Source organism: Pristiophorus japonicus, chromosome 1, assembly GCF_044704955.1.
Source record: "Pristiophorus japonicus isolate sPriJap1 chromosome 1, sPriJap1.hap1, whole genome shotgun sequence".
Lineage (NCBI taxonomy): Eukaryota > Metazoa > Chordata > Chondrichthyes > Pristiophoridae > Pristiophorus > Pristiophorus japonicus.
Genome location: NC_091977.1, coordinates 486676490 through 486747067, shown reverse-complemented (window position 1 = coordinate 486747067; position 70578 = coordinate 486676490). Strand labels below are relative to the sequence as shown.

The following is a 70578-nucleotide window of genomic DNA, read 5'->3' as shown; positions in this document are numbered from 1 at the left end:
CTCCTCGATGCTCATTGTGGGGTGAGTGTAGCTCTTGACCCCGTGTTTTTTTGTTATAAGTGTAAATGGTGGCAGGGCAGCGGGTGGCGCAGGAGGTGCTGTGGAAGCGGTTGCCACCTGCGCTTACGTCCTTGCTGGCCCTGCCACCGGCGTGGATGGGGTCGCCATCACGGGGTCCCTTTAAGGGCTACACCCACCCCAAAGTCACAGGCCTTAATGGTCTTTATTGGCCTCTTGTATAATGACTGAGCAGAGGAGCCCTTAATGAGGCACACCTCTCCCCTAGTTGGCAATTGGGGAGAGGCCTTGCTCCCTCTGCTCAGTTGTCTTAAATTGTTTTTTTTTTTTTAAATTAAATTTGGAAGGAAGGGCTCTCAGAGAGAGAGGGGAGAAACAGAGTAGCAGAGAAAAGAGAGAGGGGGGTGGGAAGGGGGGGTGGCTGCGAGGGCAGGTCTCTCCTCGCAGCTGTGGGTGGGTGCACTCCCCAGATGGCAAAACACAAAAGTCTTTGAGATGGTCTTCAGGTGGGGGGAGAAGATGTCTTCACCTGGGGTAGCTGGAGCCACCAGGCACTCCTAACGATCTTTAATTGGGTGATTAATAACAATCTTCAGCCTGGTAGCTCCAGCTATCCCAGGCTAGGCAAATGTGGGGGGTGGGGGGGGTTCCAATTGTGGGGGGGGGGCCTAGTTGTAAGCACGGCCCCCACGCACACTACCACACACACACACACCCCCCGCGATGTTCCGGCCCTCAGTGGTCTTCTTTCCTCCCCCCACCGATACAACAAAGTCTGTTTGGGGAAATGCACCCACACCCACCTGTAGAGATAGTAGTCTCCCTCCTTCCACACTGGATGGTTGTTGTGGTTTTTCCCCCTCTCTCCAACTCCCTGCAGAAATGGTAAAGTTGTTGAAATGTTTTCTGCTTTCTCCTCCTCTCCCTCTGGGTGAAGTTGTAGTGAAGCCCCTTCCTTCCTTCTCTTCCTGGGCTGGTCTCAGGGCTCTCCAGTCAGGAGCTCAAGTTGATGGCTGCTCTCCTCACTGCTCACAACTCCTACTGTGCAGGACACGCCTCTACTGCTTCACGATTGGTCCCTTGTGCATGAAACTCTTTTAGAGTCTACCTGCAAAACATAAACATTAAACTGTGCCACCCGACCTGGGTGACACACCAGACATTTACAAGGCCCTTTTTTCCTTTTTTTTGTTTTTTTTTTGTGTTTTTTTTTTTTTTTTTTTTTTTTTTTTGGGCACTAAAATCACAATTTCTCCGGTGCCCCCTATAAAAGGGAAGGGGACACTAAAAGCACCGGCAATTAAGACAAATTAAACTTTAAAATGTAAAATCAAATTAAAATTTGGTTGCCGGGCGTGATGATGCACTCCAGTCCCTCCGGTGCCCACCTCTCGCGGAAGGCCGCGAGCGTACCGGTGGACACCGCGTGCTCCATCTCCAAGGACACCCTGGACCGGATGTAAGAGCGGAAGAGAGGCAGGCAGTCAGGTTGAACGACCCCCTCGACCGCCCGCTGCCTGGACCGGCTGATGGCACCCTTGGCCGTGCCCAGGAGCAGTCCTACGAGGAGGCCTTCGGACCTACCCGCTCCCCTCCGCACAGGGTGCCCAAAGATCAGGAGAGTGGGACTGAAGTGCAGCCAGAATTTCAGGAGCAGCCCCTTCAAATAGTGGAACAGGGGCTGCAACCTTGTGCACTCCATAAAAACATGGAACACGGACTCCTCCAGACCGCAGAAATTGCAGGCGGCCTGGGAGTCCGTGAACCGGCTTAAAAATTTGTTGCACGGCACTGCTCCGTGCACCACCCTCCAGGCCAAGTCCCCGATGAATAGTGGGAGGACCCCTGCGTAGAGTGCCCTCCATCGGGGACCCCCGCCTCCTCCGGACGGCAAGATGGTACACCATGGCGTGTCCGGACGGCCGGCGAGGATGGCAAAGTTGAGGGTGTGCAGGAGCAGCCCGTACAGGAAACCCCTCCGCGCGGAACTGAAAGGCACGGAGGGGATTTCCCCGAGGCGGCTCAAGTTGTGAGGCGCCGGTCCCCGAGGGAGGTTCCGGGGTTTGGCGCCGATGAGGAATTCCGTCCGGACGGGGGTCAGTTCGGACGGGATCTCCCCACGTGCTTGAGCCTCCTCGATGCACCTAACGGAGTCAGGGCCCAGAGCTGTTTTTAGCGACTCGATGGCATCGGCCGCGTGGCGGACGTTGGCAGAATTTAGGCGCCGCGCCAGCGTGACTGGCGCCATCCAGCCCGCTCCTCCGCCATCGAGCAGGTCCCTGACCCTGGTCACCTCACCAGCCACAGCCCTCTCTTCCGACCGCCACATAAAACCTCGGCCGTGGAGGTACGGATTCCCGAGCAGCGGCTCCTGCAGGACGGCCGCCACTCCAGCCGGTGGAGAGCTGCGCTTGGTGGAGACTTTGTTCCAGACCCTGATGAGTTCCCTGTAAAAGACAGGCAGCTCCCGGAGGGCGGTCCTGGCACCCCCCAAGTTCACAAACAGGAGCTGCGTGTCATAATTGAGGTCGAGCTGCTGGCGGAAGAAATACCTCGCCAGAGCACACCACCTAGGAGGGGGCTCGACGTAAAGGTATCTCTGCAGGGTCTGAAGACGGAAAGTCGCGAGCTGGGCGCTGACGCACACCAACGACTGACCGTCCTCCTCAAGCGGGAGACTCAAGACCGCGGCAGAGACCCAGTGCTTCCTGTTGTTCCAGAAGAAGTCCACCAGCTTCTTCTGTATCTTGGCGACAATCGCAGGGGGAGGGGTCAAAGTGACCAGCCGGTACCACAGCATTGCGGCCACCAGCTGGTTTATAACTAGCGCTCGACCCCTGTAGGACAGCACTCGGAGCAGTCCTGTCCAGCGCCCTAGGCGAGCGGCGACCTTGGCCTCCAGCTCCTGCCAGTTCGCCGGCCAGGCTCCCTCGTCGGGGCTAAGGTAGACTCCCAGATAGAGGAGATGGGTCGTGCTCCAGGCAAAAGGCCTGAGCTCCTCCGGCAGGGAGTCCACCCGCCACTGACCCACCAGGAGTCCGGAACATTTCTCCCAGTTGATCCTGGCGGAGGACGCGGCCGAGTAAATCTCCTGGCACTCACGCATCCTCCGCAGGTCAGCGGGATCCTCTACCGCGAGGAGCACGTCATCGGCGTAAGCCGAGAGGACGACCTCCACGCCCGGCCCTTGCAGAGCCAGTCCCGTCAACCTCGTCCGCAAGAGGCGCAGGAAAGGCTCCACGCAAACGGCGTATAACTGGCCGGACATGGGGCATCCCTGGCGCACCCCTCTCCTAAAGCGAAGGGGCGCCGTCAAGGACCCGTTAACCTTAATCAGACACTCCGCGGCGGCGTACAAAAGTCGGATCCGGGCGACGAAATGCGTCCCGAACCCGAAAGCGCGCAGAGTTCCGAGCAGATAGTCGTGATCCACCCTGTCGAACGCCTTCTCTTGGTCGAGGGATAGGAAGGCGACCGACAGACCAGCCTCCTGGGAACAATGGATGAGGTCCCGGACCAGATGGATGTTATCGTGGATTGTCCGGCCCGGGACCGTGTATGACTGGTCGGGGTGGATCATGTGGTCCAGCACGGCACCAAGGCGAGCAGACATCGCCCTGGCGAAGATTTTGTAGTCCGTGCTGAGGAGGGAGACCGGGCGCCAGTTCTTAAGGAGGCGGAGATCGCCCTTCTTAGGCAGCAGGACGATGACTGCCCTGCGCCAAGAGAGGGGCATCTCCCCGGTCGCCAGACTTTCCCCCAGGACCCGCGCGTAGTCGCTCCCCAGGACGTCCCAGAACGCCCTGTGGAACTCCACGGTCAGCCCGTCCAGCCCCGGGGATTTTCCCCTCGAGAGCCGGGCGAGGGCACCGGTCAGCTCCGCCAGGCTTAGCGGAGCTTCCAGATTTTCGGCGCCCTCCGGGCCGACCTTCGGCAGGTCCTCCCACAAAACTCTACGCGCTTCCTCGCTGGACGGATCCGGAGAGAACAGAGCCCCGTAATATTCACGGACCCTGTTGTTGACGCCCTCCGGATCCGAGACGAGAGAGCCGTCGTCGGCCAGCAGCGTCAAGAGCTGCTTACGGACACTCTGCCTTTTTTCCAGCGAGTAGAAGAAGGGGGAGCCGCGGTCCAGATCCCGCAGGAACCGGATCCGCGACCTCACGAACGCGCCTCGGGACCCGACGAGCTGCAGGTCCTTCAGCGCGGCCTTCTTCGCTTCGTACACCGTCCGCAGGGCCGGGTCCTGGACGACTTGACCGAGACGGGCTTCCAGGTCGAGCACCTCTTTTTCTAGGCGCCCGACTCTGGCCGCCCGCCTCTTGGTCGACCCCCTCGCGTACTCTTGACAGAAGACGCGGACGTGAGCCTTGCCCACGTCCCACCATAGCCTCAAGGAGGGGAAGCCCCCCTGCTTCCTTCTCCAGTCGGACCAGAATCGACGGAACGAGTCCTGGAACCGCACGTCCTCCAGCAGCCGGTTGTTAAAGTGCCAGTACGCGGACCCCGTCCTCGCGCGGAGCGAAGCGAGCTCCGCCCACACCAGGTGGTGGTCCGAACACGGCACCGGCCGCATGGAGGCCGCCGGGACGCAGGAAACGTACGCCCGAGACACGTAAAGGCGGTCAACTCTAGACCATCCAACTCCAGGCCTCACCCAAGTAAAGGCGCTGGAGTCGGGGTGGAGATTTCGCCAGACGTCCACCAAGTCGAAGGACCCGACCAGGTCCCTCAACTTCACCATCGCCGTCATGCACTGCGGGGCACCGGAGCGGTCCCTCGCCTCGAGGGTGCAGTTAAAATCCCCCCCGAGGACAATGCAGTCGCCGACGTCGACGGAGCCAAGAAGAGCGGACACCTCTTCAAAGAAGCGCGTTTGCTGCGGGCCGGGATGAGGGGCGTACACGTTCACGAGATGGAGCGGCACGTCCCCCAGGCGAACCGTTACGTGCAGCAAGCGGCCTGGCACGGGCTCCTCGACCCCCAAGATCTCCGGCTGAAAATGCGGGCCCAGCAAGATGGCCACCCCACTAGAAATGGCGGTGAGGTGGCTCATGCGGACCTCTCCTTGCCATTCCAGGAGCCACGTGGCTTCGTCTCCCGGAACGGTGTGGGTTTCTTGCAGGAAGCACACCGCATATTTCCCCTCCTGCAGGAGCGAAAAATTGTCAAATCTACGGCGTGCCCCTCTGCCGCCGTTGATGTTGAGGCTGGCTATGGTTATCTTCATGGCAAAAGCATAGTGCAACCTCTACCTTAACCTATTGTGGGGGAGGGAGCGGAGTCTTTTGTTGAACTCCGCTCCCTCCGCAGCCCAGCGAGGAGTCCCTCGAGCTCGCGCAGCTCAAGGTGCTGCTCCTTTGTCAAGGGCCCGCCCGCGGCCAAGGTTTTAACGGCGGCGCGGACGGACCCCTTGATCAGCTCCGGCTCGGACCATTTTTCCAGGGCCAGTCGGGCTTGGTCGCGGCGACCCCGGCTCTCGGCCAAAAAGTCCCGGAGTTCCTTTGCAGGAACGAGGAGGGCCTCAGCGGCGGCCGCGAGCAGATCCACCGCCTCACTGGCGGTGGTCTCTAGGTCTTCACCCGCGTCCCCCACCGAGTCCCCGTCCTCCTCCGGGAGGTGGCCGCCAGCAGCCGGCCCATCGACCGCACAAGGTACGGCAAATGAACCGGCCGCTCCAACCGGCCCTGGCACTGCCCCGATCCCACCCCCAGGATCGTCGGCAGAGGAGTCCCCACTGGGCTCTTTTAAAAATGGTGCTGGGTCGGGAAATGACAGCGGAAGGGGTTCCCCCTCCGCCCCAGGAACCGGAGAACAAGGAGAGACCCGGCCATAGGAAATCCCCAGGCCCTCCAAGTGCTCCAGCTCCAAAGTAAGGGGCGAGGGTGGGTGTTCCTCCCCCTCCCCGCTGCCACCCCCCGGCCCAGCATCTACAGTTTCATTAAAATCAATATATTTTGTTTCTGCCGGGTCGAGCAACTCCCGGGGGAAGTTGGGTAATAGCTGGGCGGGCTCAGGTTCGGCCTTTTCGGCCTCGCCCGCCTCAGTCCCCGGGACGCCCGGCCCGGCGGCTACGCATTCCTCCGCGGTCCCCACGCCCCCCACGACAGGCAGATCTTCCACTCCATCCCCGGGAGGCAGAGGCTGGGCAGCCTCAACTGTCTCACCCTCCCCGGGGAAAGACTCCTCGCGCCTGCAGCGCAATTTGGGGGCGCTGGTGGGGGACGCGGGACACGCGGCGGGCACCGACTCCTCCGCGGAGGGATATTGTTCCCCCTCCGCGTCATTGGGGCGGTGCCTCTTTTTGTTCCTGGGGGCGCGCGGAGTCAGGGAGACCTCCATGTCTGCCGAGGCCTCCCGCTCCGCCCCCCCCTTTTCCTTTTCTTGCCCGCGCCCGGGCCCCTCTGTGGTGTTGTTCAAGGGCTCGGGCACGGGCTCGGGGCACCCCGCGCTCGCCGGTGACGGGGTTGGGCTGAGCGCGGTGGTCAAATTATCCGGCGCACCGAGGGGACCCGCCTCTTGATGTTTTGTCTTCTTCCGCGCCTTCTTTCCGGTCGGACGCTCTCCCTCCCCCCCGCCGGAGGCCCTGAAAACAAAGGCCTCCGACGATGCCCGCGCACCCATGGCTCCCGGCACGCGGACGCAACTAGGGGGAGGGGTGGCGGCAGCGCCAGCCTTGGCCGCCTTCGGTGGTTTGGCGGCCTTGGAGGCGGGGCAGTTCTTGCGAACATGCCCCACCTCCCTGCAGGCATGGCACCGCACGCCGTCCGACGTCCAGAAGACGCGGTAGGCAGTCCCCTCGTGCACCACATTAAAGTGCCCTTCTGTCATGTCCTCCCGCGCCAGCCGGACAAAGAGCTGGCGGCGGAAGGAGAACACGTGGCGCAGGCTGTTCTCCCTGAGGCCGAGCGGTATGGGGTTGATCCCTGACCTTACCTCCCCCAGTTGTTGTAGGTGAGGGAGGAGGAGCCCAGCGGGAACAAAGGGCGGGACGTTTGACACGATGACCCTCTGCGCGGTGGCTTCGAGAGGATCCACCGGCAGGAACGTCCCGCCCACCGTGAGCCCCTTTTCAAGGGCCAGGGACACCGCCCGCTCCGACCCCAGGAAGAACACGGCCTTCCCAGACATCTTGGAGGCTGCGACAATGGCCGAGGGGCCGACTACCCCAGCCATCGCCCGCACGTACTCCTCAATGCTCATTGTGGGGTGAGTGTAGCTCTTGACCCCGTGTTTCCTGGTTATAAGTCTGAACGGTGGCAGGGCAGCGGGTGGCGCAGGAGGTGCCGTGGATGTGGACACCGCCTGCGCATACGTCCTTGCTGGCCCTGCCACCGGCGTGGATGGGGTCGCCATCACGGGGTCCCTTTAAGGGCTACACCCACCCCAAAGTCACAGGCCTTAATGGTCTTTAATGGCCTCGTGTATTTAACTGAGCAGAGGAGCCCTTAACGAGGCACCTCTCCCCTCGTTGACAATTGGGGAGAGGCCTTGCTCCCTCTGCTCAGTTGTCTTAATTGTTTTTTTTTTTTTAATTTGGAAGGAAAGGGTTCTCAGAGAGAGAGGGGAGAAACAGAGGGTAACGGAGAAAGAGAGAGGGGGGTGGGAAGGGGGGGGGGCTGCGAGGGCAGGTCTCTCCTCGCAGCTGTGGGTGGGTGCACTCCCCAGATGGCAAAACACAAAAGTCTTTGAGGTGGTCTTCAGGTGGGGGGAGAAGATGTCTTCACCTGGGGTAGCTGGAGCCACCAGGCACACACTACCAACGATCTTTAATTGGGTGATTTAAGAAAACAATCTTCAGCCTGGTAGCTCCAGCTATCCCAGGCTAGGCAAATGTGGGGGGTGGGGGGGGTTCCAATTGTGGGGGGGGGGCCTAGTTGTAAGCACGGCCCCCACGCACACTACCACACACACACACACCCCCCGCGATGTTCCGGCCCTCAGTGGTCTTCTTTCCTCCCCCCACCGATACAACAAAGTCTGTTTGGGGAAATGCACCCACACCCACCTGTAGAGATAGTAGAGTCTCCCTCCTTCCACACTGGATGGTTGTTGTGGTTTTTCCCCCTCTCTCCAACTCCCTGCAGAAATGGTAAAGTTGTTGAAATGTTTTCTGCTTTCTCCTCCTCTCCCTCTGGGTGAAGTTGTAGTGAAGCCCCTTCCTTCCTTCTCTTCCTGGGCTGGTCTCAGGGCTCTCCAGTCAGGAGCTCAAGTTGATGGCTGCTCTCCTCACTGCTCACAACTCCTACTGTGCAGGACACGCCTCTACTGCTTCACGATTGGTCCCTTGTGCATGAAACTCTTTTAGGAGTCTACCTGCAAAACATAAACAACATTAAACTGTGCCACCCGACCTGGGTGACACAGCAGACATTTTCAAGCCCCTTTTTTTTTTTGGTTTTTGGTTTTTTTTTGGGGCGCTAAAATCAAATTTTTCCAGTGCCCCCTATAAAAGGAGAGGGGGACACTAAAAACACCGGCAATTAAAACAAATTAAACTTTAAAACGTAAAATCAAATTAAAATTTGGTTGCCGGGCGTGATGATGCACTCCAGTCCCTCCGGTGCCCACCTCTCGCGGAAGGCCGCGAGCGTACCGGTGGACACCGCGTGCTCCATCTCCAAGGACACCCTGGACCGGATGTAAGAGCGGAAGAGAGGCAGGCAGTCAGGTTGAACGACCCCCTCGACCGCCCGCTGCCTGGACCGGCTGATGGCACCCTTGGCCGTGCCCAGGAGCAGTCCTACGAGGAGGCCTTCGGACCTACCCGCTCCCCTCCGCACAGGGTGCCCAAAGATCAGGAGAGTGGGACTGAAGTGCAGCCAGAATTTCAGGAGCAGCCCCTTCAAATAATGGAACAGGGGCTGCAACCTTGTGCACTCAATAAAAACATGGAACACGGACTCCTCCAGACCGCAGAAATTGCAGGCGGCCTGGGAGTCCGTGAACCGGCTTAAAAATTTGTTGCACGGCACTGCTCCGTGCACCACCCTCCAGGCCAAGTCCCCGATGAATAGTGGGAGGACCCCTGCGTAGAGTGCCCTCCATCGGGGACCCCCGCCTCCTCCGGACGGCAAGATGGTGCGCCATGGCGTGTCCGGACGGCCGGCGAGGATGGCAAAGTTGAGGGTGTGCAGGAGCAGCCCGTACAGGAAACCCCTCCGCGCGGAACTGAAAGGCACGGAGGGGATTTCCCCGAGGCGGCTCAAGTTGTGAGGCGCCGGCCCCCGAGGGAGGTTCCGGGGTTTGGCGCCGATGAGGAATTCCGTCCGGACGGGGGTCAGTTCGGACGGGATCTCCCCACGTGCTTGAGCCTCCTCGATACACCTAACGGAGTCAGGGCCCAGAGCTGTTTTTAGCGACTCGATGGCATCGGCCGCGCGGCGGACGTTGGCAGAATTTAGGCGCCGCGCCAGCGTGACTGGCGCCATCCAGCCCGCTCCTCCGCCATCGAGCAGGTCCCTGACCCTGGTCACCTCACCAGCCACAGCCCTCTCTTCCGACCGCCACATGAAGCCTCGGCCGTGGAGGTACGGATTCCCGAGCAGCGGCTCCTGCAGGACGGCCGCCACTCCAGCCGGCGGAGAGCTGCGCTTGGTGGAGACTTTGTTCCAGACCCTGATGAGTTCCCTGTAAAAGACAGGCAGCTCCCGGAGGGCGGTCCTGGCACCCCCCAAGTTCACAAACAGGAGCTGCGTGTCATAATTGAGGTCGAGCTGCTGGCGGAAGAAATACCTCGCCAGAGCACACCACCTAGGAGGGGGCTCGACGTAAAGGTATCTCTGCAGGGTCTGAAGACGGAAAGTCGCGAGCTGGGCGCTGACGCACACCAACGACTGACCGCCCTCCTCAAGCGGGAGACTCAAGACCGCGACAGAGACCCAGTGCTTCCTGTTGTTCCAGAAGAAGTCCACCAGCTTCTTCTGTATCTTGGCGACAAACGCAGGGGGAGGGGTCAAAGTGACCAGCCGGTACCACAGCATTGCGGCCACCAGCTGGTTTATGACTAGCGCTCGACCCCTGTAGGACAGCACTCGGAGCAGTCCTGTCCAGCGCCCTAGGCGAGTGGCGACCTTGGCCTCCAGCTCCTGCCAGTTCGCCGGCCAGGCTTCCTCGTCGGGGCTAAGGTAGACTCCCAGATAGAGGAGATGGGTCGTGCTCCAGGCAAAAGGCCTGAGCTCCTCCGGCAGGGAGTCCACCCGCCACTGACCCACCAGGAGTCCGGAACATTTCTCCCAGTTGATCCTGGCGGAGGACGCGGCCGAGTAAATCTCCTGGCACTCACGCATCCTCCGCAGGTCAGCGGGATCCTCTACCGCGAGGAGCACGTCATCGGCGTAAGCCGAGAGGACGACCTCCACGCCCGGCCCTTGCAGAGCCAGTCCCGTCAACCTCGTCCGCAAGAGGCGCAGGAAAGGCTCCACGCAAACGGCGTATAACTGGCCGGACATGGGGCATCCCTGGCGCACCCCTCTCCTAAAGCGAAGGGGCGCCGTCAAGGACCCGTTAACCTTAATCAGACACTCCGCGGCGGCGTACAAAAGTCGGATCCGGGCGACGAAATGCGTCCCGAACCCGAAAGCGCGCAGAGTTCCGAGCAGATAGTCGTGATCCACCCTGTCGAACGCCTTCTCTTGGTCGAGGGATAGGAAGGCGACCGACAGACCAGCCTCCTGGGAACAATGGATGAGGTCCCGGACCAGATGGATGTTATCGTGGATTGTCCGGCCCGGGACCGTGTATGACTGGTCGGGGTGGATCATGTGGTCCAGCACGGCACCAAGGCGAGCAGACATCGCCCTGGCGAAGATTTTGTAGTCCGTGCTGAGGAGGGAGACCGGGCGCCAGTTCTTAAGGAGGCGGAGATCGCCCTTCTTAGGCAGCAGGACGATGACTGCCCTGCGCCAAGAGAGGGGCATCTCCCCGGTCGCCAGACTTTCCCCCAGGACCCGCGCGTAGTCGCCCCCCAGGACGTCCCAGAACGCCCTGTGGAACTCCACGGTCAGCCCGTCCAGCCCCGGGGATTTTCCCCTCGAGAGCCGGGCGAGGGCACCGGTCAGCTCCGCCAGGCTTAGCGGAGCTTCCAGATTTTCGGCGCCCTCCGGGCCGACCTTCGGCAGGTCCTCCCACAAAACTCTACGCGCTTCCTCGCTGGACGGATCCGGAGAGAACAGAGCCCCGTAATATTCACGGACCCTGTTGTTGACGCCCTCCGGATCCGAGACGAGAGAGCCGTCGTCGGCCAGCAGCGTCAAGAGCTGCTCACGGACACTCTGCCTTTTTTCCAGCGAGTAGAAGAAGGGGGAGCCGCGGTCCAGATCCCGCAGGAACCGGATCCGCGACCTCACGAACGCGCCTCGGGACCCGACGAGCTGCAGGTCCTTCAGCGCGGCCTTCTTCGCTTCGTACACCGTCCGCAGGGCCGGGTCCTGGACGACTTGACCGAGACGGGCTTCCAGGTCGAGCACCTCTTTTTCTAGGCGCCCGACTCTGGCCGCCCGCCTCTTGGTCGACCCCCTCGCGTACTCTTGACAGAAGACGCGGACGTGAGCCTTGCCCACGTCCCACCATAGCCTCAAGGAGGGGAAGCCCCCCTGCTTCCTTCTCCAGTCGGACCAGAATCGACGGAACGAGTCCTGGAACCGCACGTCCTCCAGCAGCCGGTTGTTAAAGTGCCAGTACGCGGACCCCGCCCTCGCGCGGAGCGAAGCGAGCTCCGCCCACACCAGGTGGTGGTCCGAACACGGCACCGGCCGCATGGAGGCCGCCGGGACGCAGGAAACGTACGCCCGAGACACGTAAAGGCGGTCGACTCTAGACCATCCAACTCCAGGCCTCACCCAAGTAAAGGCGCTGGAGTCGGGGTGGAGATTTCGCCAGACGTCCACCAAGTCGAAGGACCCGACCAGGTCCCTCAACTTCTCCATCGCCGTCATGCACTGCGGGGCACCGGAGCGGTCCCTCGCCTCGAGGGTGCAGTTAAAATCCCCCCCGAGGACAATGCAGTCGCCGACGTCGACGGAGCCAAGAAGAGCGGACACCTCTTCAAAGAAGCGCGTTTGCTGCGGGCCGGGATGAGGGGCGTACACGTTCACGAGATGGAGCGGCACGTCCCCCAGGCGAACCGTTACGTGCAGCAAGCGGCCTGGCACGGGCTCCTCGACCCCCAAGATCTCCGGCTGAAAATGCGGGCCCAGCAAGATGGCCACCCCACTTGAAATGGCGGTGAGGTGGCTCATGCGGACCTCTCCTTGCCATTCCAGGAGCCACGTGGCTTCGTCTCCCGGAACGGTGTGGGTTTCTTGCAGGAAGCACACCGCATATTTCCCCTCCCGCAGGAGCGAAAAATTGTCAAATCTACGGCGTGCCCCTCTGCCGCCGTTGATGTTGAGGCTGGCTATGGTTATCTTCATGGCAAAAGCATAGTGCAACCTCTACCTTAACCTATTGTGGGGGAGGGAGCGGAGTCTTTTGTTGAACTCCGCTCCCTCCGCAGCCCAGCGAGGAGTCCCTCGAGCTCGCGCAGCTCAAGGTGCTGCTCCTTTGTCAAGGGCCCGCCCGCGGCCAAGGTTTTAACGGCGGCGCGGACGGACCCCTTGATCAGCTCCGGCTCGGACCATTTTTCCAGGGCCAGTCGGGCTTGGTCGCGGCGACCCCGGCTCTGGGCCAAAAAGTCCCGGAGTTCCTTTGCAGGAACGAGGAGGGCCTCAGCGGCGGCCGCGAGCAGATCCACCGCCTCCCTGGCGGTGGTCTCTAGGTCTTCACCCGCGTCCCCTACCGAGTCCCCGTCCTCCTCCGGGAGGTGGCCGCCAGCAGCCGGCCCATCGACCGCACAAGGTACGGCAAATGAACCGGCCGCTCCAACCGGCCCTGGCACTGCCCCGATCCCACCCCCAGGATCGTCGGCAGAGGAGTCCCCACTGGGCTCTTTTAAAAATGGTGCTGGGTCGGGAAATGACAGCGGAAGGGGTTCCCCCTCCGCCCCAGGAACCGGAGAACAAGGAGAGACCCGGCCATAGGAAATCCCCAGGCCCTCCAAGTGCTCCAGCTCCAAAGTAAGGGGCGAGGGTGGGTGTTCCTCCCCCTCCCCGCTGCCACCCCCCGGCCCAGCATCTACAGTTTCATTAAAATCAATATATTTTGTTTCTGTCGGGTCGAGCAACTCCCGGGGGAAGTTGGGTAATAGCTGGGCGGGCTCAGGTTCGGCCTTTTCGGCCTCGCCCGCCTCAGTCCCCGGGACGCCCGGCCCGGCGGCTACGCATTCCTCCGCGGTCCCCACGCCCCCCACGACAGGCAGATCTTCCACTCCATCCCCGGGAGGCAGAGGCTGGGCAGCCTCAACTGTCTCACCCTCCCCGGGGAAAGACTCCTCGCGCCTGCAGCGCAATTTGGGGGCGCTGGTGGGGGACGCGGGACACGCGGCGGGCACCGCCTCCTCCGCGGAGGGATGTTGTTCCCCCTCCGCCTCATTGGGGCGGTGCCTCTTTTTGTTCCTGGGGGCGCGCGGAGTCAGGGAGACCTCCATGTCTGCCGAGGCCTCCCGCTCCGCCCCCCCCTTTTCCTTTTCTTGCCCGCGCCCGGGCCCCTCTGTGGTGTTGTTCAAGGGCTCGGGCACGGGCTCGGGGCACCCCGCGCTCGCCGGTGACTGGGTTGGGCTGAGCGCGGTGGTCAGACTTTCCGGCGCACCGAGGGGACCCGCCTCTAGATGTTTCTCCTTCTTCCGCGCCTTCTTTCCGCTCGGACGCTCTCCCTCCCCCCCGCCGGAGGCCCTGAAAACAAAGGCCTCCGACGATGCCCGCGCACCCATGGCTCCCGGCACGCGGACGCAACTAGGGGGAGGGGTGGCGGCAGCGCCAGCCTTGGCCGCCTTCGGTGGTTTGGCGGCCTTGGAGGCGGGGCAGTTCTTACGAACATGCCCCACCTCCCTGCAGGCATGGCACCGCACGCCGTCCGACGTCCAGAAGACGCGGTAGGCAGTCCCCTCGTGCACCACATTAAAGTGCCCTTCTGTCATGTCCTCCCGCGCCAGCCGGACAAAGAGCTGGCGGCGGAAGGAGAACACGTGGCGCAGGCTGTTCTCCCTGAGGCCGAGCGGTATGGGGTTGATCCCTGACCTTACCTCCCCCAGTTGTTGTAGGTGAGGGAGGAGGAGCCCAGCGGGAACAAAGGGCGGGACGTTCGACACGATGACCCTCTGCGCGGTGGCCTCGAGAGGATCCACCGGCAGGAACGTCCCGCCCACCGTGAGCCCCTTTTCGAGGGCCAGGGACACCGCCCGCTCCGACCCCAGGAAGAAAACAGCCTTCCCAGACATCTTGGAGGCTGCGACAATGGCCGAGGGGCCGACTACCCCAGCCATCGCCCGCACGCACTCCTCGATGGTCATTGTGGGGTGAGTGTAGCTCTTGACCCCGTGTTTCCTGGTTATAAGTGTAAATGGTGGCAGGGCAGCGGGTGGCGCAGGAGGTGCTGTGGAAGCGGTTGCCACCTGCGCATACGTCCTTGCTGGCCCTGCCACCGGCGTGGATGGGGTCGCCATCACGGGGTCCCTTTAAGGGCTACACCCACCCCAAAGTCACAGGCCTTAATGGTCTTTAATGGCCTCGTGTATTTAACTGAGCAGAGGAGCCCTTAACGAGGCACCTCTCCCCTCGTTGACAATTGGGGAGAGGCCTTGCTCCCTCTGCTCAGTTGTCTTAATTGTTTTTTTTTTAATTTGGAAGGAAAGGGTTCTCAGAGAGAGAGGGGAGAAACAGAGGGTAACGGAGAAAGAGAGAGGGGGGTGGGAAGGGGGGGGGGCTGCGAGGGCAGGTCTCTCCTCGCAGCTGTGGGTGGGTGCACTCCCCAGATGGCAAAACACAAAAGTCTTTGAGGTGGTCTTCAGGTGGGGGGAGAAGATGTCTTCACCTGGGGTAGCTGGAGCCACCAGGCACACACTACCAACGATCTTTAATTGGGTGATTTAAGAAAACAATCTTCAGCCTGGTAGCTCCAGCTATCCCAGGCTAGGCAAATGTGGGGGGTGGGGGGGGTTCCAATTGTGGGGGGGGGGCCTAGTTGTAAGCACGGCCCCCACGCACACTACCACACACACACACACACCCCCCGCGATGTTCCGGCCCTCAGTGGTCTTCTTTCCTCCCCCCACCGATACAACAAAGTCTGTTTGGGGAAATGCACCCACACCCACCTGTAGAGATAGTAGAGTCTCCCTCCTTCCACACTGGATGGTTGTTGTGGTTTTTCCCCCTCTCTCCAACTCCCTGCAGAAATGGTAAAGTTGTTGAAATGTTTTCTGCTTTCTCCTCCTCTCCCTCTGGGTGAAGTTGTAGTGAAGCCCCTTCCTTCCTTCTCTTCCTGGGCTGGTCTCAGGGCTCTCCAGTCAGGAGCTCAAGTTGATGGCTGCTCTCCTCACTGCTCACAACTCCTACTGTGCAGGACACGCCTCTACTGCTTCACGATTGGTCCCTTGTGCATGAAACTCTTTTTGGAGTTCACCTGCAAAAACATAAAACATGTATCCGTGCCACCCGACCTGGATGACACACACAAGACATTTACAAGGCCCCTTTTTTATTTATTTTTTTTGTGTTTTTTTTTTTTTGGGGCACTAAAATCAAATTTTTCCTTTTTCCAGTGCCCCCTATAAAAGGAGAGGGGGACACTAAAAGCACCGGCAATTAAAACAAATTAAACTTTAAAACGTAAAATCAAATTAAAATTTGGTTGCCGGGCGTGATGATGCACTCCAGTCCCTCCGGTGCCCACCTCTCGCGGAAGGCCGCGAGCGTACCGGTGGACACCGCGTGCTCCATCTCCAAGGACACCCTGGATCGGATGTAAGAGCGGAAGAGGGGCAGGCAGTCAGGTTGAACGACCCCCTCGACCGCCCGCTGCCTGGACCGGCTGATGGCACCCTTGGCCGTGCCCAGGAGCAGTCCTACGAGGAGGCCCTCGGACCTACCCGCTCCCCTCCGCACAGGGTGCCCAAAGATCAGGAGAGTGGGACTGAAGTGCAGCCAGAATTTCAGGAGCAGCCCCTTCAAATAGTGGAACAGGGGCTGCAACCTTGTGCATTCAATAAAAACATGGAACACGGACTCCTCCAGACCGCAGAAATTGCAGGCGGCCTGGGAGTCCGTGAACCGGCTTAAAAATTTGTTGCACGGCACTGCTCCGTGCACCACCCTCCAGGCCAAGTCCCCGATGAATAGTGGGAGGACCCCTGCGTAGAGTGCCCTCCATCGGGGACCCCCGCCTCCTCCGGACGGCAAGATGGTACGCCATGGCGTGTCCGGACGGCCGGCGAGGATGGCAAAGTTGAGGGTGTGCAGGAGCAGCCCGTACAGGAAACCCCTCCGCGCGGAACTGAAAGGCACGGAGGGGATTTCCCCGAGGCGGCTCAAGTTGTGAGGCGCCGGCCCCCGAGGGAGGTTCCGGGGTTTGGCGCCGATGAGGAATTCCGTCCGGACGGGGGTCAGTTCGGACGGGATCTCCCCACGTGCTTGAGCCTCCTCGATACACCTAACGGAGTCAGGGCCCAGAGCTGTTTTTAGCGACTCGATGGCATCGGCCGCGCGGCGGACGTTGGCAGAATTTAGGCGCCGCGCCAGCGTGACTGGCGCCATCCAGCCCGCTCCTCCGCCATCGAGCAGGTCCCTGACCCTGGTCACCTCACCAGCCACAGCCCTCTCTTCCGACCGCCACATGAAGCCTCGGCCGTGGAGGTACGGATTCCCGAGCAGCGGCTCCTGCAGGACGGCCGCCACTCCAGCCGGCGGAGAGCTGCGCTTGGTGGAGACTTTGTTCCAGACCCTGATGAGTTCCCTGTAAAAGACAGGCAGCTCCCGGAGGGCGGTCCTGGCACCCCCCAAGTTCACAAACAGGAGCTGCGTGTCATAATTGAGGTCGAGCTGCTGGCGGAAGAAATACCTCGCCAGAGCGCACCACCTAGGAGGGGGCTCGACGTAAAGGTATCTCTGCAGGGTCTGAAGACGGAAAGTCGCGAGCTGGGCGCTGACGCACACCAACGACTGACCGCCCTCCTCAAGCGGGAGACTCAAGACCGCGGCAGAGACCCAGTGCTTCCTGTTGTTCCAGAAGAAGTCCACCAGCTTCTTCTGTATCTTGGCGACAAACGCAGGGGGAGGGGTCAAAGTGACCAGCCGGTACCACAGCATTGCGGCCACCAGCTGGTTTATGATTAGCGCTCGACCCCTGTAGGACAGCACTCGGAGCAGTCCTGTCCAGCGCCCTAGGCGAGCGGCGACCTTGGCCTCCAGCTCCTGCCAGTTCGCCGGCCAGGCTCCCTCGTCGGGGCTAAGGTAGACTCCCAGATAGAGGAGATGGGTCGTGCTCCAGGCAAAAGGCCTGAGCTCCTCCGGCAGGGAGTCCACCCGCCACTGACCCACCAGGAGTCCGGAACATTTCTCCCAGTTGATCCTGGCGGAGGACGCGGCCGAGTAAATCTCCTGGCACTCACGCATCCTCCGCAGGTCAGCGGGATCCTCTATCGCGAGGAGCACGTCATCGGCGTAAGCCGAGAGGACGACCTCCACGCCCGGCCCTTGCAGAGCCAGTCCCGTCAACCTCGTCCGCAAGAGGCGCAGGAAAGGCTCCACGCAAACGGCGTATAACTGGCCGGACATGGGGCATCCCTGGCGCACCCCTCTCCTAAAGCGAAGGGGCGCCGTCAAGGACCCGTTAACCTTAATCAGACACTCCGCGGCGGCGTACAAAAGTCGGATCCGGGCGACGAAATGCGTCCCGAACCCGAAAGCGCGCAGAGTTCCGAGCAGATAGTCGTGATCCACCCTGTCGAACGCCTTCTCTTGGTCGAGGGATAGGAAGGCGACCGACAGACCAGCCTCCTGGGAACAATGGATGAGGTCCCGGACCAGATGGATGTTGTCGTGGATTGTCCGGCCCGGGACCGTGTATGACTGGTCGGGGTGGATCATGTGGTCCAGCACGGCACCAAGGCGAGCAGACATCGCCCTGGCGAAGATTTTGTAGTCCGTGCTGAGGAGGGAGACCGGGCGCCAGTTCTTAAGGAGGCGGAGATCGCCCTTCTTAGGCAGCAGGACGATGACTGCCCTGCGCCAAGAGAGGGGCATCTCCCCGGTCGCCAGACTTTCCCCCAGGACCCGCGCGTAGTCGCTCCCCAGGACGTCCCAGAACGCCCTGTGGAACTCCACGGTCAGCCCGTCCAGCCCCGGGGATTTTCCCCTCGAGAGCCGGGCGAGGGCACCGGTCAGCTCCGCCAGGCTTAGCGGAGCTTCCAGATTTTCGGCGCCCTCCGGGCTGACCTTCGGCAGGTCCTCCCACAAAACTCTACGCGCTTCCTCGCTGGACGGATCCGGAGAGAACAGAGCCCCGTAATATTCACGGACCCTGTTGTTGACGCCCTCCGGATCCGAGACGAGAGAGCCGTCGTCGGCCAGCAGCGTCAAGAGCTGCTTACGGACACTCTGCCTTTTTTCCAGCGAGTAGAAGAAGGGGGAGCCGCGGTCCAGATCCCGCAGGAACCGGATCCGCGACCTCACGAACGCGCCTCGGGACCCGACGAGCTGCAGGTCCTTCAGCGCGGCCTTCTTCGCTTCGTACACCGTCCGCAGGGCCGGGTCCTGGACGACTTGACCGAGACGGGCTTCCAGGTCGAGCACCTCTTTTTCTAGGCGCCCGACTCTGGCCGCCCGCCTCTTGGTCGACCCCCTCGCGTACTCTTGACAGAAGACGCGGACGTGAGCCTTGCCCACGTCCCACCATAGCCTCAAGGAGGGGAAGCCCCCCTGCTTCCTTCTCCAGTCGGACCAGAATCGACGGAACGAGTCCTGGAACCGCACGTCCTCCAGCAGCCGGTTGTTAAAGTGCCAGTACGCGGACCCCGTCCTCGCGCGGAGCGAAGCGAGCTCCGCCCACACCAGGTGGTGGTCCGAACACGGCACCGGCCGCATGGAGGCCGCCGGGACGCAGGAAACGTACGCCCGAGACACGTAAAGGCGGTCGACTCTAGACCATCCAACTCCAGGCCTCACCCAAGTAAAGGCGCTGGAGTCGGGGTGGAGATTTCGCCAGACGTCCACCAAGTCGAAGGACCCGACCAGGTCCCTCAACTTCTCCATCGCCGTCATGCACTGCGGGGCACCGGAGCGGTCCCTCGCCTCGAGGGTGCAGTTAAAATCCCCCCCGAGGACAATGCAGTCGCCGACGTCGACGGAGCCAAGAAGAGCGGACACCTCTTCAAAGAAGCGCGTTTGCTGCGGGCCGGGATGAGGGGCGTACACGTTCACGAGATGGAGCGGCACGTCCCCCAGGCGAACCGTTACGTGCAGCAAGCGGCCTGGCACGGGCTCCTCGACCCCCAAGATCTCCGGCTGAAAATGCGGGCCCAGCAAGATGGCCACCCCACTAGAAATGGCGGTGAGGTGGCTCATGCGGACCTCTCCTTGCCATTCCAGGAGCCACGTGGCTTCGTCTCCCGGAACGGTGTGGGTTTCTTGCAGGAAGCACACCGCATATTTCCCCTCCCGCAGGAGCGAAAAATTGTCAAATCTACGGCGTGCCCCTCTGCCGCCGTTGATGTTGAGGCTGGCTATGGTTATCTTCATGGCAAAAGCATAGTGCAACCTCTACCTTAACCTATTGTGGGGGGGGGAGCGGAGTCTTTTGTTGAACTCCGCTCCCTCCGCAGCCCAGCGAGGAGTCCCTCGAGCTCGCGCAGCTCAAGGTGCTGCTCCTTTGTCAAGGGCCCGCCCGCGGCCAAGGTTTTAACGGCGGCGCGGACGGACCCCTTGATCAGCTCCGGCTCGGACCATTTTTCCAGGGCCAGTCGGGCTTGGTCGCGGCGACCCCGGCTCTGGGCCAAAAAGTCCCGGAGTTCCTTTGCAGGAACGAGGAGGGCCTCAGCGGCGGCCGCGAGCAGATCCACCGCCTCACTGGCGGTGGTCTCTAGGTCTTCACCCGCGTCCCCCACCGAGTCCCCGTCCTCCTCCGGGAGGTGGCCGCCAGCAGCCGGCCCATCGACCGCACAAGGTACGGCAAATGAACCGGCCGCTCCAACCGGCCCTGGCACTGCCCCGATCCCACCCCCAGGATCGTCGGCAGAGGAGTCCCCACTGGGCTCTTTTAAAAATGGTGCTGGGTCGGGAAATGACAGCGGAAGGGGTTCCCCCTCCGCCCCAGGAACCGGAGAACAAGGAGAGACCCGGCCATAGGAAATCCCCAGGCCCTCCAAGTGCTCCAGCTCCAAAGTAAGGGGCGAGGGTGGGTGTTCCTCCCCCTCCCCGCTGCCACCCCCCGGCCCAGCATCTACAGTTTCATTAAAATCAATATCTTTTGTTTCTGCCGGGTCGAGCAACTCCCGGGGGAAGTTGGGTAATAGCTGGGCGGGCTCAGGTTCGGCCTTTTCGGCCTCGCCCGCCTCAGTCCCCGGGACGCCCGGCCCGGCGGCTACGCATTCCTCCGCGGTCCCCACGCCCCCCACGACAGGCAGATCTTCCACTCCATCCCCGGGAGGCAGAGGCTGGGCAGCCTCAACTGTCTCACCCTCCCCGGGGAAAGACTCCTCGCGCCTGCAGCGCAATTTGGGGGCGCTGGTGGGGGACGCGGGACACGCGGCGGGCACCGACTCCTCCGCGGAGGGATGTTGTTCCCCCTCCGCCTCATTGGGGCGGTGCCTCTTTTTGTTCCTGGGGGCGCGCGGAGTCAGGGAGACCTCCATGTCTGCCGAGGCCTCCCGCTCCGCCCCCCCCTTTTCCTTTTCTTGCCCGCGCCTGGGCCCCTCTGTGGTGGTATTCAAGGGCCCGGGCACGGGCTCGGGGCACCCCGCGCTCGCCGGTGACTGGGTTGGGCTGAGCGCGGTGGTCAGACTTTCCGGCGCACCGAGGGGACCCGCCTCTAGATGTTTCTCCTTCTTCCGCGCCTTCTTTCCGCTCGGACGCTCTCCCTCCCCCCCGCCGGAGGCCCTGAAAACAAAGGCCTCCGACGATGCCCGCGCACCCATGGCTCCCGGCACGCGGACGCAACTAGGGGGAGGGGTGGCGGCAGCGCCAGCCTTGGCCGCCTTCGGTGGTTTGGCGGCCTTGGAGGCGGGGCAGTTCTTACGAACATGCCCCACCTCCCTGCAGGCATGGCACCGCACGCCGTCCGACGTCCAGAAGACGCGGTAGGCAGTCCCCTCGTGCACCACATTAAAGTGCCCTTCTGTCACGTCCTCCCGCGCCAGCCGGACAAAGAGCTGGCGGCGGAAGGAGAACACGTGGCGCAGGCTGTTCTCCCTGAGGCCGAGCGGTATGGGGTTGATCCCTGACCTTACCTCCCCCAGTTGTTGTAGGTGAGGGAGGAGGAGCTCAGCGGGAACAAAGGGCGGGACGTTCGACACGATGACCCTCTGCGCGGTGGCCTCGAGAGGATCCACCGGCAGGAACGTCCCGCCCACCGTGAGCCCCTTTTCGAGGGCCAGGGACACCGCCCGCTCCGACCCCAGGAAGAAAACAGCCTTCCCAGACATCTTGGAGGCTGCGACAATGGCCGAGGGGCCGACTACCCCAGCCATCGCCCGCACGCACTCCTCAATGCTCATTGTGGGGTGAGTGTAGCTCTTGACCCCGTGTTTTCTAGTAATTAATCTAAATGGTGGCAGGGCAGCGGGTGGCGCAGGAGGTGCTGTGGAAGCGGTTGCCACCTGCGCATACGTCCTTGCTGGCCCTGCCACCGGCGTGGATGGGGTCGCCATCACGGGGTCCCTTTAAGGGCTACACCCACCCCAAAATCACAGGCCTTAATGGTCTTTAATGGCCTCTTATGTTCACTGAGCAGAGGAGCCCTTAACGAGGCACCTCTCCCCTCGTTGACAATTGGGGAGAGGCCTTGCTCCCTCTGCTCAGTTGTCTTAATTGGTTTTTTTTTAAATTTGGAAGGAAAGGGTTCTCAGAGAGAGAGGGGAGAAACAGAGTAGCAGAGAAAAGAGAGAGGGGGGTGGGAAGGGGGGGGGGCTGCGAGGGCAGGTCTCTCCTCGCAGCTGTGGGTGGGTGCACTCCCCAGATGGCAAAACACAAAAGTCTTTGAGGTGGTCTTCAGGTGGGGGGAGAAGATGTCTTCACCTGGGGTAGCTGGAGCCACCAGGCACTCCTAACGATCTTTAATTGGGTGATTAATAACAATCTTCAGCCTGGTAGCTCCAGCTATCCCAGGCTAGGCAAATGTGGGGGGTGGGGGGGGTTCCAATTGTGGGGGGGGGCCCTAGTTGTAAGCACGGCCCCCACGCACACTACCACACACACACACACCCCCCGCGATGTTCCGGCCCTCAGTGGTCTTCTTTCCTCCCCCCACCGATACAACAAAGTCTGTTTGGGGAAATGCACCCACACCCACCTGTAGAGTAGTTGAGTCTCCCTCCTTCCACACTGGATGGTTGTTGTGGTTTTTCCCCCTCTCTCCAACTCTTTGCAGAAATGATAAAGATGTTTAAAAGTTTTCTTTTCTCCTCCTCTCCCTCTGGATAGAAGTTGTAGTGAAGCCCCTTCCTTCCTTCTCTTCCTGGGCTGGTCTCAGGGCTCTCCAGTCAGGAGCTCAAGTTGATGGCTGCTCTCCTCACTGCTCACAACTCCTACTGTGCAGGACACGCCTCTACTGCTTCACGATTGGTCCCTTGTGCATGAAACTCTTTTAGGAGTCTACCTGCAAAACATAAACAACATTAAACTGTGCCACCCGACCTGGGTGACACAGCAGACATTTTCAAGCCCCTTTTTTTTTTGGTTTTTGGTTTTTTTTTTTTTTTGGGGCGCTAAAATCAAATTTTTCCAGTGCCCCCTATAAAAGGAGAGGGGGACACTAAAAACACCGGCAATTAAAACAAATTAAACTTTAAAACGTAAAATCAAATTAAAATTTGGTTGCCGGGCGTGATGATGCACTCCAGTCCCTCCGGTGCCCACCTCTCGCGGAAGGCCGCGAGCGTACCGGTGGACACCGCGTGCTCCATCTCCAAGGACACCCTGGATCGGATGTAAGAGCGGAAGAGAGGCAGGCAGTCAGGTTGAACGACCCCCTCGACCGCCCGCTGCCTGGACCGGCTGATGGCACCCTTGGCCGTGCCCAGGAGCAGTCCTACGAGGAGGCCCTCGGACCTACCCGCTCCCCTCCGCACAGGGTGCCCAAAGATCAGGAGAGTGGGACTGAAGTGCAGCCAGAATTTCAGGAGCAGCCCCTTCAAATAGTGGAACAGGGGCTGCAACCTTGTGCATTCAATAAAAACATGGAACACGGACTCCTCCAGACCGCAGAAATTGCAGGCGGCTTGGGAGTCCGTGAACCGGCTTAAAAATTTGTTGCACGGCACTGCTCCGTGCACCACCCTCCAGGCCAAGTCCCCGATGAATAGTGGGAGGACCCCTACGTAGAGTGCCCTCCATCGGGGACCCCCGCCTCCTCCGGACGGCAAGATGGTACGCCATGGCGTGTCCGGACGGCCGGCGAGGATGGCAAAGTTGAGGGTGTGCAGGAGCAGCCCGTACAGGAAACCCCTCCGCGCGGAACTGAAAGGCACGGAGGGGATTTCCCCGAGGCGGCTCAAGTTGTGAGGCGCCGGTCCCCGAGGGAGGTTCCGGGGTTTGGCGCCGATGAGGAATTCCGTCCGGACGGGGGTCAGTTCGGACGGGATCTCCCCACGTGCTTGAGCCTCCTCGATACACCTAACGGAGTCAGGGCCCAGAGCTGTTTTTAGCGACTCGATGGCATCGGCCGCGCGGCGGACGTTGGCAGAATTTAGGCGCCGCGCCAGCGTGACTGGCGCCATCCAGCCCGCTCCTCCGCCATCGAGCAGGTCCCTGACCCTGGTCACCTCACCAGCCACAGCCCTCTCTTCCGACCGCCACATGAAGCCTCGGCCGTGGAGGTACGGATTCCCGAGCAGCGGTTCCTGCAGGACGGCCGCCACTCCAGCCGGCGGAGAGCTGCGCTTGGTGGAGACTTTGTTCCAGACCCTGATGAGTTCCCTGTAAAAGACAGGCAGCTCCCGGAGGGCGGTCCTGGCACCCCCCAAGTTCACAAACAGGAGCTGCGTGTCATAATTGAGGTCGAGCTGCTGGCGGAAGAAATACCTCGCCAGAGCACACCACCTAGGAGGGGGCTCGACGTAAAGGTATCTCTGCAGGGTCTGAAGACGGAAAGTCGCGAGCTGGGCGCTGACGCACACCAACGACTGACCGCCCTCCTCAAGCGGGAGACTCAAGACCGCGACAGAGACCCAGTGCTTCCTGTTGTTCCAGAAGAAGTCCACCAGCTTCTTCTGTATCTTGGCGACAAACGCAGGGGGAGGGGTCAAAGTGACCAGCCGGTACCACAGCATTGCGGCCACCAGCTGGTTTATGACTAGCGCTCGACCCCTGTAGGACAGCACTCGGAGCAGTCCTGTCCAGCGCCCTAGGCGAGCGGCGACCTTGGCCTCCAGCTCCTGCCAGTTCGCCGGCCAGGCTTCCTCGTCGGGGCTAAGGTAGACTCCCAGATAGAGGAGATGGGTCGTGCTCCAGGCAAAAGGCCTGAGCTCCTCCGGCAGGGAGTCCACCCGCCACTGACCCACCAGGAGTCCGGAACATTTCTCCCAGTTGATCCTGGCGGAGGACGCGGCCGAGTAAATCTCCTGGCACTCACGCATCCTCCGCAGGTCAGCGGGATCCTCTACCGCGAGGAGCACGTCATCGGCGTAAGCCGAGAGGACGACCTCCACGCCCGGCCCTTGCAGAGCCAGTCCCGTCAACCTCGTCCGCAAGAGGCGCAGGAAAGGCTCCACGCAAACGGCGTATAACTGGCCGGACATGGGGCATCCCTGGCGCACCCCTCTCCTAAAGCGAAGGGGTGCCGTCAAGGACCCGTTAACCTTAATCAGACACTCCGCGGCGGCGTACAAAAGTCGGATCCGGGCGACGAAATGCGTCCCGAACCCGAAAGCGCGCAGAGTTCCGAGCAGATAGTCGTGATCCACCCTGTCGAACGCCTTCTCTTGGTCGAGGGATAGGAAGGCGACCGACAGACCAGCCTCCTGGGAGCAATGGATGAGGTCCCGGACCAGATGGATGTTGTCGTGGATCGTCCGGCCCGGGACCGTGTATGACTGGTCGGGGTGAATCATGTGGTCCAGCACGGCACCAAGGCGAGCAGACATCGCCCTGGCGAAGATTTTGTAGTCCGTGCTGAGGAGGGAGACCGGGCGCCAGTTCTTAAGGAGGCGGAGATCGCCCTTCTTAGGCAGCAGGACGATGACTGCCCTGCGCCAAGAGAGGGGCATCTCCCCGGTCGCCAGACTTTCCCCCAGGACCCGCGCGTAGTCGCTCCCCAGGACGTCCCAGAACGCCCTGTGGAACTCCACGGTCAGCCCGTCCAGCCCCGGGGATTTTCCCCTCGAGAGCCGGGCGAGGGCACCGGTCAGCTCCGCCAGGCTTAGCGGAGCTTCCAGATTTTCGGCGCACTCCGGGCTGACCTTCGGCAGGTCCTCCCACAAAACTCTACGCGCTTCCTCGCTGGACGGATCCGGAGAGAACAGAGCCCCGTAATATTCACGGACCCTGTTGTTGACGCCCTCCGGATCCGAGACGAGAGAGCCGTCGTCGGCCAGCAGCGTCAAGAGCTGCTTACGGACACTCTGCCTTTTTTCCAGCGAGTAGAAGAAGGGGGAGCCGCGGTCCAGATCCCGCAGGAACCGGATCCGCGACCTCACGAACGCGCCTCGGGACCCGACGAGCTGCAGGTCCTTCAGCGCGGCCTTCTTCGCTTCGTACACCGTCCGCAGGGCCGGGTCCTGGACGACTTGACCGAGACGGGCTTCCAGGTCGAGCACCTCTTTTTCTAGGCGCCCGACTCTGGCCGCCCGCCTCTTGGTCGACCCCCTCGCGTACTCTTGACAGAAGACGCGGACGTGAGCCTTGCCCACGTCCCACCATAGCCTCAAGGAGGGGAAGCCCCCCTGCTTCCTTCTCCAGTCGGACCAGAATCGACGGAACGAGTCCTGGAACCGCACGTCCTCCAGCAGCCGGTTGTTAAAGTGCCAGTACGCGGATCCCGTCCTCGCGCGGAGCGAAGCGAGCTCCGCCCACACCAGGTGGTGGTCCGAACACGGCACCGGCCGCATGGAGGCCGCCGGGACGCAGGAAACGTACGCCCGAGACACGTAAAGGCGGTCGACTCTAGACCATCCAACTCCAGGCCTCACCCAAGTAAAGGCGCTGGAGTCGGGGTGGAGATTTCGCCAGACGTCCACCAAGTCGAAGGACCCGACCAGGTCCCTCAACTTCTCCATCGCCGTCATGCACTGCGGGGCACCGGAGCGGTCCCTCGCCTCGAGGGTGCAGTTAAAATCCCCCCCGAGGACAATGCAGTCGCCGACGTCGACGGAGCCAAGAAGAGCGGACACCTCTTCAAAGAAGCGCGTTTGCTGCGGGCCGGGATGAGGGGCGTACACGTTCACGAGATGGAGCGGCACGTCCCCCAGGCGAACCGTTACGTGCAGCAAGCGGCCTGGCACGGGCTCCTCGACCCCCAAGATCTCCGGCTGAAAATGCGGGCCCAGCAAGATGGCCACCCCACTAGAAATGGCGGTGAGGTGGCTCATGCGGACCTCTCCTTGCCATTCCAGGAGCCACGTGCCTTCGTCTCCCGGAACGGTGTGGGTTTCTTGCAGGAAGCACACCGCATATTTCCCCTCCCGCAGGAGCGAAAAATTGTCAAATCTACGGCGTGCCCCTCTGCCGCCGTTGATGTTGAGGCTGGCTATGGTTATCTTCATGGCAAAAGCATAGTGCAACCTCTACCTTAACCTATTGTGGGGGAGGGAGCGGAGTCTTTTGTTGAACTCCGCTCCCTCCGCAGCCCAGCGAGGAGTCCCTCGAGCTCGCGCAGCTCAAGGTGCTGCTCCTTTGTCAAGGGCCCGCCCGCGGCCAAGGTTTTAACGGCGGCGCGGACGGACCCCTTGATCAGCTCCGGCTCGGACCATTTTTCCAGGGCCAGTCGGGCTTGGTCGCGGCGACCCCGGCTCTGGGCCAAAAAGTCCCGGAGTTCCTTTGCAGGAACGAGGAGGGCCTCAGCGGCGGCCGCGAGCAGATCCACCGCCTCCCTGGCGGTGGTCTCTAGGTCTTCACCCGCGTCCCCCACCGAGTCCCCGTCCTCCTCCGGGAGGTGGCCGCCAGCAGCCGGCCCATCGACCGCACAAGGTACGGCAAATGAACCGGCCGCTCCAACCGGCCCTGGCACTGCCCCGATCCCACCCCCAGGATCGTCGGCAGAGGAGTCCCCACTGGGCTCTTTTAAAAATGGTGCTGGGTCGGGAAATGACAGCGGAAGGGGTTCCCCCTCCGCCCCAGGAACCGGAGAACAAGGAGAGACCCGGCCATAGGAAATCCCCAGGCCCTCCAAGTGCTCCAGCTCCAAAGTAAGGGGCGAGGGTGGGTGTTCCTCCCCCTCCCCGCTGCCACCCCCCGGCCCAGCATCTACAGTTTCATTAAAATCAATATATTTTGTTTCTGCCGGGTCGAGCAACTCCCGGGGGAAGTTGGGTAATAGCTGGGCGGGCTCAGGTTCGGCCTTTTCGGCCTCGCCCGCCTCAGTCCCCGGGACGCCCGGCCCGGCGGCTACGCATTCCTCCGCGGTCCCCACGCCCCCCACGACAGGCAGATCTTCCACTCCATCCCCGGGAGGCAGAGGCTGGGCAGCCTCAACTGTCTCACCCTCCCCGGGGAAAGACTCCTCGCGCCTGCAGCGCAATTTGGGGGCGCTGGTGGGGGACGCGGGACACGCGGCGGGCACCGACTCCTCCGCGGAGGGATATTGTTCCCCCTCCGCGTCATTGGGGCGGTGCCTCTTTTTGTTCCTGGGGGCGCGCTGAGTCAGGGAGACCTCCATGTCTGCCGAGGCCTCCCGCTCCGCCCCCCCCTTTTCCTTTTCTTGCCCGCGCCCGGGCCCCTCTGTGGTGTTGTTCAAGGGCTCGGGCACGGGCTCGGGGCACCCCGCGCTCGCCGGTGACGGGGTTGGGCTGAGCGCGGTGGTCAAATTATCCGGCGCACCGAGGGGACCCGCCTCTTGATGTTTTGTCTTCTTCCGCGCCTTCTTTCCGGCCGGACGCTCTCCCTCCCCCCCGCCGGAGGCCCTGAAAACAAAGGCCTCCGACGATGCCCGCGCACCCATGGCTCCCGGCACGCGGACGCAACTAGGGGGAGGGGTGGCGGCGGCGCCAGCCTTGGCCGCCTTCGGTGGTTTGGCGGCCTTGGAGGCGGGGCAGTTCTTGCGAACGTGCCCCACCTCCCTGCAGGCATGGCACCGCACGCCGTCCGACGTCCAGAAGACGCGGTAGGCAGTCCCCTCGTGCACCACATTAAAGTGCCCTTCTGTCACGTCCTCCCGCGCCAGCCGGACAAAGAGCTGGCGGCGGAAGGAGAACACGTGGCGCAGGCTGTTCTCCCTGAGGCCGAGCGGTATGGGGTTGATCCCTGACCTTACCTCCCCCAGTTGTTGTAGGTGAGGGAGGAGGAGCTCAGCGGGAACAAAGGGCGGGACGTTCGACACGATGACCCTCTGCGCGGTGGCCTCGAGAGGATCCACCGGCAGGAACGTCCCGCCCACCGTGAGCCCCTTTTCGAGGGCCAGGGACACCGCCCGCTCCGACCCCAGGAAGAAAACAGCCTTCCCAGACATCTTGGAGGCTGCGACAATGGCCGAGGGGCCGACTACCCCAGCCATCGCCCGCACGCACTCCTCAATGCTCATTGTGGGGTGAGTGTAGCTCTTGACCCCGTGTTTTCTAGTAATTAATCTAAATGGTGGCAGGGCAGCGGGTGGCGCAGGAGGTGCTGTGGAAGCGGTTGCCACCTGCGCATACGTCCTTGCTGGCCCTGCCACCGGCGTGGATGGGGTCGCCATCACGGGGTCCCTTTAAGGGCTACACCCACCCCAAAGTCACAGGCCTTAATGGTCTTTTAATGGCCTCGTATGTTCACTGAGCAGAGGAGCCCTTAACGAGGCACCTCTCCCCTCGTTGACAATTGGGGAGAGGCCTTGCTCCCTCTGCTCAGTTGTCTTAATTGGTTTTTTTTTAAATTTGGAAGGAAAGGGTTCTCAGAGAGAGAGGGGAGAAACAGAGTAGCAGAGAAAAGAGAGAGGGGGGTGGGAAGGGGGGGGGGCTGCGAGGGCAGGTCTCTCCTCGCAGCTGTGGGTGGGTGCACTCCCCAGATGGCAAAACACAAAAGTCTTTGAGGTGGTCTTCAGGTGGGGGGAGAAGATGTCTTCACCTGGGGTAGCTGGAGCCACCAGGCACTCCTAACGATCTTTAATTGGGTGATTAATAACAATCTTCAGCCTGGTAGCTCCAGCTATCCCAGGCTAGGCAAATGTGGGGGGTGGGGGGGGTTCCAATTGTGGGGGGGGGCCCTAGTTGTAAGCACGGCCCCCACGCACACTACCACACACACACACACCCCCCGCGATGTTCCGGCCCTCAGTGGTCTTCTTTCCTCCCCCCACCGATACAACAAAGTCTGTTTGGGGAAATGCACCCACACCCACCTGTAGAGTAGTTGAGTCTCCCTCCTTCCACACTGGATGGTTGTTGTGGTTTTTCCCCCTCTCTCCAACTCTTTGCAGAAATGATAAAGATGTTTAAAAGTTTTCTTTTCTCCTCCTCTCCCTCTGGATAGAAGTTGTAGTGAAGCCCCTTCCTTCCTTCTCTTCCTGGGCTGGTCTCAGGGCTCTCCAGTCAGGAGCTCAAGTTGATGGCTGCTCTCCTCACTGCTCACAACTCCTACTGTGCAGGACACGCCTCTACTGCTTCACGATTGGTCCCTTGTGCATGAAAAAAAACTCTTTTAGAGTCTACCTGTGAAAACATAAAACAATAACGGTGCCACCCAACCTGGGTGACACTCCAGACATTTACAAGGCCCTTTTTTTCCCCCCCTTTTTTTGTTTTTTTTTGTGTTTTTCTTTTTTTTGGTTTTTTTTTTTTGGGCACTAAAATCACAATTTTTCCCCAGTGCCCCCTATAAAAGGGAAGGGGACACTAAAAGCACCGGCAATTAAAACAAATTAACTTTAAAACGTAAAATCAAATTAAAATTTGGTTGCCGGGCGTGATGATGCACTCCAGTCCCTCCGGTGCCCACCTCTCGCGGAAGGCCGCGAGCGTACCGGTGGACACCGCGTGCTCCATCTCCAAGGACACCCTGGACCGGATGTAAGAGCGGAAGAGAGGCAGGCAGTCAGGTTGAACGACCCCCTCGACCGCCCGCTGCCTGGACCGGCTGATGGCACCCTTGGCCGTGCCCAGGAGCAGTCCTACGAGGAGGCCCTCGGACCTACCCGCTCCCCTCCGCACAGGGTGCCCAAAGATCAGGAGAGTGGGACTGAAGTGCAGCCAGAATTTCAGGAGCAGCCCCTTCAAATAGTGGAACAGGGGCTGCAACCTTGTGCATTCAATAAAAACATGGAACACGGACTCCTCCAGACCGCAGAAATTGCAGGCGGCCTGGGAGTCCGTGAACCGGCTTAAAAATTTGTTGCACGGCACTGCTCCGTGCACCACCCTCCAGGCCAAGTCCCCGATGAATAGTGGGAGGACCCCTGCGTAGAGTGCCCTCCATCGGGGACCCCCGCCTCCTCCGGACGGCAAGATGGTGCGCCATGGCGTGTCCGGACGGCTGGCGAGGATGGCAAAGTTGAGGGTGTGCAGGAGCAGCCCGTACAGGAAACCCCTCCGCGCGGAACTGAAAGGCACGGAGGGGATTTCCCCGAGGCGGCTCAAGTTGTGAGGCGCCGGCCCCCGAGGGAGGTTCCGGGGTTTGGCGCCGATGAGGAATTCCGTCCGGACGGGGGTCAGTTCGGACGGGATCTCCCCACGTGCTTGAGCCTCCTCGATACACCTAACGGAGTCAGGGCCCAGAGCTGTTTTTAGCGACTCGATGGCATCGGCCGCGCGGCGGACGTTGGCAGAATTTAGGCGCCGCGCCAGCGTGACTGGCGCCATCCAGCCCGCTCCTCCGCCATCGAGCAGGTCCCTGACCCTGGTCACCTCACCAGCCACAGCCCTCTCTTCCGACCGCCACATGAAGCCTCGGCCGTGGAGGTACGGATTCCCGAGCAGCGGTTCCTGCAGGACGGCCGCCACTCCAGCCGGCGGAGAGCTGCGCTTGGTGGAGACTTTGTTCCAGACCCTGATGAGTTCCCTGTAAAAGACAGGCAGCTCCCGGAGGGCGGTCCTGGCACCCCCCAAGTTCACAAACAGGAGCTGCGTGTCATAATTGAGGTCGAGCTGCTGGCGGAAGAAATACCTCGCCAGAGCACACCACCTAGGAGGGGGCTCGACGTAAAGGTATCTCTGCAGGGTCTGAAGACGGAAAGTCGCGAGCTGGGCGCTGACGCACACCAACGACTGACCGCCCTCCTCAAGCGGGAGACTCAAGACCGCGACAGAGACCCAGTGCTTCCTGTTGTTCCAGAAGAAGTCCACCAGCTTCTTCTGTATCTTGGCGACAAACGCAGGGGGAGGGGTCAAAGTGACCAGCCGGTACCACAGCATTGCGGCCACCAGCTGGTTTATGACTAGCGCTCGACCCCTGTAGGACAGCACTCGGAGCAGTCCTGTCCAGCGCCCTAGGCGAGCGGCGACCTTGGCCTCCAGCTCCTGCCAGTTCGCCGGCCAGGCTTCCTCGTCGGGGCTAAGGTAGACTCCCAGATAGAGGAGATGGGTCGTGCTCCAGGCAAAAGGCCTGAGCTCCTCCGGCAGGGAGTCCACCCGCCACTGACCCACCAGGAGTCCGGAACATTTCTCCCAGTTGATCCTGGCGGAGGACGCGGCCGAGTAAATCTCCTGGCACTCACGCATCCTCCGCAGGTCAGCGGGATCCTCTACCGCGAGGAGCACGTCATCGGCGTAAGCCGAGAGGACGACCTCCACGCCCGGCCCTTGCAGAGCCAGTCCCGTCAACCTCGTCCGCAAGAGGCGCAGGAAAGGCTCCACGCAAACGGCGTATAACTGGCCGGACATGGGGCATCCCTGGCGCACCCCTCTCCTAAAGCGAAGGGGCGCCGTCAAGGACCCGTTAACCTTAATCAGACACTCCGCGGCGGCGTACAAAAGTCGGATCCGGGCGACGAAATGCGTCCCGAACCCGAAAGCGCGCAGAGTTCCGAGCAGATAGTCGTGATCCACCCTGTCGAACGCCTTCTCTTGGTCGAGGGATAGGAAGGCGACCGACAGACCAGCCTCCTGGGAGCAATGGATGAGGTCCCGGACCAGATGGATGTTGTCGTGGATTGTCCGGCCCGGGACCGTGTATGACTGGTCGGGGTGGATCATGTGGTCCAGCACGGCACCAAGGCGAGCAGACATCGCCCTGGCGAAGATTTTGTAGTCCGTGCTGAGGAGGGAGACCGGGCGCCAGTTCTTAAGGAGGCGGAGATCGCCCTTCTTAGGCAGCAGGACGATGACTGCCCTGCGCCAAGAGAGGGGCATCTCCCCGGTCGCCAGACTTTCCCCCAGGACCCGCGCGTAGTCGCTCCCCAGGACGTCCCAGAACGCCCTGTGGAACTCCACGGTCAGCCCGTCCAGCCCCGGGGATTTTCCCCTCGAGAGCCGGGCGAGGGCACCGGTCAGCTCCGCCAGGCTTAGCGGAGCTTCCAGATTTTCGGCGCCCTCCGGGCCGACCTTCGGCAGGTCCTCCCACAAAACTCTACGCGCTTCCTCGCTGGACGGATCCGGAGAGAACAGAGCCCCGTAATATTCACGGACCCTGTTGTTGACGCCCTCCGGATCCGAGACGAGAGAGCCGTCGTCGGCCAGCAGCGTCAAGAGCTGCTTACGGACACTCTGCCTTTTTTCCAGCGAGTAGAAGAAGGGGGAGCCGCGGTCCAGATCCCGCAGGAACCGGATCCGCGACCTCACGAACGCGCCTCGGGACCGGACGAGCTGCAGGTCCTTCAGCGCGGCCTTCTTCGCTTCGTACACCGTCCGCAGGGCCGGGTCCTGGACGACTTGACCGAGACGGGCTTCCAGGTCGAGCACCTCTTTTTCTAGGCGCCCGACTCTGGCCGCCCGCCTCTTGGTCGACCCCCTCGCGTACTCTTGACAGAAGACGCGGACGTGAGCCTTGCCCACGTCCCACCATAGCCTCAAGGAGGGGAAGCCCCCCTGCTTCCTTCTCCAGTCGGACCAGAATCGACGGAACGAGTCCTGGAACCGCACGTCCTCCAGCAGCCGGTTGTTAAAGTGCCAGTACGCGGACCCCGTCCTCGCGCGGAGCGAAGCGAGCTCCGCCCACACCAGGTGGTGGTCCGAACACGGCACCGGCCGCATGGAGGCCGCCGGGACGCAGGAAACGTACGCCCGAGACACGTAAAGGCGGTCGACTCTAGACCATCCAACCCCAGGCCTCACCCAAGTAAAGGCGCTGGAGTCGGGGTGGAGATTTCGCCAGACGTCCACCAAGTCGAAGGACCCGACCAGGTCCCTCAACTTCTCCATCGCCGTCATGCACTGCGGGGCACCGGAGCGGTCCCTCGCCTCGAGGGTGCAGTTAAAATCCCCCCCGAGGACAATGCAGTCGCCGACGTCGACGGAGCCAAGAAGAGCGGACACCTCTTCAAAGAAGCGCGTTTGCTGCGGGCCGGGATGAGGGGCGTACACGTTCACGAGATGGAGCGGCACGTCCCCCAGGCGAACCGTTACGTGCAGCAAGCGGCCTGGCACGGGCTCCTCGACCCCCAAGATCTCCGGCTGAAAATGCGGGCCCAGCAAGATGGCCACCCCACTAGAAATGGCGGTGAGGTGGCTCATGCGGACCTCTCCTTGCCATTCCAGGAGCCACGTGGCTTCGTCTCCCGGAACGGTGTGGGTTTCTTGCAGGAAGCACACCGCATATTTCCCCTCCCGCAGGAGCGAAAAATTGTCAAATCTACGGCGTGCCCCTCTGCCGCCGTTGATGTTGAGGCTGGCTATGGTTATCTTCATGGCAAAAGCATAGTGCAACCTCTACCTTAACCTATTGTGGGGGAGGGAGCGGAGTCTTTTGTTGAACTCCGCTCCCTCCGCAGCCCAGCGAGGAGTCCCTCGAGCTCGCGCAGCTCAAGGTGCTGCTCCTTTGTCAAGGGCCCGCCCGCGGCCAAGGTTTTAACGGCGGCGCGGACGGACCCCTTGATCAGCTCCGGCTCGGACCATTTTTCCAGGGCCAGTCGGGCTTGGTCGCGGCGACCCCGGCTCTGGGCCAAAAAGTCCCGGAGTTCCTTTGCAGGAACGAGGAGGGCCTCAGCGGCGGCCGCGAGCAGATCCACCGCCTCCCTGGCGGTGGTCTCTAGGTCTTCACCCGCGTCCCCCACCGAGTCCCCGTCCTCCTCCGGGAGGTGGCCGCCAGCAGCCGGCCCATCGACCGCACAAGGTACGGCAAATGAACCGGCCGCTCCAACCGGCCCTGGCACTGCCCCGATCCCACCCCCAGGATCGTCGGCAGAGGAGTCCCCACTGGGCTCTTTTAAAAATGGTGCTGGGTCGGGAAATGACAGCGGAAGGGGTTCCCCCTCCGCCCCAGGAACCGGAGAACAAGGAGAGACCCGGCCATAGGAAATCCCCAGGCCCTCCAAGTGCTCCAGCTCCAAAGTAAGGGGCGAGGGTGGGTGTTCCTCCCCCTCCCCGCTGCCACCCCCCGGCCCAGCATCTACAGTTTGATTAAAATCAATATATTTTGTTTCTGCCGGGTCGAGCAACTCCCGGGGGAAGTTGGGTAATAGCTGGGCGGGCTCAGGTTCGGCCTTTTCGGCCTCGCCCGCCTCAGTCCCCGGGACGCCCGGCCCGGCGGCTACGCATTCCTCCGCGGTCCCCACGCCCCCCACGACAGGCAGATCTTCCACTCCATCCCCGGGAGGCAGAGGCTGGGCAGCCTCAACTGTCTCACCCTCCCCGGGGAAAGACTCCTCGCGCCTGCAGCGCAATTTGGGGGCGCTGGTGGGGGACGCGGGACACGCGGCGGGCACCGACTCCTCCGCGGAGGGATGTTGTTCCCCCTCCGCCTCATTGGGGCGGTGCCTCTTTTTGTTCCTGGGGGCGCGCGGAGTCAGGGAGACCTCCATGTCTGCCGAGGCCTCCCGCTCCGCCCCCCCCTTTTCCTTTTCTTGCCCGCGCCCGGGCCCCTCTGTGGTGTTGTTCAAGGGCTCGGGCACGGGCTCGGGGCACCCCGCGCTCGCCGGTGACGGGGTTGGGCTGAGCGCGGTGGTCAAATTATCCGGCGCACCGAGGGGACCCGCCTCTTGATGTTTTGTCTTCTTCCGCGCCTTCTTTCCGGTCGGACGCTCTCCCTCCCCCCCGCCGGAGGCCCTGAAAACAAAGGCCTCCGACGATGCCCGCGCACCCATGGCTCCCGGCACGCGGACGCAACTAGGGGGAGGGGTGGCGGCGGCGCCAGCCTTGGCCGCCTTCGGTGGTTTGGCGGCCTTGGAGGCGGGGCAGTTTTTGCGAACGTGCCCCACCTCCCTGCAGGCATGGCACCGCACGCCGTCCGACGTCCAGAAGACGCGGTAGGCAGTCCCCTCGTGCACCACAATAAAGTGCCCTTCTGTCACGTCCTCCCGCGCCAGCCGGACAAAGAGCTGGCGGCGGAAGGAGAACACGTGGCGCAGGCTGTTCTCCCTGAGGCCGAGCGGTATGGGGTTGATCCCCGACCTTACCTCCCCCAGTTGGTGTAGGTGAGGGAGGAGGAGCTCAGCGGAAACAAAGGGCGGGACGTTTGACACGATGACCCTCTGCGCGGTGGCCTCGAGAGGGTCCACCGGCAGGAACGTCCCGCCCACCGTGAGCCCCTTTTCAAGGGCCAGGGACACCGCCCGCTCCGACCCCAGGAAGAACACGGCCTTCCCAGACATCTTGGAGGCTGCGACAATGGCCGAGGGGCCGACTACCCCAGCCATCGCCCGCACGCACTCCTCGATGGTCATTGTGGGGTGAGTGTAGCTCTTGACCCCGTGTTTTCTAGTAATTAATCTAAATGGTGGCAGGGCAGCGGGTGGCGCAGGAGGTGCTGTGGAAGCGGTTGCCACCTGCGCATACGTCCTTGCTGGCCCTGCCACCGGCGTGGATGGGGTCGCCATCACGGGGTCCCTTTAAGGGCTACACCCACCCCAAAGTCACAGGCCTTAATGGTCTTTAATGGCCTCTTATGTTCACTGAGCAGAGGAGCCCTTAACGAGGCACCTCTCCCCTCGTTGACAATTGGGGAGAGGCCTTGCTCCCTCTGCTCAGTTGTCTTAATTGGTTTTTTTTTTAAAATTAAATTTGGAAGAAAGAGGCTCTCAGAGAGAGAGGGGAGAAACAGAGTAACAGAGAAAGAGAGAGGGGGGGTGGGAAGGGGGGGACTGCGAGGGCAGGTCTCCCCTCGCAGCTGTGGGTGGGTGCACTCCCCAGATGGCAAAACACAAAAGTCTTTGGGGTGGTCTTCAGGTGGGGGGAGAAGATGTCTTCACCTGGGGTAGCTGGAGCCACCAGGCACTCCTAACGATCTTTAATTGGGTGATTGATGACAATCTTCAGCCTGGTAGCTCCAGCTATCCCAGGCTAGGCAAATGTGGGGGGTGGGGGGGGGTTCCAATTGTGGGGGGGGCCCAGTTGTAAGCACGGCCCCCACGCACACTACCACACACACACACACACACCCCCCGCGATGTTCCGGCCCTCAGTGGTCTTCTTTCCTCCCCCCACCGATACAACAAAGTCTGTTTGGGGAAATGCACCCACACCCACCTGTAGAAATGTTGAGTCTCCCTCCTTCCACACTGGATGGTTGTTGTGGTTTTTCCCCCTCTCTCCAACTCCTTGCAGAATGGTAAAAAGATGTTAAATGTTTTCTTTTCTCCTCCTCTCCCTCTGGATAACAGTTGAAGGTGAAACCCCTTCCTTCCTTCTCCTCCTGGGCTGGTCTCAGGGCTCTCCAGGCAGGAGCTCAAGTTGCTAGCTGCTTCCCTCACTGCTCACAGCTCCAACTGTGCAGGACACGCCTCCACTGCTTCACGATTGGTCCTTGTGCTTGAAACTCTTTTAGAGTCTACCTGCGAAAACATAAACATTAAACTGTGCCACCCGACCTGGGTGACACTCCAGACATTTACAAGGCCCATTTTTTTTTCCCCCCTTTTTTGTGTTTTTTTTTGTTTTTTCTTTTTCTTTTGTTTTTTTTTTTTGGGCACTAAAATCACAATTTTTCCCCAGTGCCCCCTATAAAAGGGAAGGGGACACTAAAAGCACTGGCAATTAAAACAAATTAACTTTAAAACGTAAAATCAAATTAAAATTTGGTTGCCGGGCGTGATGATGCACTCCAGTCCCTCCGGTGCCCACCTCTCGCGGAAGGCCGCGAGCGTACCGGTGGACACCGCGTGCTCCATCTCCAAGGACACCCTGGACCGGATGTAAGAGCGGAAGAGAGGCAGGCAGTCAGGTTGAACGACCCCCTCGACCGCCCGCTGCCTGGACCGGCTGATGGCACCCTTGGCCGTGCCCAGGAGCAGTCCTACGAGGAGGCCTTCGAACCTACCCGCTCCCCTCCGCACAGGGTGCCCAAAGATCAGGAGAGTGGGACTGAAGTGCAGCCAGAATTTCAGGAGCAGCCCCTTCAAATAATGGAACAGGGGCTGCAACCTCGTGCACTCAATAAAAAACATGGAACACGGACTCCTCCAGACCGCAGAAATTGCAGGCGGCCTGGGAGTCCGTGAACCGGCTTAAAAATTTGTTGCACGGCACTGCTCCGTGCACCACCCTCCAGGCCAAGTCCCCGATGAATAGTGGGAGGACCCCTGCGTAGAGTGCCCTCCATCGGGGACCCCCGCCTCCTCCGGACGGCAAGATGGTACGCCATGGCGTGTCCGGACGGCCGGCGAGGATGGCAAAGTTGAGGGTGTGCAGGAGCAGCCCGTACAGGAAACCCCTCCGCGCGGAACTGAAAGGCACGGAGGGGATTTCCCCGAGGCGGCTCAAGTTGTGAGGCGCCGGCCCCCGAGGGAGGTTCCGGGGTTTGGCGCCGATGAGGAATTCCGTCCGGACGGGGGTCAGTTCGGACGGGATCTCCCCACGTGCTTGAGCCTCCTCGATACACCTAACGGAGTCAGGGCCCAGAGCTGTTTTTAGCGACTCGATGGCATCGGCCGCGCGGCGGACGTTGGCAGAATTTAGGCGCCGCGCCAGCGTGACTGGCGCCATCCAGCCCGCTCCTCCGCCATCGAGCAGGTCCCTGACCCTGGTCACCTCACCAGCCACAGCCCTCTCTTCCGACCGCCACATGAAGCCTCGGCCGTGGAGGTACGGATTCCCGAGCAGCGGCTCCTGCAGGACGGCCGCCACTCCAGCCGGCGGAGAGCTGCGCTTGGTGGAGACTTTGTTCCAGACCCTGATGAGTTCCCTGTAAAAGACAGGCAGCTCCCGGAGGGCGGTCCTGGCACCCCCCAAGTTCACAAACAGGAGCTGCGTGTCATAATTGAGGTCGAGCTGCTGGCGGAAGAAATACCTCGCCAGAGCACACCACCTAGGAGGGGGCTCGACGTAAAGGTATCTCTGCAGGGTCTGAAGACGGAAAGTCGCGAGCTGGGCGCTGACGCACACCAACGACTGACCGCCCTCCTCAAGCGGGAGACTCAAGACCGCGACAGAGACCCAGTGCTTCCTGTTGTTCCAGAAGAAGTCCACCAGCTTCTTCTGTATCTTGGCGACAAACGCAGGGGGAGGGGTCAAAGTGACCAGCCGGTACCACAGCATTGCGGCCACCAGCTGGTTTATGACTAGCGCTCGACCCCTGTAGGACAGCACTCGGAGCAGTCCTGTCCAGCGCCCTAGGCGAGCGGCGACCTTGGCCTCCAGCTCCTGCCAGTTCGCCGGCCAGGCTTCCTCGTCGGGGCTAAGGTAGACTCCCAGATAGAGGAGATGGGTCGTGCTCCAGGCAAAAGGCCTGAGCTCCTCCGGCAGGGAGTCCACCCGCCACTGACCCACCAGGAGTCCGGAACATTTCTCCCAGTTGATCCTGGCGGAGGACGCGGCCGAGTAAATCTCCTGGCACTCACGCATCCTCCGCAGGTCAGCGGGATCCTCTACCGCGAGGAGCACGTCATCGGCGTAAGCCGAGAGGACGACCTCCACGCCCGGCCCTTGCAGAGCCAGTCCCGTCAACCTCGTCCGCAAGAGGCGCAGGAAAGGCTCCACGCAAACGGCGTATAACTGGCCGGACATGGGGCATCCCTGGCGCACCCCTCTCCTAAAGCGAAGGGGCGCCGTCAAGGACCCGTTAACCTTAATCAGACACTCCGCGGCGGCGTACAAAAGTCGGATCCGGGCGACGAAATGCGTCCCGAACCCGAAAGCGCGCAGAGTTCCGAGCAGATAGTCGTGATCCACCCTGTCGAACGCCTTCTCTTGGTCGAGGGATAGGAAGGCGACCGACAGACCAGCCTCCTGGGAGCAATGGATGAGGTCCCGGACCAGATGGATGTTGTCGTGGATCGTCCGGCCCGGGACCGTGTATGACTGGTCGGGGTGGATCATGTGGTCCAGCACGGCACCAAGGCGAGCAGACATCGCCCTGGCGAAGATTTTGTAGTCCGTGCTGAGGAGGGAGACCGGGCGCCAGTTCTTAAGGAGGCGGAGATCGCCCTTCTTAGGCAGCAGGACGATGACTGCCCTGCGCCAAGAGAGGGGCATCTCCCCGGTCGCCAGACTTTCCCCCAGGACCCGCGCGTAGTCGCTCCCCAGGACGTCCCAGAACGCCCTGTGGAACTCCACGGTCAGCCCGTCCAGCCCCGGGGATTTTCCCCTCGAGAGCCGGGCGAGGGCACCGGTCAGCTCCGCCAGGCTTAGCGGAGCTTCCAGATTTTCGGCGCCCTCCGGGCCGACCTTCGGCAGGTCCTCCCACAAAACTCTACGCGCTTCCTCGCTGGACGGATCCGGAGAGAACAGAGCCCCGTAATATTCACGGACCCTGTTGTTGACGCCCTCCGGATCCGAGACGAGAGAGCCGTCGTCGGCCAGCAGCGTCAAGAGCTGCTTACGGACACTCTGCCTTTTTTCCAGCGAGTAGAAGAAGGGGGAGCCGCGGTCCAGATCCCGCAGGAACCGGATCCGCGACCTCACGAACGCGCCTCGGGACCCGACGAGCTGCAGGTCCTTCAGCGCGGCCTTCTTCGCTTCGTACACCGTCCGCAGGGCCGGGTCCTGGACGACTTGACCGAGACGGGCTTCCAGGTCGAGCACCTCTTTTTCTAGGCGCCCGACTCTGGCCGCCCGCCTCTTGGTCGACCCCCTCGCGTACTCTTGACAGAAGACGCGGACGTGAGCCTTGCCCACGTCCCACCATAGCCTCAAGGAGGGGAAGCCCCCCTGCTTCCTTCTCCAGTCGGACCAGAATCGACGGAACGAGTCCTGGAACCGCACGTCCTCCAGCAGCCGGTTGTTAAAGTGCCAGTACGCGGACCCCGTCCTCGCGCGGAGCGAAGCGAGCTCCGCCCACACCAGGTGGTGGTCCGAACACGGCACCGGCCGCATGGAGGCCGCCGGGACGCAGGAAACGTACGCCCGAGACACGTAAAGGCGGTCGACTCTAGACCATCCAACTCCAGGCCTCACCCAAGTAAAGGCGCTGGAGTCGGGGTGGAGATTTCGCCAGACGTCCACCAAGTCGAAGGACCCGACCAGGTCCCTCAACTTCTCCATCGCCGTCATGCACTGCGGGGCACCGGAGCGGTCCCTCGCCTCGAGGGTGCAGTTAAAATCCCCCCCGAGGACAATGCAGTCGCCGACGTCGACGGAGCCAAGAAGAGCGGACACCTCTTCAAAGAAGCGCGTTTGCTGCGGGCCGGGATGAGGGGCGTACACGTTCACGAGATGGAGCGGCACGTCCCCCAGGCGAACCGTTACGTGCAGCAAGCGGCCTGGCACGGGCTCCTCGACCCCCAAGATCTCCGGCTGAAAATGCGGGCCCAGCAAGATGGCCACCCCACTAGAAATGGCGGTGAGGTGGCTCATGCGGACCTCTCCTTGCCATTCCAGGAGCCACGTGGCTTCGTCTCCCGGAACGGTGTGGGTTTCTTGCAGGAAGCACACCGCATATTTCCCCTCCCGCAGGAGCGAAAAATTGTCAAATCTACGGCGTGCCCCTCTGCCGCCGTTGATGTTGAGGCTGGCTATGGTTATCTTCATGGCAAAAGCATAGTGCAACCTCTACCTTAACCTATTGTGGGGGAGGGAGCGGAGTCTTTTGTTGAACTCCGCTCCCTCCGCAGCCCAGCGAGGAGTCCCTCGAGCTCGCGCAGCTCAAGGTGCTGCTCCTTTGTCAAGGGCCCGCCCGCGGCCAAGGTTTTAACGGCGGCGCGGACGGACCCCTTGATCAGCTCCGGCTCGGACCATTTTTCCAGGGCCAGTCGGGCTTGGTCGCGGCGACCCCGGCTCTGGGCCAAAAAGTCCCGGAGTTCCTTTGCAGGAACGAGGAGGGCCTCAGCGGCGGCCGCGAGCAGATCCACCGCCTCACTGGCGGTGGTCTCTAGGTCTTCACCCGCGTCCCCCACCGAGTCCCCGTCCTCCTCCGGGAGGTGGCCGCCAGCAGCCGGCCCATCGACCGCACAAGGTACGGCAAATGAACCGGCCGCTCCAACCGGCCCTGGCACTGCCCCGATCCCACCCCCAGGATCGTCGGCAGAGGAGTCCCCACTGGGCTCTTTTAAAAATGGTGCTGGGTCGGGAAATGACAGCGGAAGGGGTTCCCCCTCCGCCCCAGGAACCGGAGAACAAGGAGAGACCCGGCCATAGGAAATCCCCAGGCCCTCCAAGTGCTCCAGCTCCAAAGTAAGGGGCGAGGGTGGGTGTTCCTCCCCCTCCCCGCTGCCACCCCCCGGCCCAGCATCTACAGTGTCATAATTATTTGTTTCATTCTCTGCCGGGTCGAGCAAATCCCGGGGGAAGTTGGGTAATAGCTGGGCGGGCTCAGGTTCGGCCTTTTCGGCCTCGCCCGCCTCAGTCCCCGGGACGCCCGGCCCGGCGGCTACGCATTCCTCCGCGGTCCCCACGCCCCCCACGACAGGCAGATCTTCCACTCCATCCCCGGGAGGCAGAGGCTGGGCAGCCTCAACTGTCTCACCCTCCCCGGGGAAAGACTCCTCGCGCCTGCAGCGCAATTTGGGTGCGCTGGTGGGGGACGCGGGACACGCGGCGGGCACCGCCTCCTCCGCGGAGGGATGTTGTTCCCCCTCCGCCTCATTGGGGCGGTGCCTCTTTTTGTTCCTGGGGGCGCGCGGAGTCAGGGAGACCTCCATGTCTGCCGAGGCCTCCCGCTCCGCCCCCCCCTTTTCCTTTTCTTGCCCGCGCCTGGGCCCCTCTGTGGTGGTATTCAAGGGCCCGGGCACGGGCTCGGGGCACCCCGCGCTCGCCGGTGACTGGGTTGGGCTGAGCGCGGTGGTCAGACTTTCCGGCGCACCGAGGGGACCCGCCTCGAGATGTTTCGCCTTCTTCCGCGCCTTCTTTCCGGTCGAACGTTCTCCCTCCCCCCCGCCGGAGGCCCTGAAAACAAAGGCCTCCGACGATGCCCGCGCACCCATGGCTCCCGGCACGCGGACGCAACTAGGGGGAGGGGTGGCGGCGGTGCCAGCCTTGGCCGCCTTCGGTGGTTTGGCGGCCTTGGAGGCGGGGCAGTTCTTACGAACATGCCCCACCTCCCTACAGGCATGGCACCGCACGCCGTCCGACGTCCAGAAGACGCGGTAGGCAGTCCCCTCGTGCACCACATTAAAGCTCCCCTCCGTCGTCTCCTCCCGCGCCAGCCGGACAAAGAGCTGGCGGCGGAAGGAGAACACGTGGCGCAGGCTGTTCTCCCTGAGGCCGAGCGGTATGGGGTTGATCCCCGACCTTACCTCCCCCAGTTGGTGTAGGTGAGGGAGGAGGAGCTCAGCGGGAACAAAGGGCGGGACGTTTGAAATGATGACCCTCTGCGCGGTGGCCTCGAGAGGGTCCACCGGCAGGAACGTCCCGCCCACCGTGAGCCCCTTTTCAAGGGCCAGGGACACCGCCCGCTCCGACCCCAGGAAGAACACGGCCTTCCCAGACATCTTGGAGGCTGCGACAATGGCCGAGGGGCCGACTACCCCAGCCATCGCCCGCACGCACTCCTCGATGCTCATTGTGGGGTGAGTGTAGCTCTTGACCCCGTGTTTTTTTGTTATTAGTCTGAAAGGTGGCAGGGCAGCGGCTGGCGCAGGAGGTGCCGTGGATGTGGACACCGCCTGCGCATATGACCTTGCTGGCCCTGCCACCGGCGTGGATGGGGTCGCCATCACGGGGTCCCTTTAAGGGCTACACCCACCCCAAAGTCACAGGCCTTAATGGTCTTTATTAGGCCTCTTGTAGATTGACTGAGCAGAGGAGCCCTTAATGAGGTACCTCTCCCCTAGTTGGCAATTGGGGAGGGGCCTTGCTCCCTCTGCTCAGTTGTCTTAAATGTTTTTTTTTAAATTAAATTTGGAAGAAAGAGGCTCTCAGAGAGAGAGGGGAGAAACAGAGTAACAGAGAAAGAGAGAGGGGGGGTGGGAAGGGGGGGGACTGCGAGGGCAGGTCTCCCCTCGCAGCTGTGGGTGGGTGCACTCCCCAGATGGCAAAACACAAAAGTCCTTGGGGTGGTCTTCAGGTGGGGGGAGAAGATGTCTTCACCTGGGGTAGCTGGAGCCACCAGGCACTCCTAACGATCTTTAATTGGGTGATTGATGACAATCTTCAGCCTGGTAGCTCCAGCTATCCCAGGCTAGGCAAATGTGGGGGGTGGGGGGGGTTCCAATTGTGGGGGGGGCCCAGTTGTAAGCACGGCCCCCACGCACACTACCACACACACACACACACACCCCCCGCGATGTTCCGGCCCTCAGTGGTCTTCTTTCCTCCCCCCACCGATACAACAAAGTCTGTTTGGGGAAATGCACCCACACCCACCTGTAGAGTAGTTGAGTCTCCCTCCTTCCACACTGGATGGTTGTTGTGGTTTTTCCCCCTCTCTCCAACTCTTTGCAGAAATGATAAAGATGTTTAAAAGTTTTCTTTTCTCCTCCTCTCCCTCTGGATAGAAGTTGTAGTGAAGCCCCTTCCTTCCTTCTCTTCCTGGGCTGGTCTCAGGGCTCTCCAGTCAGGAGCTCAAGTTGATGGCTGCTCTCCTCACTGCTCACAACTCCTACTGTGCAGGACACGCCTCTACTGCTTCACGATTGGTCCCTTGTGCATGAAACCCAAAAAGTTAGTTTGCAGGTGCAGCAGGTAATCAGGAAGGCGAATGGAATGTTGGCCTTCATTGCGAGAGGGATGGAATACAAAAGCGGGGAGGTCCTGCTGCAACTGTATAGAGTATTGATGAGGCCGGACCTGGAGTACTGCGTGTAGTTTTGGTCACCTTACTTAAGGAAGGATATACTAGCTTTGGAGGGGGTACAGAGACGATTCACTAGGCTGATTCCGGAGATGAGGGGGTTACCTTATGATGACAGATTGAGTAGACTGGGTCTTTACTCGTTGGAGTTCAGAAGGATGAGGAGTGATCTTATAGAAACATTTAAAATAATGAAAGGGATAGACAAGATAGAGGCAGAGAGGTTGTTTCCACTGGTCGGGGAGACTAGAAGTAGGGGGCACAGCCTCAAAATACGGGGGAGACAATTTAAAACCGAGTTGAGAAGGAATTTCTTCTCCCAGAGGGTTGTGAATCTGTGGAATTCTCTGCCCAAGGAAGCAGTTGAGGCTAGCTCATTGAATGTATTCAAGTCACAGATAGATAAATTTTTAACCAATAAGGGAATTAAGGGTTACGGGGAGCGGGCGGGTAAGTGGAGCTGAGTCCACGGCCAGATCAGCCATGATCTTGTTGAATGGCAGAGCAGGCTCGAGGGGTTAGATGGCCTACTCCTGTTCCTAATTCTTATGTTCTTATATAGTGGATAGCAAGGGCCTATTTCCCTTGGTGGATGGGGTCAATTACGAAGGAGCATAGGTTTAAGTTGGTTGGTGGAAGGTTTAGAGAGAATTTGAGGGGAACCTTCTTCATGCAGAGGGTGTGGGGGTCTGGAACTCGTTGCTTGGGAGGGTGGTGGAGGCAGAAACCCTCACCACATTTACGAGGTGCTTGGATGGGCACTTGAAGTGCTGTAACCTGCAGGGTTACGGACCTAGCGCTGGTAAGTGGGATTAAACTGGATAACCTCTTGTTAGTTGGCGCAGACATGATGGTAAGTACATCATGGAATCTAATACAGCCAGAATAATCTGCTCGACTAGTTTTGATCACCTGGATGGGTCGGAGAGGAATTTTCCCAGATCTTTTTTCCCCAATTGGCCTGGGTTTTTATCTCTGTTTTTTTTGCCTCTCCCAGGAGATCGCATGGCTCCAGGTGGGGTGGAGTGTAAAATGTTGCGATACATTGGGTATTACATAGAAACATAGAAAATAGGTGCAGGAGTAGGCCATTCAGCCCTTCTAGCCTGCACCGCCATTCAATGAGTTCATGCAACTTCAGTACCCCCTTCCTGCTTTCTCGCCATACCCCTTGATCCCCCTAGTAGTAAGGACTTCATCGAACTCCTTTTTGAATATATTTAGTGAATTGGCCTCAACAACTTTCTGTGGTAGAGAATTCCACAGGTTCACCACTCTCTGGGTGAAGAAGTTTCTCCTCATCTCGGTCCTAAATGGCTTACCCCTTATCCTTAGACTGTGACCCCTGGTTCTGGACTTCCCCAACATTGGGAACATTCTTCCTGCATCTAAACTGTCTAAACCCGTCAGAATTTTAAACTTTTCTATGAGGTCCCCTCTCATTCTTCTGAACTCCAGTGAATACAAGCCCAGTTGATCCAGTCTTTCTTGATAGGTCAGTCCCACCATCCCAGGAATCAGTCTGGTAAATCTTCGCTGCACTCCCTCAATAGCAAGAATGTCCTTCCTCAAGTTAGGAGACCAAAACTGTACACAATACTCGAGGTGAGGCCTCACCAAGGCCCTGTACAACTGTAGCAACACCTCCCTGCCCCTGTACTCAAATCCCCTCGCTATGAAGGCCAACATGCCATTTGCTTTCTTAACCACCTGCTGTACCTGCATGCCAACCTTCAATGACTGATGTACCATGACACCCAGGTCTCGTTGCACCTCCCCTTTTCCTAATCTGTCACCATTCAGATAATAGTCTGTCTCTCTGTTTTTACCACCAAAGTGGATAACCTCACATTTATCCACATTATACTTCATCTGACATGCATTTGCCCACTCACCTAACCTATCCAAGTCACTCTGCAGCCTCATAGCATCCTCCTCACAGCTCACACTGCCACCCAACTTAGTGTCATCCGCAAATTTGGAGATACTACATTTAATCCCCTCGTCTAAATCATTAATGTACAATGTAAACAGCTGGGGCCCTTGCACAGAATCTTGCGGTACCCCACTAGTCACTGCCTGCCATTCTGAAAAGTACCCATTTACTCCTACTCTTTGCTTCCTGTCTGACAACCAGTTCTCAATCCACGTCAGCACACTACCCCCAATCCCATGTGCTTTAACTTTGCACATTAATCTCTTGTGTGGGACCTTGTCGAAAGCCTTCTGAAAGTCCAAATATACCACATCAACTGGTTCTCCCTTGTCCACTTTACTGGAAACATCCTCAAAAAATTCCAGAAGGTTTGTCAAGCATGATTTCCCTTTCACAAATCCATGCTGACTTGGACCTATCATAGAAACATAGAAACATAGAAAATAGGTGCAGGAGCAGGCCATTCAGCCCTTCTAGCCTGCACCGCCATTCAATGAGTTCATGGCTGAACATGAAACTTCAGTACCCCCTTCCTGCTTTCTCGCCATACCCCTTGATCCCCCGAGTAGTAAGGACTTCATCTAACTCCCTTTTGAATATATTTAGTGAATTGGCCTCAACTACTTTCTGTGGTAGAGAATTCCACAGGTTCACCACTCTCTGGGTGAAGAAGTTTCTCCTCATCTCGGTCCTAAATGGCTTACCCCTTATCCTCAGACTGTGACCCCTGGTTCTGGACTTCCCCAACATTGGGAACATTCTTCCTGCATCTAACCTGTCTAAACCCGTCAGAATTTTAAACGTTTCTATGAGGTCCCCTCTCATTCTTCTGAACTCCAGTGAATACAAGCCCAGTTGATCCAGTCTTTCTTGATAGGTCAGTCCCGCCATCCCGGGAATCAGTCTGGTGAATCTTTGCTGCACTCTCTCAATAGCAAGAATGTCCTTCCTCAAGTTAGGAGACCAAAACTGTACACAATACTCCAGGTGTGGCCTCACCAAGGCCCTGTACAACTGTAGCAACACCTCCCTGCCCCTGTATTCAAATCCCCTCGCTATGAAGGCCAACATGCCATTTGCTTTCTTAACCGCCTGCTGTACCTGCATGCTAACCTTCAACGACTGATGTACCATGACACCCAGGTCTCGTTGCACCTTCCCTTTTCCTAATCTGTCACCATTCAGATAATAGTCTGTCTCTCTGTTTTTACCACCAAAGTGGATAACCTCACATTTATCCACATTATACTTCATCTGACATGCATTTGCCCACTCACCTAACCTATCCAAGTCACTCTGCAGCCTAATAGCATCCTCCTCGCAGCTCACACTGCCACCCAACTTAGTGTCATCCTCAAATTTGGAGATACTGCATTTAATCCCCTCGTCTAAATCATTAATGTACAATGTAAACAGCTGGGGCCCCAGCACAGAACCTTGCGGCACCCCACTAGTCACTGCCTGCCATTCTGAAAAGTACCCGTTTACTCCTACTCTTTGCTTCCTGTCTGACAACCAGTTCTCAATCCACATCAGCACACTACCCCCAATCCCATGTGCTTTAACTTTGCACATTAATCTCTTGTGTGGGACCTTGTCGAAAGCCTTCTGAAAGTCCAAATATACCACATCAACTGGTTCTCCTTTGTCCACTTTACTGGAAACATCCTCAAAAAATTCCAGAAGATTTGTCAAGCATGATTTCCCTTTCACAAATCCATGCTGACTTGGACCTATCGTGTCACCATTTTCCAGATGCACTGCTATGACATCCTTAATAATTGATTCCATCATTTTACCCACTACTGAGGTCAGGCTGACCGGTCTATAATTCCCTATTTTCTCTCTCCCTCCTTTTTTAAACAGTGGGGTTACATTGGCTACCCTCCACTCCATAGGAACTGATCCAGAGTCAATGGAATGTTGGAAAATGACTGTCAATGCATCCGCTATTTCCAAGGCCACCTCCTTAAGTACTCTGGGATGCAGTCCATCAGGCCCTGGGGATTTATCGGCCTTCAATCCCATCAATTTCCCCAACACAATTTCCCGACTAATAAAGATTTCCCTCAGTTCCCCCTCCTTACTAGACCCTCTGACCCCTTTTATATCCGGAAGGTTGTTTGTATCCTCCTTAGTGAATACCGAACCAAAGTACTTGTTCAATTGGTCTGCCATTTCTTTGTTCCCCGTTATGACTTCCCCTGATTCTGACTGCAGGGGACCTACGTTTGTCTTTACTAACCTTTTTCTCTTTACATACCTATAGAAACTTTTGCAATCCACCTTAATGTTCCCTGCAAGCTTCTTCTCGTACTCCATTTTCCCTGCCCTAATCAAACCCTTTGTCCTCCTCTGCTGAGTTCTAAATTTCTCCCAGTCCCCAGGTTCGCTGCTATTTCTGGCCAATTTGTATGCCACTTCCTTGGCTTTAATACTATCCCTGATTTCCCTAGATAGCCACGGTTGAGCCACCTTCCCTTTTTTATTTTTACGCCAGACAGGAATGTACAATTGTTGTAATTCATCCATGCGGTCTCTAAATGTCTGCCATTGCCCATCCACAGTCAACCCCCTAAGTATCATTCGCCAATCTATCCTAGCCAATTCACGTCTCATACCTTCAAAGTTACCCTTCTTTAAGTTCTGGACCATGGTCTCTGAATTTACTGTTTCATTCTCCATCCTAATGCAGAATTCCACCATATTATGGTCACTCTTCCCCAAGGGGCCTCGCACAATGAGATTGCTAATTAATCCTCTCTCATTACACAACACCCAGTCTAAGATGGCCTCCCCCCTAGTTGGTTCCTCAACATATTGGTCTAGAAAACCATCCCTTATGCACTCCAGGAAATCCTCCCCGTTATGACTTCCCCTGATTCTGACTGCAGGGGACCTACGTTTGTCTTTATTAACCTTTTTCTCTTTGCATACCTATAGAAACTTTTGCACCTGTGTGGCGAGGACTGGTTGGGCCGGATGCTCTTTACCTGTCTACCATTGTTCATTGTTCATAGGTTTATATGTAACCTTCAGGGCTGCTGACCGAGGGCCGTGTGGCTCTTTGTTGGCCGGCGCGGACACGATGCTCTGAAATGGCTTCCTTCTGCGCTGTAAATTTCTATGTTTCTATGGACAAAAGAGCAGAATTCCAGTGAGGTGAGAGTGACTGCTCTTGACATCAAGGCAGCATTTGACCGAGTGTAGCATCAAGGAACCCTAGTAAGACTGAAGTCAATGGGAATTGGGGAGGAAAGTCTCCATTGGCTGGAGTCAGACCTAGCACAAAGAAAGATGGTTGTGATATTTGGAGGTCAATCATCACAGCCCCGGACATCACTGCAGGAGTTCCTCAGAGCAGTGTCCTAGGCCCAACCATCTTCAGCTGCTTCATCAATGACCTTCCCTCCATTTTAAGGTCAGAAGTGGGGATGTTTGCTGATGACTGCAGAGTGTTCAGTTCCATTTGCATCTCCTCAGATAATGAAGCAATCCATGCCCACCTGCAGCAAGATCTGGATGACATTCACGCTTGGGCTGATAAGTGGCAAGTAACATTCGTGCCATACGCGTGGCAAGCAAAAACTATCTCCAACAAACGAGAGTCTAACCATCGCCCCTTGACATTCAATTGCATTACCATCGCCGAATCCCCCACTATCAACATCCTGGAAGTCACCATTGACCAGAAACTTAACTGGATCAGCCACTTAAATACTGTGGCAACAAGAGCATGTCAGAGTCTGGGTATTCTGCAGTGAGTGTCTCACCTCCTGACTCCCCAAAGCCTTTCCACCATCTGCAAGGCACAAGTCAGGCATGTGATGGAATACTCTCCACTTGCCTGGATGAGTGCAGCTCCAACAACATTCAAGAAGCTCGACACCATCCAGAACAAACCAGCCCGCTTGATTGGCACCCCATCCACCACCTTAAATGTTCACTCCCTCCATACCGGTGTACCATGACTGCAGTGTGTACCATCTACAAGATGCACTACAGCAACTCACCAAGGCTTCTTTGGCAGCACCTCCCAAACCTGCAACTTCTATCACATTTTCATGGAGTCTCCAGAAATGAAAAATTAATCTCCCAGGCAATTCCACAAGTATCCATGAAGAAAGATTATAGGGGAATAAAAGAAGAAATTGGAAGGTGGGGACACTGTTTGACTAATAGTCAAGAATCTTCCAATTGGGTAACTGAGCATCCACTTGCCTGCCATTTGGCATTTGCAGTCAGTCCATCACCAGGATGGGCCCATGGGGTGACCAATGGGAGGCGGGGCAGTTGGAGGCAGGAGGTCATGGGTTTTAAATCACCCAGAAAATATCCAACCGGAGTTGGCAAACCTAGCTTATTACTTGAATTCTTTTAAACAAATGCAATGTTTGCTGAGGCATTGAACCATACAGAGCAATCGGGTTACCAGTTTTATCTCCAGTTGACACTGAGTTAGTCCTAGGGCTCTCGCCTCTTGTTTAACCAAGCAAAACCAAACAAGGAGCTGGACTTTCACATCCATATTGACAGCACCTCCCAACTCCATGACATCCACCACATAGAAGGACAAGGCCAGCAAGCACATGGAAACGCCATCATCTCCAAGTTCTCCTCCAAGTCACACACCATCCTGACTTAGACATATATCTCTGTTTGTCCTACATTACAACAGTGACTACAATTCAAAAGTACTTCATTGGCTGTAAAGCACTTTGAGACGTCCTGAGGCCATGAAAGGTGCAATATAAATGCAAATCTTTATTTTTGTCGCTGGTTCAAAAACCTGGAAGTACCTCTCTAACAGCACTGCAGGAGTACCTTCACCACATGGACTGCAGTGGTTTAAGAAGGTAGCTCACCACCACCTTCTCAAGGGGAACTAGAGATGGGCAATAAATGCTGCTGATGCCCATGTCCCAACAATTGTTTAATCCCTTGATACCCTTACTGTTATATATGTGGACTTGTATTTATTCTGTACAGCCACCAGAGGACTCATCCCCTGGAGTCCCAAGGGATCCCATAATCCCTTGGGAGCACAGGTATTTAAGGAGGCTTCACAGGTTGGAGAGGCACTCTGGAGTCCCGTAATAAAAGACTAAGGTCACATTTTACTTTGAGCTCACAGTGTTCAGTCTGACGCTTCCTCAATACACAGCATTTACCTAACAAAAATCTATGTAAAACAAACATTTTAGAAACTTAAAAAAATAAGCCTTTGTTTCTTTTATCTCCCACAATTTTATCAAGAGAGAAAAAGCCAGTCTTTTCCACTTTCTTGAACTGCTGCAATCCATGTAGTGAATGTACTCCTGCTATGTTTTTAGATGGGGAGTTCCAGGATTTTGATCCAGCAACAAAAATACTTGCAATTTTTTCATGGTCTTTTTTACCTAATAAAAAAAAATCAATTGAGTGTTGAAAATTTCAATTGATCCACTTATGAAAAAAGTAACTTGGTATGTTTAAACGTACAGCCTTTCTTCCATCTTTAATATAACTTGAACCTTTTTGTTTTGCATTGTAGGTTAGACAACAAACCAAGCCGAATAATTAAATGATTGCTCAACACGGAAATGAACCATTTCTACTCCTCCCCAAGAACGTCACTTCCACGAACTGGAACAGATCAAGGAAATAACTTACGAGTTTAAAAAAATTAAGATCTTTCGATTCCTCTATTATAAACTCGAATTCATTTTAGGTCTTCGGAGAGAGGGCTTTGTTTGGTGTGTATTTTTTTTAAGCGTTGACGGTGGCAAAACTAAAAAGCAAGTTTAGTTCCTACTTAGAATGTATATTTCGCAGTACGTTTCTTTTATATTTTTAGAAAATCTAAAGAAAGGCTTTATTCTCGTCGTAAAATTGTGGGAGAAACTAAAGCAGGTTTAATTACCTATTTTTTAAAGTTCAGTAAAAAGTTTGTTTGACATTGGATTTTTGTTTAATGTGCTTTTTGTTCTGAGGTTTATGTGTGAGATAAGGTTGGGGAAATGTGCAATAATATTACCGGGAGAAAATAGCAAAATAAATTTTAATTGTAATTTTTGTCTACTTCTGTAAAGAATTCTGCGCAAATATTAGTCACAACATGGCAAGTTGTGAGAAGAAAAATGGTGAGACTGCGGATTCATTGGAGCCCATCGACTTCTTCTCCGTTCCCGTGATTGCCCTGAACTTCGGTGTGAGGAAGAAGCTGGCTCTGTTTCTCAATCCGACGAGTGTGGTGGCCGCGGACTGGACGGGGCTGGCCGAGGCGATGGGCTTTGAATATTTGGAGATTAGGAACTACGAGAGGTTAGGCAACCCCACCGGAAAACTGCTGGAAGATTGGCAAGGCAAGGAAGGCTCTTCCGTTGGCAGACTGCTGGAGCTACTCCAGAAGCTAGAACGGGATGACATCCTTGAAGACCTCAAACCATCTATTGGCGAGTCACTTGTTTTTTTTCTACAATAGCATATCGGGTTTATTTTTTCTAAAAACTCACTAGTATTATTGTTTCCCCCTTGGTGGAATACATTTGACCTCTTCCTTCCCTCGCTCGCTCCCTCCCTCGAGGTTGTTACCATTCCCAACGAACCAGTCACATTGAAAGAGGATTTAACCACCCTACATCTGGATGATCACAATGTGGGATGCATGCTGGTATTGGAGTGTCCCCCAGATCGGGGGGCACTTGATACTTGATCGAATGTTTATTGTGTTTCCCCCCCAAAAAAAAAGAGTTGCATGCTGGTATTGGAGGTCAGAGTGAATCGTAACTCAATTCAACTTAACAAGCCAATTGGGTTACGTTTATCTGACAAAGTCAATGCAAATATAAGGTTTTAAAGAGGTATATGAGAATGCTGTGGGGAAAGCAAATCTGGAGCACCACTTTAAAATAAACCTTGATTAGTAGGACACGAAGCACAGTTTAAAACTAGGGAAAGGTAAAGTTCTTGCTGGTTTGATTAGAAAGTATTTTGTACAGTTGATCGTGTGGAATTCACTCGGTAGGTTTATGAAGGTAGGAAACTTGGAATTATTACAAATAAGTATTTGGAGCATCTTTATTAATGGGTGAGCTAGGATTGTACAAATGGTCTTCCTCATTATTATCTTCTTGAGATTTTGGGTATTTGAAATCTGTATTTTGGTTACTCATTGGGTTGTGTTCTTGTCAGAATGGTAGGCTGAGGATTATGTATTAGTCTCCATGAGTGTGGGTTGAGGCAGGATGTTAGGAGTTGGGAAGATCTCTGGATCCTATACTGACCAACTTCATCATTGAATGGCAGAAGAGGCTCAATGGGCTGAATGACTTACTTTTCCTTATGCTCCTTTCAATAATCATCTGAGACTGACTCCAGATGGTCTTTGGAAGGAACTGGACTTGTATTATGCTGGCAACCTTCTCCCCTCCTCCTGAAAGTTTTGACTAGTGCTAAGGTACAACTCCATGGTTGCTGTAGCAATTGTATACCTGTTCCAACAACTATTCTTTATGTGGGTACAGTGGCTATGTTATTGACTAGTAATTCAGAGTCTTGGACTAATAATCCAGAGAGCATGCATTCAAATTCCACCATCGCAGTTTTTAAAAAAAGTTTAAAGGCAGTAGTATAAAAAATGACCATGAAACTGTTGATTTGTCATTAAAAGGGATCACAACTGGTTCACGTAATCCCTTTTATGGAAGGGAACATAAAAATCTAAAAATTAGAAGCAGGAGGCCATACGGCCCTTCAAGTCTGCTTTGTCATTCAATAAGATCATGATTGATCTTCAACCTCAACTCCACTTTCCCGCCCGATCCTCATATCTCTTGATTACCCTAGAGTCCAAAAATCTACCTATCTCAGCCTTGATTATGCTCAACGACTGAGCATCCACAGCCCTTGAGAATTCTAAAGATTCACAGCCCTCTAAGTGAAGAAATTCCTCCTCATCTCTGTCTTTAATGGCTGGCGCCTTATCCTGAGATTATGCCCCCTAGTTCTAGATTCTCCAGTCAAGGGAAATAACCTCTGAGCCTATACCCTGTCAATCCCCCTCAGAATCTTATATGTTTCAATGAGATCATCTCTCATTCTTCTAAAGAGAGCATAGGCCCGATCTACTCTATCTCTCAGGACAACCCTCTCATCCCCAGGATCAACCTTGTGAACCTTCATTACACTGTCTTGAAGGCATGTATGTTCTTTCTCAGATAAGGAGACCAAAACTGTGCAGAGTACTCCAGGTGTGGTCTCAATTTGGGTATAAAGATATCTCAGCAAAATGGGGGCACGAGTACAATTGTAGTAAGACTTCTTTACTCTTATATTCCAACCCCCCCCCCCGCAATAAAGGCCAACATGCTATTTGTCTTCCTAATTGCTTACTGTACCTGAGTGCTAACTTTCCTGTACGAGGACACCTAAATCTCTCTGAACATCAAAATTTAATAGTTTCTCAACATTTAAAATATTCTGTTTTTCTATTGCTACCAAAAGTGAAACCAGCAGCCCTTCCCCGGTCTGGCCCATGTGACTCCAGTACCGCACCAACATGGTTGACTTTTAACTGTCCTCTGAAGTAGCCTATCCAATCCTTTCCGAGAAGACGGCTCACCACTACCACTTCAGGGCAACTGGGATAGGCCACATCCTAAGAATGAATAATAAAGCATGCCAGCGGAGAGTTGAACATTTGTAAAACATTTAATTTAGAGCTCTACAACCTGTGGAGTTCTGGTTTGTGAAATGTTTATTATCTCAGAACGGCCTGTATGATCATAGATTATACATCTGCTGCAATATATTTGAGTCGGTGTTGCTCACTTTCCCTTTGTGGTCTGTGTCTTGGGGGTAGTATTCGAGTAACAAGAGTTGTGTTTCAGTGCAGTAATTACAGACTCTACATTCACAAAATGTCCAAGAGATATCGCAGTCATTTTCTTGTCAATGCAGTTCAATATTTTTGGGGGTGTAATTCTGGTGTTGATCTAATTTGAGGAATGAGTTTTAAGTTTCCGTTCCCTTCTTGCGGTTTGAGCAGAAGTAAGGTCACCTGACTGCACTTTTTCATGAGAAACGAGATTGTTTCAAGTCTGAGAAATAGAAAGTAATTTACTGCAATTTTGGTTCCACAGAATGCTATCTTTACAGTAGAATCTCAAACTCCCGGTGGGTGTCTGCACACCAAATTGAGTAGTGGTGGAACTTCCATCCGATTGTCAATTCCATAATGTCCTAACTACTGGAGATGGGTCAATTACATAAAGGGAAAGTTACCCCCATCATTCACAGTGGTTTATGTTCATTCTCCGGCTGTAGGTGTCGCTGGCCAGGTTGGCACTTATTGCACAGTTGCCCATGTGAAGATGGTGATGGGCCATCTTCTTGAACTGCTGCAGTGGTAAAAGCTTTCCCATTGTGTTAGGTCAAGAGTACGAGGAATTCGACCCAGTGACTATGAAGGAGCGGTGATAAAATCCAAGTCAGGGTGGTGTGTGACTTGAATGGGAAATTGGAGTTGATGGTGTTCCCACGCACCTGCTGCCCTTATCCTTCCAGGTGGTAGAGGTTGAGGGTTTGGGAAGTGCTGTTGAAGAAGCCTTGATGAGTAGCTGCAGTGCAACTACAACACACTGGGATAACGTCCACCCATGGGGGTGACCCAGGAATACTGGAGCCAAATCCTGCTGCTCCATCGGGGTGGCGGTGGGGCTGTCAAGGATAGAAGAAATACTTTGAAACTTCCAGGAGATCCATGTTATGGGCTCCACTTCAGCTACTGTACAGCAAGTGTTCCTGCATTGTGCAAGCATATCAGTGGAATTTCTGGCAGGAGACTTCATTGTGCGAGAGTCTCACCTCTCACAATGGAAACATCCGCCAAACATTCGTCCCCTTCCACAGTCAAAATTTTACATTGTGGTTAGAAAAGAGCTGAGAAATGGCTGAAACAAGGAACCTACCCCTCCCCCAATCCCCCATCCCCCATCCCCTGCAAATTCCTCTTCTACCACTTCACTCTTGATTTTCACGCTAAAACTTTTTTGAGTTGACAACGAAAAGCAAAAAGGTTATAACGTACATATGGGCTGAAATGAGTAGATACGCCATGGAGCACAGTGGTGCTGGGGTGAGAGGGGAATGTTGTTTTTTTTAAAATTTGCCAATGGGATGTGGGCATCGCTGTTAAAACCAGCATTTATTGCCGTCCCTTACTTGCCCTTGACTGTGGTGATGAGCTGCCTTTTTGAACTTCTGCAGTCCGTATGGTGAAGGCACTCCCACAGTGCTGTTAGGTAGAGTGTTTCAGGAATTTGATCCAGTGACAAAAGAACGGCAGTATATTTTCAAATCAATATGGTATATGAATTGGAGGGGAACTTGGAGGTGTTGGTGTTTGCATACACCTATTGCCCTTAGCACTGTAGGTAGTAGAGGTTGCAGATTTGAGAGGTGCTGTCGAAGAAGCCTTCTCTAGTTGCTTCAGTACATCTTGTAGATGGTACACACTGCAACCACGATGTGCTGGTGGTGGAGAGAGTGAATGTTGAAGGTGGTGGATGGGGTGACTTCAAGCGGTTTGCTTTTGTCCTGGATGGTGTTGAGCTTCTTTAGTATTGTTGGAGCTGCACTCGTCCAGGCAAGTGGAAAGTATTCCATTACACTCCTGACTTGTGCCTTGTAAGTGATGGAAAAGCTTTGGGGAGTCAGGAGGCAAGTCACTTGCTGCAGAATACACAGCCTCTGACAACTTGTAGCCACAGTATATATGTGGCTGGTCCAGTTAAATTTCTGTTCAATGGCGAGCCCCCCCCCACCGTCCCCCTATAATGTTAGTGGGAGATTCAACGATGGTAATGCTGGCCTTCATGTTGGCCTTCATAGCGAGAGGATTTGACTATAGGAGCAGGTAGATCTTACTGCAGTTGTACAGGGCCTTGGTGAGGCCACACCTTGAATATTGTGTACAGTTTTGGTCTCCTAATCTGAGGAAGGACATTCTTGCTATTGAGGGAGTGCAGCGAAGGTTCAACAGACTGATTCCCGGGATGGCAGGACTGACATATGAAGAAAGACTGAATCGACTAGGCTTATATTCACTGAAATTTAGAAGAATGGGAGGAGATTTCATAGAAACATATCAAATTCTGACGGGATTGCACGGGTTAGATGCAGGAAGAATGCTCCTGATGTTGGGGGAGTCCAGAACCAGGGGTCACAGTCTAAAGATAGGGGGTAAGCCATTTAGGACCGAGATGAGGAGAAACTTCTTCACTCAGAATTGTGAACCTGTGGAATTCTCTACCACAGAAAGTTGTTGAGGCCAGTTCATTAGATACATTCAAAAGGGAGTTAGATGTGGCCCTTACGGCGAAAGGGATCAAGGTGTATGGAGAGAAAGCAGGAATGGGGTACTGAAGTTGCATGATCAGCCATGATCATATTGAATGGTGGTGTGAGCTCGAAGGGCCAAATGGCCTACTCCTGCACCTATTTTCTATGTTTCTATGCCATTGAATGTCAAATGAGGATGAGTAAATGAGTAGGGTGATGTTTGCAAAGGTGTCTAATGTTTATGGAAGAAAAAAATGGAGAGAACTTGCATTTATATCTAGGGCAGATTTGATGAAAGAACTAGAGAGACTTGCTTTGGGACGCTTCACTATGTTAAAGGTGCTACATAAATACATTTGTTGTTATGTCGCTTAGAAATTCCCAAATAATTTCACGTACAATGGACTACTTTCATATGCAGGCAGTCATTTTCCATACAGCATGATCCCACAAACAACAATGACATGAATGACATGTTAACTTATTTTTGGTGGTGTTGGTTGAAGAAGGGCTGTTGATCAAGACAGAGGGGAAAAAATTCCCCTCTTCAAAATGTGCCATGTGGCCTTTAATGTCCACCGGGACAGGAGTACAAGTCCTGGGTTTAACATCTTCTCTGCAGAGCTGCCCCTCCAACAATGCCGCACCCATTGTTTCTGCACCTTAGATTATGTGCTCAAGTGGGACTCGAGCTCCTCACTTTCTGGCTCTGAGGCGAGAGTGCCACCAATTGAGATGAGCTGATTTGCTAATAGGACATTTTGTCACCCCATTTTATAAGGTTTCACAATGTAAACTCAAAACTTGCTGCCTCAAAGTCTCTAACTGGGGATTTTGAAGATGATTATTCCCCTTAATGGCCCTGTCCCACACCAGTGAATGTGATCAACTCAATGACTTACTGTAAAGCTTTTAAAAGACCAGAGAATTTTAATATTCTTTGGGAACTTTCTACTTCTTCAGTTCTAGTACTAATTATCAGGAGAAGGAAGTGAATCTTAAAGTTGCAGTCCTCGTTTCACAATTCTGCTGCAAGGCTAGTTTCCCTCAGCTGTCACAGCCATCAGAATCCCTGTATGATCACATGCAAGCTCATTGGGCCATTTTATAAATACATAATGTATTGCATGTAGAGTTTACTTCAGATTCCACTATTAACATTCATCTGGGTAAGATTTTCAAGAATGTTTCCCTTGCGCTGCGAGACAGGACCGAAAACATTTGATGGATGATCCCCTCCACCCCAGCCTTCAATTTTGTATGCTCTTATGCTCCTCCTCTCTTCTGTTGTGTTTCCCTCTCCTCACCTCCCCCTTCACCATCACTCTAATTTCCTCCAGACCTGCAACCCTCTGAGAACTGTTCCTCTGACTCTGACTCTGGTCTCTTGTACAGCCCCCTCCCCCTGCCATCATCCACTCCCTTTGCCTCACCATTGGCGGCTGAACCTTCAGGCGTCTAGGCTTTACAATCTGGAATTCTCTCCCTAAACCTCTTCACATCCCTTGACCCACCTCTTTGACTAAGCTTTCAATTGCTACTCCTAATATCGCCTTTTTTGGTTTGGCATCCATTTTATATGATTATATTTCTATAAAGTGCCTTAGGATGTATTCCTACATTAACTGAGCTATGTGAAAGTAGGTTGTTGTATGTGCGCATGTGTGCGAGAGACAAAGAGAGAATATACTGTTCATATGTGCGTGAGGAGGAATATATTAAGACTAGATTTATGTGATTGAGAAAATATGCCACATCTTTGAGAGGAATTATATAGCCGAGCATTGTAAATAATGTTTCTAGAAGCATACATTATCAAATGTTATTTGTAAAAGTTGTTTAAATTTGAGAATAGTGAGAGAATGTCAACCAAATCACCTGAAAAGAAGCATGAATTCTATAATGTCAGCACACTGAAATAAAGCCATGCAAAGGAGATAGTGTAGCAGGTATTAAACAGCGTGAGAGCAAGACATTTAATGTACTGTCTGTTAGAGCTGTGAGGTTCCCAGAAATGAAGAGGAAATTTTAACATTTTGATTGATGTTCCAGAACACCAGACTCCAGCAGAGTAGTTTAAACCCTCTCCCACAATGCTGCATTAAATTTAAAATGGCTCAACTCTTGAGTAAATTCACTGTAGCACATATCAGGAATATCCCCACTTTGATTCCTGGTCTGTGCTGAGTTGGCTGACCTTCGTTAGGGCAATTTGCAATTGGCCTCTATCCTTGGATAGTGAGGGGAAAATTCAACCAGGGCCCGGCTCCTTCTACCTAGTCCCCCCTGCTGAAAAGCACAGATTGCAGATATCAGGTAACTATAGGATCAGGCTTGGTTTTAATACCTTGTCCCATTCCTTCACCATCCCACGTCTGGTTGAATAGTCAAGGCTCACCCATGAAGAATAGGTATTTGGATGAAGGAGAGGGAGCTGCTGATGCCTCCATCAAAACATACATCAAAAATTAGGCCAGGATTCCTGCGCTTTGCAGCAGATAGCTTTAAAGAGCAGGTGTGCAGACACCTGGTGAAGATGAGCTAAAGCTTGGCTTTAATACCTTCCCTACAGAAACATCCAGTTTGACCAGTTTACGTCTCGTGCAAGGAGTAACACCGAATCAGCAATCTCGCACTGGAGTGTCTGCTTAGATTATGTGCTCAAGTTCTGGAATGGGACTCCAACCCACAACCATATGACTCAAGGGTGAGAATGCTGTCAAATGACCGAGGTGATGCTAAGGATAGGAGTGGAGAACTCACTTCACAGAAAGTTTCCCTGAAATCACTTAATGCTGTGCAATTTACCTCAGTAGAATTGTAATACTGCCCACAAAGGAGAATCTATGTTGATGATGCAGTTGGCAATCTCTGAAGGTGATCGGACCGGATGTCTTTTCCATTGCTGCTTGGACTATGCTAGTCTTGTGGCTGCAGAGTAGTCCTGTGGAGTAATTCAAAATGGCATGCTGACTGAAGGGCTGCCAGACTGTCTTTACACCTGGAGGACAATGTAGGGTAGCAACCAACATGGACCACCTTGCCCTCACAGCTGGTGAATAATAAACCAAGACAAATGGAGAAAAGTGGAAGAACTTGGGAAATCGAGGTGGTGGTGGAGGGTGGCGGTGAAGAGCTGTGAGGAACAGGATAATCTACAGCTCTTTGACCTCAGCCATCTTTTATAGAGGGAAATAAGTTACGTAACAGGATCGAGAAAGTAAACCCAGAACTGTACTTGGGCAGCAGAACAAGCGGGCATAGTGTAGTGATTGTGTTATTAAACTAGTAATCCAGAGGTCTTGAGAACGTGAGGTCAAATCCCACCATGGCAGTTTACAAACAATACGGAAATGCAGAGCTAGGATCAGTAAAAGTAACCATGAAACTGTCAGATTGTTGTAAATATCCAACTGGTACATTAATGTTCTGTTAGGGAAGGAAACCTGCCATCCTTAGCTGGTCTGTAACTCGTGTCCCATATGACTGGTTGACTGTCAAACCACTCCGTTGAAACAAAACAGAACCAACCTGCAGAGGTTCAAGGTGAAGATCCACACCACCTCTTCAGGACAGTTTTTTTTTTAACTCAAAAGAGTAGAACAAATTGGTAGGAATGGTGGTTGAAACGGAAGATGGTAGGGTTGGTATTCTGGAAGGATGAGATCAGATGCACAGCAGATTGGGATGAAGGAGGTCTCATTTTAAGGGTAAGGTAAGCATCAGCTCCCCGAGGATTGTTGGATATCTGAGCATTGCGTTTTAATATTTCTCACTGCAGAAAAAGCTGGCAGCCTGTTGTGGGAGGGGCCCAGGTACTTTTTCACATTTGACTCGAACTCCACATCTGATGGGCGGGGGTGGTCTGGGGCTTTACAATGGCCAGGATAAGGCAACGCATCACAGGTAATGGGCAAAGATGGAGGTCCATTGTTAAGCAATGTGAACTGGTCAGTGATCAAGCTATTACCCTGGAATGATATAACCCCGAGAGGCAGGAAACCAGAACAATAGAAAGCCATTAAGCCCCAGACCGGTTGGAACAAAAACCCCATCACTGGTATACACATGGGCTGACAGAAGCCTCGAAACAAGGAAAACTTTATTGGGTCAGAAGAAGCAAACAAACAAGATCCTTGAAACAAGGACAAAACTTTATTTGGCCAGAAAAGGCAAACAGACTTTGGATATAAAAGGTGGCCGCATGGCCAAAGCGTTCTCTTTTGCTCTTGCTTGCTTCATCTCTACAAGGACCGAGCACTCTGTCTGGGATGGAGAGAAGAAACCATAAACAGTATGGAATCAGAAGAGACACGTTTTCACCAGGAGAAGCAGCAAGTAAGCCAATGAATCGGTGAGCATCAGCCTGCCCATACATCTTTAAGATCACAGCCACTGTGTGAGGAGGTGCCATGTGTTCTCCCAACGAAGTCTTAGAAGGGTTTTAGTGGGGAGGTTTTGCTGCAAGGACCATAAGGGTATGCCCAGCCGGTCGGTACAGATTCGGGGGTACACTGTGGATCCGAGCAGAGGGTTTAGACATTGGGTACTTCGTGATAGGGGCGTTTAGACAAGCCAGGGTATTGGCTTGTACTAATCGCCACTGTATTTACTTGTAGTTTTGCTGTGTTGAGGTAGCTTTAATAAAGCATTGAAGGTTGAGGCCGAGGTATTTGTCCGTGACACATTCATCTGTTCAATACAGTAATCACTCCCAGGTCTAGAACTATTGAAACGTGGGGGTGCATTGAAAACACTGAAGGGAAATCACTTACAGTAAATAGCATGAATTCAAAAATGTGCATCTGCATTTAAAATAATATAATCTGCCTTCATTCTTTACAGAAGTGGACTGTAGACTGTACCTCAACAAACCTCTTCAGGTGCCATCAGTGGATAGTAGTGGGCCCAAGACTCAAGCAATTACAATAAGAGATGACCCCACAGGTAATCTGCAGAACAAGATTTAGTACACACACATACAGCTGGGAATAATACTTTAGATATTCCTTCAATGTTTGGTGATAACTTCTAATTTGGGAGAGTATGACCATGCCTGGTTGATTCCCAATCTAATTTCTCCTCCCTGTGGGAAGTGTTATTTCCCCCCCCCCCCCCCATCCCCTGGCCTGGGTAAGACGAGGAACTCAAAGCACGTGAAGGCACGGGGGCTTCAATGCTGAGCTTGAAATAGAAGGCCAGCTATACAGAGCGATCATCAATGAAGAACCCCCAACCTTAATCCACCCAAGGTTGAATAAGGACTGTGACCCTAACCATTGGGATCACCTTGTTTTAAAACCCAGCCTAACTGAACACTGCCACAAGACCAAACTGATTGGTTCAATTCTTAAATATTCAGTACAGCCTGCTCACTACTACAGTCTATGTTTACACAATATACTTTATAAAATGTAAGGGTAAATTCAGTGCTCCCATCAGGAAGCCACTTGAAGGGAGCACAGGTTAGGGAATCAACTCTACAGTTTTGTAGTCCAGTCTCTGACCCCCGCTCCCAATGAAAGCAACTCCCGCTGGGAGCATAGGTTCAGTGAATTTACCCTCTGCATCACCAACATAAAGATTAATCAAGGAAGGATTGCGGCAACATTAAAAATAGAGAGTAGCAGGACATGTGCTTAATGCTAGAACAGTAGGAATAACATGTAAGGAGGCCAGTGTATCTCAGTATATGGAGGTTCAGGAACATAGGAATTACTAGATTAAAAAAGATCCACATCTATCTAGTTCCTCTTCTATCATCCTGGTTATCGGAATGATACAGCAATAATGGGGTTCCTGACTAATCCTAACAATCAATCTCTATCAATTGTGCTACAACAGATCCAGATATGAGGTGAGGAAACCACAATGGTGGAGTGCTTTAAGAAGCATGGTAGGGTACCATGTAGTAGGTGATGTATCAATAAATGCTCTGTTGTCTGGCAGGAGCTGCGCCTGAGTTCTTCGATGCCTTCATTTGCTATTGTCAAGCCGACATCGAGTTTGTCCATGAGATGATCAAGCAGCTCGAGCAGTCAGAGTCCAAACTGAAATTGTGTGTATTTGATCGTGATGTGCTGCCGGGGTCATGCGTCTGGACCATCTCCAGCGAGCTCATAGAGAAAAGGTATTTGGAGATGGGCGAGGCGGGATTTGAAACTGTGGCATGTCTCTGGGATAACGGGCATGCAGCAGCTGAGAGTTTTACTCCGCGTTGTCTGTGCTAACCTCTTGTTCCCAATAATTTGCAACATGATTAGGGAAGGGCATTCAATATGTATCATGGGAACATGTTCTTGAGGTCCATCTCCCTTGCTTTCGACCATCCTTGTAGAAGAATAATACAATGATGATGGAATTGCTGACTAATCATAGCAATTAGTTTCTAACAATTATTCTCCAACAGACCCAGATTTGAGGTGAGGAAAACTGCCACTGGTGGAAAGCTTTGGAAACAAAGTCATCTGTTCCTCCAAAGAATGGTACACTTACCACCTATCAGGCCTCTTAGCTAGGTATCCGACAGCAAGGCTTAGAACTTAAAAGGTTCTAACTTGCCTTCTGACACCTCGTACAAGACTCTTAGTCACATGTGAGCCTTAACCAAGCCTTGGGAGGTTACTCAAAACCCAGGAGGATCACAACCAAGCCTAATTCTAGCTTCTCCTAATGTTCCCAGCAGGGATCACTGCATATTGATCCGGAGCAGAACCCCGTGCCAATTTATCTTTCCTCCCTGGGGCCAAGAGTTGCTACAGTTACTCCTACAGTTGCTTGTCCTGAGAACGACTAACGTAACAGACCGGGGATCGAAATAAGGATCTTTCTGTATGGCTCGGGTGCCAGGTGGATAAGCTCGCTGAGCTGTGACTCGAGCTTTGACTGCCTCTCACCTTCCTAACTTTGTCAGTTTTCATATAGTGGATTGAGATGAGATGGAGGACACTCTCCTTCAGGGGAGGATGGTTTATTAGCACGATTACCCCAGACATGTATCTTCCATCAATCAAGGAAACTCATCAGTGGCAAAAATGGAGGACTTTCCAGCTCTGATTTCCCATCCATCAGTCCCTGACTTAAGGAGAAAATATGGGCAGGTGCAATACCAAGGGTAAGTGGGGACCTGTAGGTCACTCTGGATAATGAGTTAGGATGGGCTGAATCTGCCTATTTGAGATTTGGAATCAAGCCAATGCCTTTACTGCCAGTTGCAAACCCATCTCATTTAAGTACTTTTCAATCCGCAATGATATTAAGTTATCCAACTCCAGTATTCCATATCCTTCTGTAGATGATCATTTCACACTTGTCAACAAACTACCCTTATTCAATTGAGCACATTTGTAAAGAAACTTTTTCTAAGCTGAAATCTACATCATCAGACAAAAAGATCAAAAGTAATAATTAAAATATTAAACAAGAATGAGATGAATTACCAATTGTCCAACTGAAACCTCATGGCTTCTCTGTTTCATCTTTAATGACAGATGTAAAAGGATGGTGGTGATAATCTCTGACGACTATTTGATCAGCGATGATTGTGATTTTCAAACCAAGTTCGCTCTGAGTCTCAGTCCAGGTAAAGCAACAATGTACTGTAAGAACATAAGAAATAGGAGCAGGAGTAAGCCAGTTGGCCCCTCGAGCCTGCTCCACCATTCAATAAGATCATGGCTGATCTGATCATGGACTTGGCTCCACTTTTCTGCACGCTCCCCATAACCCTTTACTCCCTTTATCACTCAAAAATCTGTCTATCTTTGCCTTAAATATATTCAATGACCCAGCCTCCACAGCTCTCTGGGGCAGAGTATTCCATAGATTTACAACCCACTGAGAAGAAATTTCTCCTCATCTCAGTTTTACATGGCGGCCCCTTATTCTAAGACTACGTCCCCTAGTTTTAGTTTCTCCTATGAGTGGAAATATCCTCTCTGCATCCATCCTGTCGAGTCCCCTCATTATCTTATAAGTTTCAATACGATCACCTCTCATTCTTCTGAACTCCAATATGTATAGGCCTAATCAACCTATCCTCATAAGTCATCTCTGGAATCAACCTAGTGAACTTTTTCTGAACAGCCTCCAATGTAAGTATATCCTTTCTTAAATACAGAGACCAAATCTGTACGCAGTATTCCAGGTGTGGCCTCACCAATAAATACCCTGGACAGTTGTAGCAGGACTTCTCTGCTTTTATACTCTATTCCCTTTCAATGGAGGTCAACATTCCATCTGCCTTCCTGATTACTTGCTGTACCTGCATACCCACTTTTTGAGTTTCATGCACAAGGACCCCCAGGTCCCTCTGTACTGCAGCACTTTGCAATTTTTCTCCATTTAAATTATAATTTGCTTTTCTATTATTTCTGCCAAAGTGGATAATCTCACATATTCCCACGTTATATTCCATCTGCCAAATTTTTGCCCACTCACTTAGCCTGTCTATATCCCTTTGCAGATTTTTTGTGTCCTCCTCACAATTTGCTTTCCCACCCATCTTTGTATCATCAGCAAACTTAGCAACATTGCACTCGGTTCCTTCATCTAAGTCATTAATATAGATTGTAAATAGTTGAGAACCCAGTACCGATCCCTGCGGAACCCCACCAGCCAACTGGAAAATTACCCATTTATCCCGACTCTCTGTTTTGTTAGTTAGCCAATCTTCTATCCATCCTAATATATTACCCCCAACCCTGTGAACTTTTATCTTCTACAGTAACCACTTATGTGGTACCTTATCGAATGCCTTCTGGAAATCCAAATACACCACATCCACTGGTTCCCCCTTATCCACCATCCTCAAAGAACTCCAGAAAATTTGTCAAACATGATTTCCCTTTCATAAAGCCATGCTGACTCTGCTTGATTGAATCATGCTTTTCCAAATGTCCTGCTATTGCTTCCTTAATAATGGATGCCAACATTTTCCCAATGACAGATGTTAGGCTAACTGGTCTATAGTTTTCTGCTTTTTGTCTGCCTCCTTTTTTAAATAGGGGCATTACATTTGCAATAGGTGTTACATTTGCAATCGGGGTGTTCCATTTGCAATAGACTATCTTCTACTCTAACTCATTCTTTTATATGTTCTAGTGTTCCTCATCTCCCTCCATCTTCCCTTCCTACAGGCTTTACCTCCACTTTGTGATTCATCTCATTTTCATTCCTACTTTTTTCAACCTATGTGATCTCTTGCTGTAGCCTTACACTGGGGTTTCTCAATGTTTCTATCTCTTTGTGTAATGTGACCCTGATGAGTTTTATTGCTTTTTTTTTTAAGTGATTTTTCACAGCCTTTGTGACTTCACAAAGTTTTGCTGTTTTTTACCTATGATCACTCACCCACTGAGCTCTCAATTGCACTGTGTCACAGTGCAGCGGTAATGACTGAAGTCCTGGCAAGCCGCCTTTCCACCCCCACTCCCGTCTGAATGAAGAGTTGAGTCTTCCTCAGCCCCAGTGTGACTCACTTGCTGAAGGCCACTATTGGAGCAGCAGAGGCCTTCCAGCAGTTCAAGCTTGCTGGAAGAGGGTGGAAAAGTGCTTATTTTTGGTGGGGGGGGGGTTCCTCACTGCTCACTGCTCTGCAGGGTGTGGTACTGAGCTATATAAAAAGAAATTGTTATGTATGCAACACCTTGTAACCAGCATTCTACTGCCCCCAGAGGGCGCATCTGTTGGAGTCCCAAGGGATCTCTTGGGAGCACTGCATATAAGCAGGCCTCCCATGCTGTGCCAGCATTCTGGAGTCAGAATAAAGAGACTAAGGTCACACTTACTCAAGTCTACAGTACTCAGTCACGTTGCTTTATTTGAGACATAACAGAAATGGTTGCAGTTCTTGATCACTACTCATTGACACCAGCTCGAACGTTCCCATTTAATAAAGATTTGGCGAAGATGGGATCGGGATTGGCTGTGATGCCACGCTCCTTCAAATGACCTGCTGACGTCTATTGTCTAGGCTCGCACTTAAATGCTGAGTTAGTAGTTGATAGCTTAAAAGGAAGTTGCATCGCAGGATTTTTTTTCTCGTGCAAAGCGTCTTAAGGATATAGACTGCTTTACTAGTGTGGTGATCAAAACTAAAGGAATGACACTTGAGGGAATTAGATAAGCACTTGAAGAAAAATATTAAAAGATTTTGGAGAAAGAGTAGAGAAATGGAATTAGTAGACAGCTGTGCTGGCAATAGGAATGATTGGGTGAATGACCTTCTATGAAGAATCATTTGTTGGGGTTGGGTGATACCACAGGACTTCTGATGTTTGTGGAAGCACATTCTACCCAAGTCAGTGCCTTTCGTGTGTGTGGGGAGGGGATGGGGGGAGAAAGAAAGGGATGTGAGGGAGAAAATTTGAAGTAGGGTGGGAAATTTTAAGGCTGATGTATTGATTTCTGATTCAATAGGTGCCCGAGACAAGCGCCTGATCCCCGTCAAGTACAAACGGATCAAGAGGGAATTTCCTAGCATTCTCCGGCACATTACGCTCTGTGATTACACAAATCCAAGCACCAAAGGATGGTTCTGGAAGAGGCTCGCTAAGGCGCTCGCTCAACCCTGAGAGGAGAACCTAAAGAGGGAACGGAAGTACTCTAGGTGGTTGGTGTCATTTATATTGTAAGGAAGAGGATAGTATGGGGATTCTACCACAAGCTGACTCCATTGGACTGTACCGAATGACCAGCTCCAGGGTCTTGACTATGCCGTGCTCTCTTTAGTGTTAAAAGGATTAGGTCTCTTCTCACTGGGGCAAAATTTAAATTAAAAGAGAAAAAGTTTCTGAACAATTTCAAGGATGCAGTCGAGATCACCAAGTTGAGAAGGTGCAGAACTATTGATAAATTATAACTTTTTTCAGCTAGTTATTAGTCTCCACAGAAGCCCATCACCATGTTTGAGTCTATAAGTTAAGCTAATAAAAAGTCTGTAGTCACGTGCAGATTTTCTGTTTGCCCAGATGTGTTATCGTCGATCCCAAAGAGACCATGTCTACTTCTTCCTTTCACCCCACTCTGTCACCTGGGAGGCTAGTCCTGAGTTGGTTATGTGACAACTGGTATTATGAAACTTGTTTTGGGATCTGAACCATTGACCATGTTGGAGATGTCCCTATTGGCCCCATGGTAACGTGACACTCAAGCTGCAGACAAGTTTGTAAAATCTCATTCATTGTGAGTTCCAAGTCTGTTGATCAAATTCTGTCCAGCCACTGCTTGATGATGTCAAACCATGATCTCCTTGGCTCCCACTTAATTTCTTCCCTTTTGCATTCGCTCTTCAAAAGTGGTATGTGTAAGCCCCCAGCTGGTGTCATAAACTGCATTACTGAAGTGGGACAGTGTGTCAACTCGCTTTAGGACAAATGCACAAATATTGTAATGGTTATCTTAATGGACTGTTAATTCTGGACTAATAATCCAGGGAATTATTTCAAATCTGAGTTTCTTTTTTTCTAGAAAAGAAGAGTGACCTGATAGAGGTTTTTAAGATTATTAAAGGGTGCGAAAAGGTAGACTTAGAGAAAATGTTTCCACTTGTGGGGGTACCCAAAACTAGAGGTCATAAATATAAGATAGTCGCCAATAAATCCAATAGGAAATTCAAGTGAATCTTCTTTGCCCAATGAGTGGTAAGAATGTGGAACTTGCCACCACAAGAGGTAGTTGAGGTGCATAGCATAGGTGCACATGAGGGAAAAGGAATAGAAGGATATGTTGATATGGTTAAATGAAGAGGGGTAGGAGGGGACTCATATGGAGCATAAATGCCCCCATAGACCAGTTGGGCTGAGTGGCCTGTTTCTGACCTGAAGACTCTGAGCAACTTTATGTAAATCTCACCATGGTACTTTGAGCATTTGTGTTCTGTTTTGAAAAAATATCTAGAAAATAGCTGGTATTAGTGCAAGTGACCATAAAGCTGTAGGATTGTTGTAGAAACCCAACTGATTCATTTAAGTCCTTTTGGGGAAGGAAACCTGCTATCCTTGCCAATCTGGCCTATTTGTAACTCCAGTCCCACACCAATGTGGCTGACTCTTAACTGCCCTCTGAAGTGACCTAGCAAGCCATTCAGTTGTATCAAACCGCTATCAGCGGTTCAAGAAGGTGGTTCACAACCATCTTCTCAGGGAACCTAGGAATGGGCATACAATGCAGGCCCCGCCAGTGATTCCAACATTCTGAGAATGAAAAAATTGGTACTTGTAGGAGAACATGTTACGGACAACAATTGGTGCTTTGTCAGTGTTGTCAACATTCTGAGAACTATCTAGAAAAGTGGGCCTTTTTTCTTCCTCTGTGGGTATAACTTTCAATTTAACTTCTGTAATGGTTTTGTAACTTTTTTCTCTGGTTATACATATTTTTAGTAAAATTATGACTTTTTTCATTTACATTTTGGTTTTTTTATTCTATGTGAAATGCCAATTGTAAAATAATTCAATAAATGTTTTATAACAATTTAGTTTCAGGTGTTTCCAGTGGTTGATGTGATCATTGTGGTTGGTTTTCATCAGTGATAAAATGTGTTGCATCTGCACAAAGCACTCATTTTAAATGTTAGATTCAAACTGTACTTGGTCTCTTTCTTTCTTTTCTCCCGACTTAAAAAAAAATACAGCACCACAGAAGCACTGTGTACGATTCTGAATGCTACAACCTATTGGTTCCCAGTGACTCTAAAGGAGAGCTGGCTGATTCGCATTGATTGAGGGATGAGCTGGAATTAATTGAGAGGGAGTGATGTTCAGGCCAGAAACACTTGACTGTTTTCATCAACGGATTATATAATGAAGACCGTGAAAGAAAAATGTTACATTTACATAGCACCTTTCACAAGCTCAGGATACCCAAAGTGCTTCACAGTCAATGAAGGACTTTTGCAGT

At 54.9% G+C, this 70578-nt stretch overlaps 1 protein-coding gene across 1 annotated transcript; it reads left to right on the top strand.

Moving 5' to 3' along the window:
* Positions 1-51977: 51977 nt before the first annotated feature.
* On the top strand, positions 51978-70156 carry myd88 (MYD88 innate immune signal transduction adaptor). Its single transcript, XM_070895133.1, has 6 exons — positions 51978-52091; positions 52428-52790; positions 62524-62625; positions 63628-63808; positions 65169-65260; positions 68098-70156. Exons 2-6 carry the CDS (start codon positions 52454-52456, stop codon positions 68250-68252), a joined length of 867 nt encoding a protein of 288 aa, XP_070751234.1. The 5' UTR covers positions 51978-52091; positions 52428-52453; the 3' UTR covers positions 68253-70156.
* The last annotated feature ends 422 nt before the right edge of the window (positions 70157-70578 follow it).

Excerpts from the sequence above, each read along its gene's own strand:
- myd88 (XM_070895133.1), top strand. The coding sequence starts at position 52,454 with ATGGCAAGTTGTGAGAAGAAAAATGGTGAGACTGCGGATTCATTGGAG. Across the intron at positions 63,809-65,168 it reads AGCGAGCTCATAGAGAAAAG|ATGTAAAAGGATGGTGGTGA; the intron begins GTATTTGGAGAT and ends CTTTAATGACAG. Across the intron at positions 65,261-68,097 it reads CGCTCTGAGTCTCAGTCCAG|GTGCCCGAGACAAGCGCCTG; the intron begins GTAAAGCAACAA and ends CTGATTCAATAG.